Source organism: Muscardinus avellanarius, assembly GCF_963383645.1.
Source record: "Muscardinus avellanarius genome assembly, chromosome: 11".
NCBI lineage: Eukaryota > Metazoa > Chordata > Mammalia > Rodentia > Gliridae > Muscardinus > Muscardinus avellanarius.
The window spans coordinates 97,634,206-97,706,294 of record NC_137797.1 but is presented as its reverse complement, the minus strand read 5'-3'; the positions used below and the strand labels follow the sequence as shown (position 1 = coordinate 97,706,294).

The window sequence follows — 72,089 nt, the reverse complement described above, 5'->3', positions numbered from 1 at the left end:
GCTGCCCCCTCCCACCCCAGCTCCACAGCACACCCCTCACCCAGCCAGGGGCTGCAGCGAGCCCCAGCGCGGTAGAAATAGATCGCGCTCGCTCGCCAGCCTTGCAGCCAGCACTGGCCTTTCCACGTTCACAGGCGGGGCCCTCCAGACGCGAGCCAGGACCCTCGTGCCACACCCCCTCCAACCCGCAAACAGCGTCTCTCGTTTTGGCTTGACCTGAGCTGCCTGCGTTTCATCCATGAGAAATCACGCCCCGCGCCCCAACACGTCCCTCCCCACCAGTGAGCGCACCGGGCCTCCCGCACCCAGACATCTAGTGAAAAGAAAAAAAGAAGAAAATCAAACCCCATGTTGTCCCTCTCTGTGTACTCATTTGCCAGTGTCTGCAATATCTATTGAAAAAAAAAAAAATGGGCGGGGAAGTGGGGGGAGTGTTTTTGCAAAACCGTCTTAAGAGCTTCCAAATTGGATTGTGTTCCTATGGAATTTAATTCCCCCAGAGAATCGCCCTTTGCAAACCTGGGGGGGCCAGGCCGCACTCTCCTAGGATGGCAAGGTGACAATATCAAAGGGCCGCGGGGACAGTACTGGGAATGCTAGGCAGCAGCCCAGTGGAGAAAGAACCAGCTGATGGTGGCACTGAAGGTCTCGACGCCCAGGAAATGCACCCCAGGAAATGCATTTGGAATCTCTGCTTCTTAGACAGCCAAGAAAAGGGAGGAAAGGGTGAGGGAAAAGGGAAAATCAGAGTCTTGATTTAAATATATATATTTATGCCAGTCATGGTGGCACACACCTGTAATCCCAGTACTTGGGAGGCTGAGACAGAAGGATCGCATGTTCGCGGCCAGCCTCAGCTACTTAGACCCTGCTTCCAAATAAAGAATAAAAAAATAGGGCTGGGAGCATATCTCAGAGGTAGAATGCCCCTGAGTTCAATCCCAAGTACCACAAAAATATATATTTATGTATATATTATATTTTATATATATTATATTTAAATCAGGACTGTGATATCCCCTTTTCACGCTCTCTCTATATATACATATATATATCACTGTGAACTACATTATGATGTGTCTATAATGCACCAATAAAAATATAAAATGTAAAAAAATTACAGTCAAATAGTAAAAAAAAAACCAACTATAAAAATATATAAAAATGTTCAAAATCATAACCACGGATACTGAGCACCCAGTATGTACCAGCAACATCCTTGATGCTTTACCAAAACGATGACTCTGCTCCTAGACCTTGCTACAATGAAGAACTTCTGGGCAATGTTTCGGCAGGACAAGGTTCGTTGTCAGGGACCACTTGACTCCCCAAGGCTCCCAGAGGATGCAGCTAAGAAGGCCCTTCTATTCATTTCCACTAGCAGTCACATAGTCTTTCTTTGCTCCATCAGCTGGCTGAGGGTCTAGACAGGGAGGACCCATCTGATCTTTTCACTCTGCTACTTCTAGGCAGGTTGGCATTTGCTTCTCTGTGTCTTTGTTCCCCCTTTTCTGATTGGCTGGCAAAAATGAATTGGTTGACAGCTGCAAGGTGTTTGGGGGTAGCTGCTTCTGAAGAGCAGTTCATTGAGGATAACAATAGCGTGAATATAACAGTATCTGTTTGAGAATGATGCTCTCGAACCACAAGATGCATATAGGAGTTCTTTGGCACAAAGTGGTTCTCAGCAGGATTTGCTCCCAGAGGGATGAGGGAGAGGAGGATGCTGAGGCTCCTGGACCTGTAGGGAGGTCAGGTGGAGAGTGTGAGAGAAGCTCTCTCTAGAGCTCCTGCACCCTCCTGTCTGGCTCTAGCCTCCCCTGGTCTATCCTGCTGTCCTCCACCCCCACCCCACGTTTCAGTGAAGGGTGAGTAAGTAAGTAGACCCAGTTTACCCAGTCGATTACATTTCCCCATTTACAGGCTATGTAATTAAGCAATTTGGTCTTCCTGCAAAAGTTGCCCCATTAAAAAGATAAACTTTTTTTTTTTAAGGAAAGCAACAATAAATACAACATAGGAGATACTCTCTTACCCTGGTCCAATTATCTGCAATTATTTTCTGGATATTACATTGACTTCTCTGATTCTTTTTGTTTGTTTATCTCTGTTTTCAAAACTTAACAATGAATTGTTTACTTGTTGATTTATTTTCCTCTTGCCTGTTTTTATCCCAAAGGTTGTCAACTAGGTCAGTAACCCAGTAACCATCCCACAACAACAACAAAAAAAAGTGGGTGGTGGAACCAGTGCTCTGCATAGTCTGATAGGTGGCGGGAACCCCCGTCCCAGTACTCAGGTTAACTCTGGCTGGCGCTGTCTGTCACCCTACTGGCAAAGCTGATGTTCCCTGGTCACCTTAGCATCAGGCACCAGGCTGTGCCCCAGGAAAGGTTTCATTGTGCACAGAGAGATTCCCCTGGGAGGGAAAAGCCATTAGCAAACTTATGAATCAGAGTTCTGTTTTTAGTTCTTTTGTGAAATAGACTCATTTCTTATAGCTTAAGAAAATCCCCATGCCTGGATCCTTCCTCCCAAGCTTATATTAAGGATGCATAAACTCACACCTTCAGAAGTGCCGGCTCCCAGGAAGACGGGAGGCTCCATTCACTCCGCAGACGCAGACGCTGCTGGGCCGCTTCTAGTGACAGGTGACGGCTTCCCTAAAGATACACTGAGCACAGATTGTTTCCTGCTCTGTTGTATCTAGATTCAGATGTTTGTGATGATCATGGTGGGGGATGGGGGTCATTCATGTATTTAACTGGGATTTATTTGAGCAGCTACAGGGTGCCCTGCCTGGTTCCAGGCACTGAGAATTTAACAGTGGTCTACACAAAGTGGCTTATCCTATCACCTTTGTGTGTGTGTGTGTGTGTGTGTGTGTGTGTGTGTGTGTGTGTAGGGGGAGTACTGAGGATTGAACCAGAGACATCCTACCTCTGAGCTATACTCCCAGCCCTTTTTTCATCCCTAGCCTTTTAGTTTATTTCTTTGATTGTTGGTTGGTTGGTTTTGAAACAGTCTCACTAGGTTGCTGAGAGTCCCACTATGCCACTGAGGCTGTCCTCAAACCGGCCTATCTCAGCCTCCCAAGGACTGGGATTATAGGTGTATATACCATGCCCGGTACTTATATTTTTATGTGGTACGTTACATTCTAAACAGAAAATGTTCACAGTAAACAAGAAAGACAAAATTTACATAATGGTGTAAGTGCTTTGAAGAGAAGCCTGCTATGTTGGAAATGAACCAGGAGACTCAGCTTTGAACAGGGTGTTGGTGAGTGAAGTCCTCTCTGAAGAAATAGGATCTCAGTTGAGAGTTCAAACTGGGAATGGGTCAGCCATGCTAACAAGCAGAAAGAGTGTATCCTTTAAAGACAAGTGCACAAGCCCGGAGCTAGGCAGGCCATGGGTCTCAAAGGAGAAGACCTCAGAGGATCAGGTGCTTAGGTTTCATTTTAAGTGCTATGTGAAGCCAATGGCGTTCTGGAGCAGAGGAGAGAGTAGATGTGATTTGCACAGAGAGAAATGGGAATGAATCATACTCAGGCAAAAGAATGAACCCAGCAATTGCAGTTTTGGGGGAAAGAGGAAGGTGACTTGAGCTGGGTAAATGTACAATGAGTAGAAACAGAGGAGAAGGTGGAAGGGAAGGCTGGGAAGGAAGGGCTGGGGTGGTGACTTCAAGAGATGCAGCCAGTGGGAATTGGTAATCCACAGAACATGAGAAATAAGCAAGGAATGCTAAGTTTGGGTTTTGAGCAATGTTAGAGTTAGATATCAAGTGTCCCCTAAAGAGCTAATTTATTAATATTCAGAGTAAATATAATTGAGTCATGGGGATTATGATCCCAGGAGTGAATAAATTCATTGTAATGGCTTTACTGGGTGGTGCCCTGTAGGCTGGTAGTGTGTGGCTGGAGGAGGTGGTTCCTGGGGGTGCAGCCTTGGAGATTATAGATGTGGTTCCTCTTTCCCTGGCTCTCTCTCTTGCTTCGACCTCCATGACGTGAGCACAGCCCATGTGCTCTCCCTCTGCCTCCGGCTGCCATGGCCCAAGATCCATGGTTCCCTGCTTCACGTGGACTGAGCCCCAAACCATAAGAAAATAAATCTTATTTTCTTTGTGTTATGTGGTCAGGTTTTTAGGTGATAGCTGCAAGAATGCTGAGCGGAACAAGCTACCAGGTGGGTTCCTGGTGCCATCGCCTGAGAAAGAGAACATAGAGGATTAAACAACATGGAATCAATCAAGACCCCATCTTTAGACACATTAAATTAAAGAGGCAAATTAGACAATGAAACAAAAATATCAATGAAGTGGATGTTTATTCAAGTCTGGAATACAGAAGACAAATAAATATAATTATAAAATTTTATTTTATTTTATTTTATTTTGTGGTACTAGGGATGAAACTCGGGGGCATTCTACCTCTGAGCTACACCCCCAGCCCTATTTTTTATTCTTTATTTTGAAAAAGGGTGTCACTGAGTTTCAAGGACCTCACTAAGTAGCTGAGGCTGTCTGTGAACAGTGATCCTCCTGTCTCAGCCTCCTAAATGCTGTGATTACAAGCGTGCACCACCACATCCAGCTAAAATCAGATATCTTGAACTCTGAGTGTTAATTTTCCGCCAATAACATCCATTGTTTTCACAAACTCATTGAAGTATCCTGTCCATGATTGATATCATAGCTCTTAGAACTAATGTCTCCTTCCATTAAGTGAGTGGTTGGAAGCAGAGTTGCCATTTTCTTCCTCCTAGGTCTTGCCCATGGCCAAGTGGACAGGAGGAAGGATAAATAAAAAGACCTGTCCTTTAATAAGTACTATGTATAATTAACTGCTTAGTCCATGTTCTTAATGACAACGAGGAAGAAGCCAATTACAAAATGGTAACGATGATGATGATAACTATGCTCCAGAAAGCACTAAAGAAGAATCCAGCAGCTTTCACTTGAGTGGGGATGTACATCAGAGAAGGGATACATTAAAACCTTTGCGCCGTGCAAGTCAACAGACTAAGGGAAGGGGTCTGCCTGCCAAGAAACATATCTACAAGAAACTCCTTGCCTTTCAGGGACGATCCCAAGAGAGCTTGCCGGTATCAAAGTCTGCTGCCCACTCCTTTCTGCTCTTCCCTTACTGTTGCCATCACCAGAGCTCTTTTCCACATCTCTCCAGCTCTGCCCTTCAGGAACATGGGGACTTGTATTCTTTAGCTCACTTGTGGCCAAATGGTACCAGGCAGATCTGACCAGTGAGTTAACAAAAGGGGTCCATATCTCTATTGAAGCAAACTACTTCATTACCAATGGGAAGGCCCCCAGAGGAGCTTTCTTACCCCAGTCACAATGACCGGCATCACTCAAGAGGACGGCTGCTCTGTCCGAGGCACCGTGAGGTGACATGAAGCTGGGTCCCCAGGCAAAGCAGTGGTGGCATGACAGGGAAACAATCCTGTGTTGTTCTAAGCCTCTGATGTTCAGGGACTGATTTGTTACTGACACACAATTGATTCCATTCAGACCTTGGTGGCCACAAGTGAGAAGCTGCTGTGACAAAACACAATTCTTGACATTGGCTCAGCGTCCAAATGATAGGCAGCTAAGAAGCTTTACTGGGGCTACTGCGGGCAATCCATGTCACAGGTTGGCAAAATGTTTAAAAATCCCTTGCCTGTGATTATTTATTTATTTATTTATTTATTTATTTATTTATTTATTTATTTATTTTGCAGGTCTGGGGATGGAACCCAGGGGCATTTGACCTCTGAGCTTCCCCCCCTGCCCTATTTTTTATTCTTTACTTTGAAACCAGGTCTCACTGAGTTGCAGAGGGCCTCACTAAGTAGCTGAGGCTGTCCGCGAAACGTGATCCTCCAGGTCTCAGCCTCCCGAATGCTGGGATTACAAGCGTGCGCCACCACGCCCGGCTTTGCCTGTGATCATTTAGAAGGCAGATAAAAACTTGCATATCTAGGAAGAAGTTCAAAACCAGATTGTTATTGTTGCTATCATGCAGCACCTAATATTAGCTGGAAGTGAAAATGTATTAGTTAGTGAGGTGGCCACTTAGCCAGAGAAGATGAAGTAGACAAGAGGGAGTCCAAAGATGTGGGGCATTTCAGGGTTTATGGGAGTAACTGTGCCTCATCCTGTCAAATAAGAACATAAGGACTTTTGTATAGATAGGATGATCTGAACTCAAGCTTTCCTCTTGGAAAAAATCTTCTAAATGGAATAAGGTGGGTCAGGGCAAAAACTAAACAGTGGTGGCTTCCAAAAGAGTAATTGGATAAAGTGACTCAGGATAGACAAATACAGTTAGATAGATAGATAGATAGATAGATAGATAGATAGATAGATAGATACTAGGATATAACCTCTCTCAGAAAATTCGTATACTCCTATCCCCTCTCTAAGGTTCATCTTGAGAAGAATCATAAGTATGCTGCCTGGAATAGAAAAGGAAAAGCCAAAGGAGATTTTCAGGCCACCTTTACTCAGCTTTCCATTGCTTGACAAAAGACCTGACAAAATGAACTTAAAAGAGAGAAAGGTTTGCTTCAGCTCACAGTTTCAGAGTTTTCAGTCCATGGCCACTTGGAGCCATTACTCTGAACCTGTGGTGACACAGTACATTATGGTGGGAGTCCATGGTGAAGAAGGCTGTTCATTTCATGGTACCAGGAAAGCAAAAATTGAAAGAGAAAAGAGCTGGGGTGACAATATCCCCTTCAAGAGCATGCCCTGTTGACCTAACTTCCTTCCTTCTACACACCCCCTCCTAGAGGTTCCACCAGCTCCCATCAGTGTCACAAGCCTTCAGCACGTTGAGTCTTTGGAGATACTTATGATCAAAAGCATAACATAGTCTTCCTGCTAAAGGAACCAGACTTGGAATTAACCATTCATAACTATTCAGGACCCAAAGAGGGCTTTCAGTTAAGAATGGGAAAGCCCGGCAGATGGTTTGCTTCGATGGATAGCCTAAGGCAAAAGTTAAATTGCTTTGCTTCAAAACAAAAGAAAATTTATTTTCAATTTTTCTCCCAGGGAAAGGAATTTTGGGAAGACTAGAAATTGTAAAAGAAAGCTGGGAGTGGTGGCATGCATCTATAATCCCAGTGAAATGAGAAGCTGAGATAGGAGTGTCCTAGGATCGAGGCTACCCTCAGCAATTTAGTAAGATCCTGTTTTAAAAATAAAAATAAACTGGACATGGTGGTGCACACTTGTAATCCCAGCATTCGGAAGGCTGAGACAGGAGGATCATGGTTCGCCGACAGCCTCGGCTACTTAGTGAGGCCCTCTGCAAGTTAATGAGATCTGTTTCAAAATAAAGAATAAAAAATAGGGCAGGGGGTGTAGCTGGGAGGTCGAATACCCCTGGCTTCCATCCCTAGACCCACAAAAAAATAAATATAAAAAATAAAAAATAAATAAAAATAAGTAGCCAGGCGTGATGGCACATGCTTATAATCCCAGCATTTAGGAGGCTGAGACAGGAGGATCGCGGTTCATGGACAGCCTCAGCTACTTAGTGAGGCCCTCTTGCAATTCAGTGAGACCCTATTTCAACATAAAAAATTAAAAAAATAGGCCAGGGGTGTAGCTTGAAGGTACAATGCCTCTGGATTCCATCCCCAGTGCTATAAAACTAAATCAATAAAAGTAAAAAATAAAAATAAGTAAATAGGGCTGGAGGCATAATTCGGAGGTAGAATTCTGCTTTATTCAATTTCTAGTATCTTACCCCTATATCCCACACACACATACACAACAGTATTGTAAAAGAGAAGACATTAGAAAGGATAGCTCTTGGATCACAGATCCCCAACAGAGAGTGGGAAGACCAAGGTCCCAGAGATGTTACCTGTAAGGCCCAGTCTCTGTGGGGATGCAGAAATGTGACCGTAATGTCTAATGTCTGTTTTTGACTATTTCTATTCTGGTTTTAGGTTTTGGGGTGTTTTGTTTTGTTTTGTTTTGTTGATACTGGGGATGGAACCCAGGGGTGTTCTACCTCCGAGCTACACCCCCAGCCCTATTATTTTAGTCTTTTAAATTTTGAAACAGGGTCTGTTCAAGTTGCAATGGGCCTTGCTAATATCTGAGGCTGCCCGCGAACCACCACCCTCTGGTTTCAGCCTCCCGAATGCTGGGATTACAGGCATGCGCCACCACGCCCAGCTTGAGTGCTTCTATTCTGGACTTGAATCTCCCTTCCTCTCTTGGGGGGTGAGATGGAGATGTTTCAGGACAGAAGGGAGGGGGTGTTTCAGGAGCATTCCAACACAAAGAGCAGGCTCCACCAGGGACCACTCACTCACAATTTTCCCTTTGGTGCAAATAGATGGAAGCAGTGTATCAGCGCGCCTGATGGGGGGAGGGGGTTGTCACCCCTGTTAGCACGCTCCAGACAGAAAGCCACTGATGCTGTTCCCAGTGAGTCAACATTGTGTATGTCATGCCAGGGCTGGTGTCACACATCTGTAATCCCCATAGTTGGGAGGCTGAGACAGGAGGATCTCAGGTTCAAAGCAATTTAGTGAGACCCTTGACAACTTAGCCAGACTCTGTTTCAATTCTTTTTAAATTATATATGTTTGGGGCCTCCCAAACATATCATCATCCCTACCTGATGAGCAGAGGGTGTCGTTTAACCTTCGGCATCCCCCTGCGTTACCCCTGTAATGAAATAGCTGGGGCTATATAATGGCTAAGTAATGCAATGGTCCCGGCTCACTGATGGCAACTTCTCTTTTTTTAACTACAGTTTCTAATTCACTCAAAGGAACAAATTATGTTTTATGGCCTTTTATAAAATATTCATTCCCTCCTCCCCCAGAGCTCTCAGCGGTTCAGGAAGCCGGCAAATGGCCTGGCATGGGGAGTATCTCATTTCCTCTCAGACACGATTTCCAGAGTTAAGCCAGGCTCCCAGCAACAGAACAGGGTGCCCATGGCTGAACCCACTGAAAGAAAAAACCCCTCCCCGCGTGTTCTCCTCCGAGACCCCCACTTTCAGGAAAGGCAGAGACGAGGTTAGGAAAGATGTAAGGCAGACAGGGACAGGAGCTCGGTGGCATATCTTTGTGTTCTTAAACATTCTGTTTACTTCTTGCCGGTAAAAAGTCTTGCCCAACACCTCCACCCGGAGCCTCTTCCTCTTCTCGTGTGTGTGTGTGTGTGTGTGTGTGTGTGTGTGTGTGTGTGTGTGTGTTATTTCTGGCCAAACCTGAGTCCAGGGCAGTAGCAAGGTAGCCAGGATCTGGAGAAGGGGGTGGACCAGTCTGTGGAAGCGGGGTGGGAGGGAGCAGGGAGAGGGGCCCAGGCGATGGCTGTAGCTGGTGACGTCCCACTACCTGTCTGATTCCATGTCTCATCCTGGGGGCCAAGGGATGCAGGAACCCATGCATGTAGCCACGTGATTGGAGATCATCTTTTGAAGGTAGTTTGCACTTCATAAGGACACTCATGTACTGAGCCTTAAGCACCAATGTTGGAGCCCGAGGCCAGGCCAGGTTCTGCCGTTCAGGAGCCTGGGTCACTTCTCTTCCCTGGCCTCAGTTTCCTTTCCTGCACAGTGAGGGGCTTGGACAGGAGGACCGAGGTCCAATGTAAGTTAGAATCCTACTGCTATTACCCTGGGGGTCTGCACACATGCTGCTAGCTCTAGGCTTAGATGGCTGCAGAGGGTCTCAGGGCTTCTGCTTGCTGACTGGTAGAAAGAGACACATTTTTCCAAAGACAGCAGAAGCCAAGTCCCTGATGGGAGCGGTCCTTCCAGTCCAGGACTGGCCTGAACTAAAACACTGGGCAGGTCCTTCCTGCAGGGGAGAGGTGGGCTTTATGCAGGCCGATCCTCGGAGGGATCTAGGAGGGGCCTCGAGGGGGACCTGTGCTTCCTGCTGCCTCAGTCGCAGCACAGGCAGAGAGAGAGGACGCTAACATAGTTGCCACCCGGTGCCATTTCCCCTCCTTCCCCTCCATTCCAAGGCAGTCCTGCACCGCGCTATATTGGGAAGCGCCACTTCCGAGGATCAGATGAAGGATGGCAGAAGCTGAAGGCTTTTATACCAACAGCTGAAATATGGAGCAGTGGAAATGACAGGGGAGGACATTTCCAATGGATCAGTGCTCTAAAAATCTCAAAGTACGCTGTGTCTCCCACTGATTCCTAAGAACCTATTAATCAGAAAAGCCCCAATCAATTAATGCAGGCATTTTATATTATCCTAGTGTGGGAAAGAATCTGGGAGCCTTGAGCTCCCCAAACTTAGCAGTACGCATGTAAACGGAGGAAAAAAGGAGAAGATTCCTGGGGAAGGCTGTCGCCCTTGCCTGGGCTCTGTCTTGGCATCACTGACTCCTGTCTTTTGCCCGTGCATAGTGGGGCCTCAGCAGCAATTCACTCATTTATTCAAGAAACATTTATGGTGTGTCTTCTGTATACTAGGTATTGTGCTAAGCATTAGGTATAGAAAAAGCAACCAAAACCAGATATGGTGGTGCAGCTGAGACAGGAAGATCACAAGTTTGAGCCCAACCTCAGCTATTTAGTGAGGCCTTCTGCAACTCAGTGAGACCCTGTTTCAAAAAAAAAGAATAAAAAATAGGCTGGGGGTGTAGCTCAGAAGTAGAATGCCCCTGGGTTCAATCCTCGGTATCACCAAGAAAGAGGCAACAAAATAATTATGGTAACTACTTCCAAAAATGGTCTATCAGTGAATTCATTTGAATCACCCCTCCCATGCCACCCCTGAATGGCATAGGGCTGTAACTGCTTTCTGTATTTCTATCTTTTTAACAAACTCATTTTTTAAAAATTGTCTATCTAGACACACACACACACACACACACACACACACACTCACATACACATCTATATCCACATACACACATACACCCATGCATATATACATACACACACAAACACCTACATGTATAAATATTTTGATATACACCTACATACACATATACATGCATAAACATATGTGTGTATAATTGCATAGACACCTCTACATGTATGTACAAACATGTACATTTCCATCTATATACCATGTGTATACTTACATGCATTTACATATATAAACACCATACACACAACTACTGGTATGTACAAATATTGCAACATATATATTGCAATTTCATATATATACAATTGCACATATGTGTGCACGCACATACACATATGAAGGTAAGGGCAAACTGGAGGCTATGGAGATAGAGCTGAAATCTACATATATGGAGAGAGAGTCCCAACCAGCCTGGCTGATTCTGCCCTCAGCTCTCAGGTCATCCCAGCCAAGGCCTCAGAGATCACGGAGCAGGTACAGAATATTCCCTCTGTGACTCATCTGAATCCCCAAACCACAAAAACAAGAGACATTCTAATAAAAAATTGTCATTTCAAGCCACTAGGTGTTGGGTACCTTGTTATGCAGTAAGAGTTAACTGGATCCCTCAGGGATGCTAATACCATGCAAAAAAGTCACTCAATGAAGATTCAAAGCTGCCCAGTGGCTGTGATGAGCTGCCTCCTGAGTGGTCCATAAGATGCTTGAGCACAGAAGGCCCCAATGCTCAACAGACCCATCTGCTTTCCTGAACACAGAACCAACCCCCGATGGCTTCCTTTTCACATGTACACATGCGTGCACATACATGTAGACACATTTGTCCACATAGATGTACCTGGGCATCGTGTTACACGGGCTCCTTACGAGGTGGGAGTTCTCCGGTGCAGAGGAGATGCGGCAGCCTCTCCTTTCGGGAGCAAGGAGGCGCACGCTGAGTTGCTCAGGGAGCAGACCGTTGGAGTGCTAGCTGAAGACCACGTTGCAGCCAGGCTCCGCAGCTCAGACATAAGGTTCCAATTTGAATTCCATTTCCTTGGGAAAAAAAAAAAAAAAACCTCTTCCAGCCTAATTCTCTGGTCCTTTCCAAAGCCAGGAAGGGGCCCTGCACTAGGGAAGTATCCACATCCCCACTAGATGGATTTCTGCTCCCTGGTCAATGGAGAAGCTGAGGGCTGACTCCATGCCCTGGGAATTCTGCAGTGATCATTCCTGATTTTTGTCAGTTCAGGAATTGTCAGAGGAAGGAGCAAAGCCATGTTTGGGCACAGGAAAGGGCAATGGCAAGTTTGGACTCCTTGCATGGATAGATTCCATTTCTCAGAGCTCTGGGATTGTCAAATTATGTGCATATCCTGTTTCCTTGAAGTCATGGAGAGACTGGGAGTAGGCAAAGAGGACTTGAATCCCCAGATTGCAAAGAGGCACATCGAGAGATACGTTGAGTGATTCCCAAGGCTACAGACAGTACCTGCTCATCACTACAGCTCCCTTGCAGAGGCTTGCCTGGTAAATTAAAGACAATGCTTGTTCTGAATGAATGCAAAAGTGACCTCCATACAATTGGCTTGATGCCACTTTTCCAAGATCTTTCAGGGAAGTAGCCTGATTGGTCCCTATTCAGAATGATGCCCGTGATCTTCCGAGGAAGAGTGGAAACACTGAAAGGGGAGGTTCCCTTTCCCACTGGTAGAGGTCAAGCTCCTGGGAGATTATGTAGAAAGGGAATGGACCTTTCATCGCCCTAGATGCCGCTCTCCAGCTCTGTGACCCTGCGCATGTTTCGTAACCTCCCCGAGCCTCGGTGTTCCTACCTTTAATAGGAGACTAAAAATTTTCTTCTCTATTTACCCTGAAGATATTTGGAATAGTTTACATCGAGTAGATGCTTAATAACTGTAAACTATTAATAATGATCAAGACTATTAATTAAGATAATTAGTAATCCTTTTTCTTCTCCTTGGCGTTAGGGCTAAAACTTTGCCAGAGGAATTGACGACCACATCTCTCTGTTCTTCCCCATCCACCTTTCTGCTTTGCAGCCTGGTATGCCAAAAGCCCAGCTTTACAGACACTTGGGAAGCAAAGCCATCCCGGAGTGCATTTGATGAGATAATCTCTAAGACAGGTTTGATCATCTCTATGTTGATCATCCCTAAGAGGTTTTAAGAAAAGCTAGCCAGGACTTTAAAATAGGGCAGCCTGGGTTTAAATCTCGTCTCCCACTTCAGACAAACCACTGACTACCACGGCTTCCGATCTCTCCTCAAGAGGACAGGAGTCACCACTGAACCAGCAGCAGCCCCTCTGTGGAGCTACGGTGTCGCGAGGAGGCGGGTGTGTCCTGAGCAGGGCACACAACATGGGCACATACATCCTACACTGCTCCCTGGTACAGAGCTGCTGACTCCCAGAGGGACAGGGGCACAGACATTCTCTGGGCTGCAATAGGCTTGAGCTGGCACAAAGATTGAATGAGATGCAGTGAAAACATCACTGCAGCCTCCCCCTGTCACAATAGGAAGAAGCTTTCACAATGCACACCGTGCCAGGCATGATGGCACACGCTTGTAATCCCAGGACTTGGGAGGCTGAGACAAGAGGATCACAGGTTCACGGCCAGCCCCCGGCTACTTAGTGAGGCTCTCTCCACAACTTAGTGAGACCTTGTTTCAAAATAAAAAATAAATAATAGGCCTGGGGGTGTAGTTTGGAGGCAGAATGTCCCTGGATTCAATTCCTAGTACCAATAAATAAATAAATAAATAAATAAATAAATAAATAAAATACACACCACATCGGATCCCTTTTTCTCTCAAGTCTGGCTCCTCGGTTAGTCTCCTGCTGGTGGAGTGCTGGAGTTCACAGTGGTCTTTAAAAGCTGCCTTATCAGCTTTCAGAGATGGTTACCAAACTATTGGCTGGGGTGAGGGTGTTTACACCCCAGAAACTAGCAAACATTGCAAACCAGGGCCCCTCCCCTCTTAAAGAGTTGCAGACTCTTCTCCACCCACAACCAGTGATCTTTTAAAACCCTAAATCAGCCAAACATGGTGGCACACGCCTGTAATCCTAATACTTGGGAGGCTGAGACGGGAGGATCGCAGGTGCAAGAGAGGCCAGCCTGGACAACTTAGCAAGGTCTTCAGCAACCTAGTGAGACCCTATTTGAAAATAAAAAATACAATAGGGCTGGGGGTGTTGCTCAGAGACAGAATGTCCCTGGCTTCAATCCCCATTACTACCAGTAAATAAACAAATAAAACCATAAATCCGCATGTACCATTTGCCTTCTCCACAGATAGTGATGGCTTCTACTCCACAAAGCAGAGAAGCTACGCTCCCAACCACGGTCCAAAGCTTCCTGGTCCCCTGCTAGCGCCCACCAATCAGCCGGCACCTACTAATGTCCCTCCTCTCCTAGGAGGCCACACTGGTCTTCTCACAGATCTAGGGCGCCAAAGCTCTCCACGGTCTCAAGACCCTAAGACCCGTCCTCCCTCAACATACAGTCACACGTTGCTTAGAGAGAGAGCACATGCTGAGAAGGGCATCTTTCTGTGCTTTGAACATGAAGCTAACAACACAGACTGTATGCACCCAAACATAGATGGTATATAGCCTACTACACACCTAGGAGTTGGTGTGTGTCGGTGTATATGTCTGTGTGTATACATATACCTTTACACATATGTATGTGTGTGCATATATATTTATACATATGTATATGTGTGTGCATATGTATACATACATGTATACATATACACATACACACACATATATACACGCTTCTTGCTCCCAGGGCCATGACGAATAAAACAAGATCGACTTGAGCACAAAAGCAATAGATGAAATCAAGACATTCCGTCAACAACGAGCTGTCCGAGGCTACTGCCAACGTCAACAGCACACTGTTTTACAATCAATTTTTTAATCAGTAGAAAGAATATACTCTAAAATAAAGCTTAAAAGTATAATATAATAAATTCATAAACCAGCTGCCAGCAGCACAGTCGTTTATTATCCTTATCAAGTACAATGCACTGTACGGGACAGTATGGACTATAATCTCATAAGACTGGTGGGGGCAGTGGGTTTGTTTACACTGCCACCACCACGAGCACACGGAGCACGGCACTGCACGGGGACAAGACAACAGATACACTGTCACTAGATGATGGGACGTTTCCCGCCCCGTTTTGATGTTACAGGTATACCACCCTATCTGTGGCGGGTGGTTGGCCAAAACACTGCCTCATGGTGCACGGCTGTGCCTACACGGCTGTTTCTTTCTTGTCTCCACTTAAGTGGCTCCTCTTTGCAGAGGCCTTTCAGAGGCCCTCTTCGGCCACTCTGTCTAAACAGCACACCCCACCTAGGCATTGCTTCTATTTTATTCTTCTTAGCACTTAGCATGACCTGACACAATATGTATTTATTTTACCAGCTTTCCTGAGATATAATCTACATACCATGCTATCCATCCTGTGTGTGTGTGTGTGTGTGTGTGTGTGTGTGTGTGTGTGTGTGTGTGGTAATGGAGATGGAACCTAGGGGCACTCTACCTCTGAGTTACACCCCCAGCCCTATTTTTTATTCTTTATTTTGAAACAGGGTCTCACGGAGCTGCAGAGGGCCTCACTAAGTAGCTGAGGCTGTCCCGAACCGCGATCCTCCTGTTTCAGCCTCCCGAATGCTGGGATTACTAGCGTGCGCCACCACGCCCAGCCAATATGTCCATTTACTTTTTTTATTTGGGGGTGGTACTGGGGTTCCTGGAAGCCCTTCTACCTCTGGGCCACACTCCCAGACCTACTTTTTTAAAAATATATATTTTTATTTGAAAACAGGGTTTCTTAAGCCAGAGGGGCTGGCTTCGAAACTGCGCGATCCTCCTGTCTCCGCCTCCCAAGCGTGGGGATTACAAGCGTGCGCCACCGCACCCGGCTCAATATGCCCATTTGAAGTGTGCAGCTTAGTGGTCTTTATTATATGCAGTTGTGTGACCATATCCACACTCAGCTTTAGAACAGTTTCATTACCTCCAAAGGAACCCCTTTAGCTATCACCCCCAAAGCCCCATCCCTCTCCCCTTTTCCCATCTGTCCTATGCAACTACTTCTATTGCTCTATACTTGCCTATTGTGGATACTTCATGGAAATGGAATCATACAGTTTGTAGCCCCTGTGACTGGTTTCTTTCACTTTACCTATTTTTAAACCTCATCCCTACTGTTACAAGACATATCACATTTTTTAACTATTTATTTGTTTGTTGATGCAAAATTGGGCTATCTTGCCTTGTAGCTAGTATCAATGATGCTGCTAGTGTTCACATATGGAGTTTTGCAGACACATTTTTGGGGGGAGCATCCCTTGGGTATAAACTAGAAGTCGAGCTGCTGGCTCATAGGGTGACTCTATGCCGAACTTTTTTGATGATACCATCAAAAAGCGGGTTTGCCAAAAAGCTTTTGCCAAAGTAGCTGCCCGTTTCATATCCCCACCAGGAAAGTGCGAGGCCTCTCATTTCTCTACATCTTCATCAACAGTTGTTATTTTCCATTTTTAAAGCTATCGTCCCGCTAGTGAGTAGGAAGCTCGAGCCCTGAGCTCAGTCATTATTTCACTGTAATTTGGCACATCTCTCCTTTCAAATGACCCCATTCATCACTCCCTGCAGCCTGTCTCCTGGCCCTCACATGTGCGTGCGACAGCAGCTCTCTTTTAACGACCCATTCTTGGACGTTTTCAGAGAGGGACTTGCTTCCCAGCCCACCATTAGAGCCCCCGACCTTCTGATGGCAGAGTTCATTCCTCAGCCCGTGGCGGCTCTCAGCAGCTAGACATTTAATGGAGATGGATCTGTCCCCCTGGATGGCTCTAAAAGCAGCTCACAGTTAATAATATCTTCCTGCTGCATCCCCCTCCCCATCATCATCACCACACATACAAGGTAGGGATTGAGCTGCTGAAAGGGAGAAGAAATAATTTCTTCTAAAAAAATAAATAATTGTTCCAATAATATCACTGCCCAGGTAAGAGGCAGAAGGCAGGTGGAACTGCTTCCCCTCCTGTTTGTGAGCCCATGGCTTTGGGGGATGAAGAGGATGGGACTCAGAATGGACTGGAAGTCTAGGGCCCTCAGACGTCTGGGATAAACAAAGCCTCCGAGACTATAAACCTCACCATTAGTATGCTCTTACTCTGATTTGCATACTCCATCCATACACCATCGCAGGAATTTTCAAATTAGTCTGGCCCTTTGTACCGAGCCAATTGCCATGGAATCCTCCTTTAGATGGACTCTGTTGTCCTGTTTATTGCTCTAAATTATCTTGTCCAATCTTGTCCACCCCCTTCATCATTGCTAATTTAGCTCCCATTATAATCTTCAATGAGAAGAATTAGTGTGTGTGCATTAGGGCTGGGGGGGCGCAATCAACAGGAAAATAACAAGCAAAGAGACAAGAAAGGCAGGAGCTCTCCTGGCAGAGCGGGAACCTGGAGGCAGCAACCCATCTATCAGACAAAAGCTCTTTCTTAAGGGTGCTGAGGGCTAATGGACTGTATTTTCTTGTGGAGTATTTTTTTTTTATCAATGCTAATGGTCTATTTCTTACTGAGTATTTTTTCCCCTGATACACTACACTCTAGGAAAAAAAAAACATTAAGGAGGACTGCTCTCACAACCCACAATTTACATTTCCTTCCTGGAGTATTTGTTGTTTGTTCTCTGAGACACTCTTGCAAGGCAAAGCAGACACACACACGTGTACATGCAGACACACACAAGTGTACATGCAGACACACACAAGTGTACATGCACACACACACACACACACAGTCACAAATACACACACATATCGAACACTTACTGTGCACTAGACCCTACTCTAAATTACTGAATTTAATGTCAAAAACCATTTTATCTTTAGAGTCATATAGTTGGTAGACTGATCAGTTGTTCCAGAAACCACTTCCTTTCCCTCTGGGATGCACAGTGTACCACATCTGTGTACCACATCTCCCAGCTTCCTTTGCACTTAATTAGATGTAGTCACATGCCTGAGTTCTTCCCGATGGGTTGCTGGTCACATAGTGGTTTGGCCCATAAAACTACACAAACCTTCGGGTTCTGTCTCCTTTGGGCAAAAGAGAGAATGGCTTGGATGCACAAGGGCCCTCGCCTTTGGGGAAGACAAAGTGTTCCGTGATATAAAACACTGGCGTCCCCATTCCTTCCACTCTCTGTTGGATCGATTTGCATCCAAAGTTGTAAGAGCCTTAGAGTTAGCCTGGAACGCCTCAGGCCAAATATACATTTTCTTCCCGAAGTGTTTGCTGTTCTCTAAGACTCCAGGAACAGTATGGTGGCAGGAGGACAAGAGAGCCCCATGAGGGAGAGATTCTGAGTCCCTGAATCACAGTCAGATGAAAGCTGTGCAGGCTCTGGCAGGGGGACCCATGTTAGACTGATGTGTGATTAAGGCAGGAAATTTGATCATGTTGGACTAGTAAATTTTGGCTTGCAGCAGTCAACCTGCGTGAACTACTACGACCCCCTTCCTACAACCCTAAAACAGGGGCTCAGAGCATGCCTGTGACTCTGCCGTGGTCAGATGGATCTCGAGTGGACTGGCCAGACCTCCTAAAACCACTGCTTCCGTGGCCACACCACAGCTGCCTTGCAAGTGTCCCTTTCCAGGGAGCAAAGCAATCTGCTGAGACAAGCGACCATTTGCACTTCATTGACGTTGTCCTAATTAGCACCTTAATGAAGATGGCTCTAGGGAAAAGAAACCTAGAACAGGGAGGTAATCAGGCCCAGATCCTGGGCCTGACATGGGAAAAGAGGCTGCAAAGTCACCTTTAGAATCTTGACAGGCAGCCTTGGTGAAGAGGGGCCACAGCAGCCTGCAGAGCTGGGGGAGAAAACAGCGACCTTGCTCTCATCAGAAAAAGGCAGACCTGCCGGACACTCCTGTAATCACAGTACCTGGAAGGCTGAGACAGGAGGATCGCAGGTTCAAGGCCAGTCTCAGTAACTTAGCAAGACTCTTAGCAATCTGGTGAGATCATGTTTCAAAATAAAAGATAATAATAATAATAATAATAATAATAATAATAATAATAAAGGGCTGGGGGTGTGAATCAGAGGTAGTATGCTCCTGATTTCAAGCCCCAGTGCCAAAAAAAGGCCTTCCCTCTCTCCAGGCAGATGTAATCTTCACACAGCACGCCCGCTGGCCCTTGATTCAATCTCCATAATACTAACCATTACCAGTGTCATTTTCGTGTGTCTGTGGCTGCCTAATCACACTGTACAATCTATTTCTTGAAGGCAGAGGCTAAATCTTCTCCATATTTTTTTTTAATTTCCCCTAACAGTGACTAATACATGGTAATTAAAAAATGAACATTTGTTGAGGGAATGAATGTAAGAGCCTGACAAGGAAAATCAAATAAACAGTGACTGCCCATGTCGAGAAAAGATGGAGTAATGGGATTTTTTTTCCTTCCTCCTCCTCCTCCTCCTCCTCCTCCTCCTCCTCCTCCTCCTCCTCCTTCTTCTTCTGTAAATATTGATTAACAAAAGTGATTCGAATGCACGTCTTTTGGTTTGTCTCCAAGACTCTTTCTCTCTCATCTCTACTCTTGGACACCCAGGTTATAGTCTTTAACTGGTCACTTACAAGTTGTGTGCCCTTGAACTGATGTGTTCATCATTAACAGCCTTAGTTTCCTGTCTGAAAAGGGTGGATAACAGCACCTGTTTCATCAGATTATCTTGAGCATGACCAATAGTGTTTGCACAGCGCCCAAATGCCCAACACATAGCAGATGCTGGATAAATGCAAAACCTATGAGCATCTTCCTTAGGGCAGGGTACTTCCCTATGCACTCCGCTGGGAGGTGCGGACTCCATCGTTACAGAGCAGCGCCAGCCTTCCTTCTGGGTTCCCTCCCAGTGCATCCTGGGACAGCAGAGTCCTCCCTCCATCCCTCCATCTTCTACACGAAACCTACACCTGGAAGACTTTGCTGGTCATTGTTCTACAGTCTTCTGAAGCCTGTATAAGAAACTTCTGTCTTTTGACATATGACTTCCCTATATCCATATATGATGGACTCCTAAGTGAGACTAGATTCTGACATAAAATGTTTAATTTAAAAAAAAATCAAGCTGCGTATGGTGGCACATGCCTGTGATCCTAGTATGTGGAAAGCTGAGACAGGAGGATTGCAGATTCAAGGTCAGTCTTGGCAACTTAGCAAGACCTTCAGCAACCTAGTGAGACCCTGTTTCAAAATAAAATAAAATAATAAAATAGTGCTGGGGATGTAGCTCAGAAGAAAAGCCCCAGGATTCAATCCCAGGACCAAAAACAATAATCTTTTTAAATTAATGTACAAAAAGCATGGTCTTGATTTTATTAAGTATCTAAATGTACTCAGACACAAAGGAAAAAAGTTGGAAGAAAGCAAAGAAAAATTGATAATTATTATTACCTCCATGTGGTAAGTGTGTGTGTGTGTGTGTGTGTGTGTGTGCGCACGCGCATGCGCGTGCGTGCATGTGTGTGTGCATGTGTGTTTTATTGATTTTGCACTTGCGTGCTTTGGACATGTTTACCGTGTGTGCCCGTATGTGTGTGTTTCATTGATTCTGCACTTGTGTGCTTTGGACATTTTAGTGTGTTTGTGTGTGTGTGTGTGTGCATGCGTGACTTTCACAATGACAAATAAGACATGAGAGCCATCCCTTCCTTCTCTAGCTTCCCCACGCATCCCTGGGGGAAGGCGCCATGGCAAACACTGGGGATGGCTGTTCTGTTTACCTGTAGGCCTGACACGCTCTCTCTCCTGGGGTTCACCTGCGTTTCTCTGCACCTGTTCCTCTCATCCAGGCAGATACCTTTGGGGCTCTCTTTGCTCCGGCACCACATGCCACCTCCCTGGAGCAGCCTGGGGCCTCTTGAGCAGGAAGCATCCATTTCTCCTCCTCCTTCACCTCCTCAAGCCTCCTGTTGTCAGGAAGCCTCTCAGGCCTGGGATGAGAAGCTTCTCCAGCCCCTGCCCAGCCCCCTTTCAACTCCGTCCCCCATTCCCACCCATCCCGCTTCCCTCGGTGCCTCACTCAACACCATTCTGCCAAGTGCGAGGTAAGAAAAAAATGAAAATAAAAATTGGAACTGTAGATGGGAAGAGGGAAGAATAAAAAAAAAAAAAGAAACCTATAAAATTCAAGAGGCACGACTAAATTTGCATAACCTTGGTGGATGTCGGCCATGCTTCCAGCAACTAGGAAGTCTGAAACGCAACCTAGGGATCCAAATAGTTCTCTCTTGCCTTAGACCGTGTAGTAGGAGGTGGTGAAGCATGTGGCTGAGAGTAAACAGTCTCCGGAGACCAGCAGTGCGTTACGAGGTCCCCTCTAGACAGGAGGACACCCAGCCTCGAGGCTGGCAGGCAGTGACCTCTCTTTCCTGTCCTCGGAGCCACACCTGTGGGGGCATATGCATCTCGGCTTTTCATATTCTCTGACTCATGGGTTTAATGAAACCTTCTATCCCTGTGTCTTTTAATACACTTTTAAAAAATAATCCCCACTGTGGCTTTCAAAATGACCTTCACACTCAGTTGAAAGGCCCCTTTATAATCCCAAACATTAGGGATATAATGGGAGAATTAAAGGCTTCATTTATTAAAAATAACTATAAGAGAATCCCTGGTTCTCTACAGTTTTATTTAAGAGGAAAAAAAAACACCTGGGATATTTGTCTCTCTTCTTGTTGCTATTTCAGGGGAAAGAGCTGCCAAGTGGAGTTTTTCCATATTTGACTTAAAAGGGGGGAAGGGGTAGAAGAAGTCAGTTCTTGTTTTCACGGTGGTGCCAACAGTTGGCTCGGAATGAGTGTTCGCAGCCAGGTTTTTTGAATTCCAGTAACCAGGAGCCCATTATGAAAAGCCTCCTACAAATGTCTCTCTCCCTGAAGCCTCCGGCCAAGAACAGTGGGGAGCTTTGATCCTGTCTGGAGCCAAAGTGATCTCAGGATGGAGTGGCGGCAGACAAAGGTGCTGGCCAGGAGCTCCACGCTCTGCCTGTTAAAGTGGGCCTGGGGTGCAGCCCTCCGCTACTGTCTCTGCCATAGCGTCCCAGTCCAGGGTCAGGGCAAGCTGGAGCTCAGAGTGGATGCCTATTTGTTGGGCCATGTTGTGTTCAGGGAGGGGCTAGTCAACTGCTGCCCTTGCCCAAAGAGGCCCAAGCCAGCCACAGCCAATGCTCGGGGCACCTTGACTGCTTTTAAGACCCTCCCTTCCTTGACTTTTGGATAAAGTGGCTCTGGATAGCTTTTTTTTTTTTTATTCTTCAAAACTCCTCTGTGTATAAGCAGGATGTTTGGGAAAAGCTCAGGATAGCCAAGAGTCTGCTGTGTTGGCCCTTGATTCTCACTTGGAGAGCACCAATGGCTAACCTCATGAAACCACTGCACAAGGGCTCTGTGTGTTGCCCAAATAGCTCAATCCAATCTCTCTCTCTCTCTCTCTTTCTCCCTCCCTCCCTCCCTCTCAATCTCTCTCTTTCTCTTTCTCTCCCAACTGGGCTTAAGCTGCAGAGTTCATTGGCTTGGCTGTGAGAAGCTCATGTCCATGGAAGTTGCCTAGACAAGATGTGTACTGGTATTGGGAAGAGGGTTTAAAATGTATTAATGTGTCAATACTGGGAAAGATGTCCAATCTGGAAATATATCTTCTTTACTAAGAAAGCCAGGGTTAGCTAACATGTCCTTGCATTCCTAAGAACAATTTAACACATTTTGGGGGAGAAGACGAAAGGTAAAAGCCTGTGTCTGGAGACCAAGATGCCTCCCTCTCAGGTCATAAATCTGGGCCTGTGTATGGAGACAGAGATGTCTCCCCCTTTAGGCCATAAATTCGGCTGGAGAGATAACAGAAGCAGAGCCGGGGTTAGAGATAAGGGGTAACATGATCTCCAAAATCAGAGGGACCTGCTGGACTTAGACAGGATAAAAACTCAGTAAACTGGAGTTCTTTGGCATTTTCATTCGAATTGCCCCCCTGTGCCCCGCTCTGGCACAGGGCTGTAACTATCTCTATATTTCTACCTTTTTAATAAACTTCTTTAAATCTTCAGCAGCTGTCCAAGCGATGAATACTTATTCTTAGCTTAGGACAAGAATCCACGGTTTTTTTGTTTGTCTGTCTGTGTGATAGTGTGGGGGGAGGTACTTTTCCACACACACACCACGCACCTTTCCCCCCCAACCTATCCCCTGCAACAAGATGCATTCATTTCTTTAAGACGGTTTCAGCCAGACACTGAGGTGCACACCTGTAATCCCAGTATTTGGGAGGCTGAGACAAGAGGATCTCAGATTTGAAGCCAGTCTGTAGTAACATAGCAATATCTTGTTTTTAAATAAAACCAAAAATTATTAAAAAAAAAAAAAAAAAAAGCAAAAGAGCTGAGTGTGGTGGTGGCTCATGCCTGTATTTCCAGTACTTGGGAAGCTGAGATAGGAGGATTACACGTTCAAGTTCAGTGTGTGGTACCTTAGCAAGACTCTGTTCCAAAATAAAAAAAAGGCTGAGGGTAAGTCAGAGGTAGAAGGCCCATGGGTTTATTCCTCCGTATTACACACACACACACACACACACACACACACACACACACACACACGTGCGCGCTTCTGATAGAATTTTAAGGAATCCTCTCTGTTCCCAAAGGATTCAAAGGAGAAAGTTGCATTCCCAACAGTGGATATCTTGATCCCTTTACTGAGCTCTTCCCAAGATCGTAAAGGCTGGGGTAGGTCCCCAAAGAAGCATCCTCTGTGAGAAAGAGCCTGTTCATGATCAAAGGTCCACGAGAAAAAGTGTTCATGGCTTAAGATCCCCTCTCACTCCCTCCTGAGAGTTACAAAGAGTGGATTACCCCATTGATCTGGCCTGCTCCTCAGGGCTGAGTTAATCCTCCATGCAAAGGCCTGGATGTCTGGTAAGCAGAAGAGGCTGGGAAACCTGGTCACAGTGAGCCAGCCACCAGGGCCCTCCTGCAGGGCAGAGATGAAAGGAGGAGGCTGCAGACAGAGGTCCCCTCCCTGGCTCTGCCACAGCTGCTCCTGCCTGGCTGGTGCCCACACTTAGCTGTTGACATTTCACACTGAGCCACTGAATGCTCCCCCGCTGCTGCCAGGGCTCCCAGAGGGTGACCCGGGGCCACAGGATCCTGCTGCAGCGGACACCAGAGTGGCGTCACCTGCCCACCCCGGCCCTTTCCATCACCTGCCTGGCCCTGTCCTAGGACACAGGGGCGCTTCTGAAATAGGATAGAAGAAACGAAACAAAGGACAAACAAAGAAAATGTAACTTTAATATGGAAAATTTTAATGTGGCAAAATCCCCCAATACCCTTACTCCTCGGCCAGGCCTGTTAGTCTCAGGTTTCTGAGAAATGTACAAGTCTTTACTTATTACCCTGAGCACTGCTGACTGTCCTCAAAGAGGCATCTATTGATCAGGCAACAGAGAACACACAACAACAGATGCAGAAAGGTAGCCGGACACCACACTGGGAACTCATTTGCAAAATACCTTGAACTCTTAATTACCCAGTCCTGGAACAGTTCAGCAGAAGAGAAATCTGTTGGCCAGAGAAGAGTGGTCCCACCAGAGAGCAGTCTCCCTGGGCGCTGTTGGCTGTCTCTGAAGAGTACAAACCAAAGAAGATGCCCACTGAGAAGACAGTGACAGCCCCATCAAGTCCCTGCAGATGCCAGAAACCTCCTCCTGCCCACCCCACATGAAAGCCCCCTTATAAAAGCAGAACCCTGCACCCCCAAATGTGTCTCTCACTCTGAAGATAACCTGCATTCGCCCTTGAATACCTATTCATCTTTTCCTAAATAAACCTCTGTCTGTCTCTGACTGGCACGTACTAAAATTCTTTTCTAACACAGGAGCCAAGGACCCCGCTGATTAATGTTAAAGATGTGGCGGGTCCCATTGGCGCACAGATACACGCGGAAATCCATTATAGGTGGTATGGATGCCTTTATTCGTGGGGGCTAGTGGGGGAGAGCGTGTCCCTCTGTCTCTCTCTCCAGCTTCTCTCTGATCTCGCTTCTCTCTGATCGAGAGGCGTGGTCCCCTCTCGGAATCACAGGGCTCTGCCTCCTAGCTTCTGGCCCCGCCCCCTGCGGGGCAGGGGCTCGGACCTTTCACCCGCTGGTCCTGCACTGAATCTTCCTCTCTCCTGCACTGGAGACTGCTTTCAACCATGCTTTTCTGTCCTCTCTGTCCCCTCCTCATTGCCAGCGCCAGGTGGGTGAGAGGGGGGAGGGGGGTAAAGGTAAAGTGTTCCAGTTCAGGTGGGCAAATGAGACATGGGAGCTCCAGCTTCCAGGTGGCAGCGCTGGCCAGGGCCAGCAGGCCCACCTGCCTTCTGGCTCCGATTGGAAAACAGAGACCCAGATGACAGGGACAGAGTCCAAATTTAGAAAGCAGAGCATCTGTGTCTACAGTGGCCACGCCACGGAATCAGTGGCACCTAACTTGTATCTCGCACCAGCCAGTGGCACCAACCCTGAGCCCCCAGCCTGTCAGGAAGGAGCTCAGCAGGCTTCGTGAAGATGGCTGGGGGTAGGGCTCCGAAAGAAAGGGGTCCCACGGGCTGTGACTGGGGTTCCAGATGCTCCTGGACATGTGTTACCACAGTCCCTGCAACACATGTTCATACCCACACTCCCACCAGACCAGAGGATGCGGAGGATGTGCCTGGTGCTGTGCCTCATCCTAAGAGTCTGTCTATAGCCCAGGACTCCTGCCCGGGAGGGAAGATCTTAAAGATTAAAGAGTCAACAGGACTGGGTACACGCCTGTAAAACCAGAACTTGGGAGGCTAAGACAGGAGGGTCACAGGTTTGAGGCAAGCCTCAGCAACTTAGCGAGACCCTGTTTCCAAATTTTAAAATAAAATAAAAAGGATTGGGGTTGTAGTTCAGAGGTAGAACGCCCCTGGGTTCAACATCCAATACAAACATTTAAGAAGTTGCTAGGAACTCATTGTTGGAGATGACTACCATGTTGAGAATGGCCTGACCCAGCAGGGGACACCAGACATTGCAGCTGAGCTGCTGCCCACTGGCTCCTCCTCTCGCTTCCAACTTTAGCACATGCATACATGTGCACACTCACACATGTGGGAGTGTGCACGCACACACACACACACACACACACACACACACTTAAAGATTGTTCATGACTCTGGAAACTAATTTTTTTCTTAAGCACTTAAAAGCACTCAAATAATAATAATAAAAGAAACACAAAATTCCTATAACGAACACTTCAAATATTCCTTTTTAATTGCTGGATAACCCAGACCAATAAATTGAGAGAGGCAACCCAGGAGGTTGGAGCAACATTACAGTAATATTCCTAACAGATTCCTGACAGATGTCATCTTTAGGATTCCGGAATGAGCAATCAGAACTCTCAAAAATTCCCCAAATCATAAATCGCTTTTTAAGGACTTCTAAAACTCATGATGCTCTTTACCTATTATTATAGCTATCTATAAGGTTTTTTCACAAGTAATAAATGTTAACTTTTCAATATTTATGAAAACTATAATGTATAGCAAATATCCAAACCCTGGAAAGTGTCAACAAATGCTAACTGCGGATGACTTCCGGGAAGATGGTGACCGAGAAAAGCGGGGCTTAAGAGCCCCGCTAACAACCAATCTCCAGTACCACAAAATCAGCGCCTTTCATAGCCAGAAAACACCATCACCAGAGAAACAAAAAAACCACAAGCTCCAGAGAGAAAGCGGACTGAGAACAGAGCTCAGAGCCACAGAGGAGATACACCGGCCTCATGCCCGAGGACGCGGCAGCAGCGCCATACTGCCGGCGGCAGCGGCGAATTCACCAAACGGCCACAGCAAGCAGAGGTGAGCCGCTGCGGAAGAGCCAGGCGGGATCTTTCAGCACAGAGAGTATTTAAAGCTCCCAGTGGCTGAGCTCAGCACACGCTGCAGGGACTCAAAGTGGAACTCAAAACCAGAGAAGAAAAAATACGCCAGCCTCACGGCCGAGGGCGTGGCAGCGGCGCCATATTGCCACCGGCAGCAGCAGCAGTGAATTCAACGAGTCCAGTACAGCTACATCTGCGAACTCAAGAACAGTGAGTCAAATTGCAGGCCCCAGAGGAGAAATCCCAGTACTATACTCCCTGGGACTTGACCCAGTGGGGGAGTGGCAGTGGCAGAGATATCACACCCTAGGAGAACATGCAACCGCTGGCACCCCCATAGTTTAAAGCAGCCTCTATCGACTCTCTGGGTCTGAGACTCTGTGATACAACCCAGTAAAGGAGTAGTGGGGTCTGAGATACTACAGACTCGAGATCCAGAGCACCTTAAGTGAAGTCATAGTGACCCAAGGGAAGAACCCAGAGAAGGCACAAACTTCCGAAATCATGGGAAAGAGGAATAACACTGGAGCAATGAATGCCCACAACCCCACAACATCAGAACCCGATAAAACAGAAAATCAGAGATTTCTAGAAGATCAAATCAGGAAAATAACTGTAGAAATAATAGAGGTGCTTCGAAAAGAACTCAGAGAGAGCCAAAAAAGAGATAAAGGATGCAATTAATGAAGTAAAGGCCTCAATTCAAAGCACAAACAACCGATTAGAATACATGGAGAACAGAATCTCGCTCTTAGAAGATGAGCGATCCAAAAATGAACTCATAGTTTCTAATCTAGAAAAAAATATCCGACAGCAGGAATCTGATATTGAAGAAATATGGGCCCATTTTAAGAAAGCTAACCTAAGAATAATTGGAATAGAGGAGGGAAAAGAAAGTGTAACCAAAGGGATCAACAATCTCTTCAAGGAAGTAATAACAGAAAATTTTCCAAACATAGAGCAAGAGGTTGATACACAGATCCAGGAAACTTATAGAACTCCCTTTAGACAGGATCGGAGAAGAGGATCCCCACGCTACATAATTGTCAAAATGACCAATGTGGAAGCCAAGCAGAGGATCTTAAAGGCAACAAAAACAAAGGGCCAAGTGACATTCAGAGGCAAACCAATTAAAATCACTCCAGACTTCCCAAACCAAGTCATGAGAGCCAGAAGGGCTTGGAGTAACATATTCCAAACTCTGAAAGAACACAACTTCCAGCCAAAAATTTCCTACCCAGCAAAACTTTCTATCAAATTAAATGGGGAAATAAGAAGCTTCCACGACAAACAGAAACTGAAGGAATTTATGTCTTCAAAACCAGCGCTAGAGAAAATACTCAAAGAGATTAACTACAAAGAAGAAATAGGTAACACACACCAGAAACAGAGAAACAAGATTTTCCATCCAACAGACAACTAAGATTAGTTATCTGTGGAGATTCATTATTTATGTTAGTCTTTTACCTATCTCTACATTGTATTGTTTGCTTTTATTGTTGTTAATTTTTAGGATTTCTAGTTGGAATATTAATATACCTTCAGATATAGCATTTGGAAATATTTTATCCAATTCTATTAGTAACTTTTAACTCTGTTTACATTGTCTTTGGATATACAATATTTTTTTATTTTTTAGGGAGTTTGTATACTCTTCTGTTGCCTGTGCCATTGAAATCATATCCAAGAAATCACTGCCAATTTCAATGTTGTGAGGTTTTATGACCCAGATTTTCTTCTAAAAGTTTATAGTCTTAAGATTTATATTTAGGTCTTTTATCTATTTTGAGTTAATACTTGTATATGGGATTAGGTAAGGGTCCAATTTTATTATTTTCCATGTAATTATTATTTTTCAGCAATATTTAGTTAAAAGATTATTATTTCCACCACCAAATGTTCGTGGAAACCTTGTCAAAAATAACTTGATAATATAGGGAAGAATTTATCTCTAGGCTTGTATTTAACTCCAATGGTTTATATATCTGCCTTTAGAACAGTACTACACTGTTTCAATTATTGTAGCTTTATATGGTTTGAAATCAGAAAATATATATATCTTCTAGCTTTGTTCTTTTCCAAGATCGTTTTGGGTATCTAGAATCCATATTCCATATTAGGATAGTTTTTTTTCTGAAAAATAAATATATAAATATATGATAGTTTCACCTAAAAAAATAGAAAAAAAATATTCTCTGTTAAGAAAGAAAGCAAAAAGAAATATTGAAATGTTATCTTTAAGTCATCAAAAGCTTGGTATCAGACAAATGAAACTGTTATGTGAGATTATCATTTTTAATTTTGGATAAATTGCTATAATACTAGATGTCAACCACTAAGCCAAGCATGGGAAGGAGGGATGGGGAGGGAATGGGGTGGGGATCGGGTGGGGGCTGACTGGGCGATGTGTGCATGTATGTCTACAAAAGTTTGTATCCCACTATGATGTATGAATACAGTGCACCAATAAAAAAATTAAAAAAAGAAAAATTACAGGTTGAAAATGCCAACTTAAGGATATATTTTGCTTTCAAAATTTGTTATTTCTTCAAGTATCATTAATAAGAATATATATGAGCCAGGTGTGATAGGGCACACCTGTAATTCCAGTACTTGGAGGCTTAAACAGAAGGATCACAGGTTCAAGGACAGCCTCAGCAATTTAACCAGACTCTCAGCAACATAGCAAGACTGTTTTAAAGCAAAAAATAAAATAGCTCGAAGGTATAGCTTGGAAGTAGAATGCTCTGGGGTTCAAACCCCAGTGCCAAAGAAGAAAAAGAATATATTTGAAAATTTGTATGAAATACAAATAAAAATTACATGTATTTTATTTTATTTGTATTAAAACTTCCACATATTTTCTTGCACAAAAACTTGCACATATTTTATTTGCAGCAATTGCTCACTATTACAGGCAGGCAGATTACAAGCGTACGTGTACAATATGGCAATTGCTCTGCTTCGAGATGACCAACTGATTAGCCCGTGGCTGCTGTTTTCTTTGTAATCTTGCCTGGTTTCTAAAAATATCAACCTTAATCTTGAAGTGCATCTGGGTTTGGGTTCCCTGCTCTTCTGTTCAATTTGACATAAACGGATTCCTTCAACCCAGTGGCATCTCTATACCACTTACAAAGCTTTAGTTCTCATGGGGTTATGAAGCTCTTTCCTGTTCTCCTGATTCTTCAACTGATTTTTTTTGGCATTTGGGATTTGGGAAAACAGATATTTTCTGTGCATGCTGTAAAGAGATTTTCTTTTGTGTGTGTGTGTGTATGGTACTGCGTATTAAACTCAGGGACATTCTATCTCCGAGCATCAAGCCAGCCCTATTTTATTTTTTAGTTTGAAACAGGGTCTCACTAAGTTACTGAGACTGGCTTCAAAACTGCACTCCTCCTGTCTCAGTCTACCAAGTACTGGGATTGCAGGCGTGAGCCGCCACACCCAGCCTCGGAAGGGATTTTCATATGGGACGTCTAGGCAAGCTGTGCTGCAGGCCCAGGGAGAGGCTGCCTGCAGGCTCTGGAAGGAGAGGTAGGGAGCTTCCTGAGGGGGAAATAGACCAGCCCAGGACCAGACCCCCATGGAAATAGAAAAAGCATGAGACCCATTTCTCCAGTTCAGCTATAGCTAGAACATGTATCAGAGGCCAAACCACCAGTTCACTTAGTGATTAATGAAAAACTTTAAAAAATGAAAGATTGAGAAGTTCTTTTGAAAGGACAAGTGCTCGCCTAGCCAGTGTGCCTTACAAGAGAGAAAAGGAAAACATCGAGGCGTAGTGACACTACTGTTTACATCGCTTAAAGCTTTACATCTTGTCATAAAGCTGAGTTTCTGCCTGGGTTTTGGCTGTGGAGTGCAAAGGGCATGGTGTGCGTTTGTTTATTTTCTACAGAAGCCAAACAACTCTGTTTGTTTGTTTGTTTGTTTGTTTGTTTGTTTGTTTGTTTTTGCAGTACTGGTGATGGAACCCAGGGGCATTCTACCTCCAAGCTACACCCCCAGCTCTATTTTTTTTTAATTCTTTATTTTGAAACAGGGTCTTACTGAGTTGCAAAGGGCCTCACTACATAGCCGAGGCTGTCCATGAACCATCATCCTCCTGTCTCAGTCTCCTGAATGCTGGGATCACAAATGTGTGTCACCATGCCCTGCTCAGAGATTTGTTTTTTTGTTGTTGTTGTTGTTGTTGTTTTAGTTTGAAGAACGACAGATTTATAATCCTGGGATGAGCTTGATTCTTGAAATGACATTTGTTAAAATGTCTGTGGGGGGAAAAAAAACATGATTTTGATATAACCTAAAGTCATGAGTTGATTTCACCCACAAATCCAACTGATATTTAATCCACTATGGTACTGCCAACCTAAGTCTATTTTGGGTAATCTCTATAAAAGGACTTTACAAATTTTCTTCAATTTAGGAAATTAGCTAAAAAGCACATTTCCCGTTGTTTAATGCAGGTATTACAGGTAAAATAAAGGGACTCTGCAAGAAATGAGTTAAAAATGCTAGGATCTCCATGGGTTACAGCCCAGGCCTCGACCCTTCCTCCCTCAGGTCTCACAGAGATGAAAAAGTTGCACACGCTGGAGCTGGGGCAGGATGCTCAAGCCTGGTGCAGATGGTGGTTAGGACCTAGAGAAGAGGAACAACCAGGCATGTGACAGCAGCAACCCCTGTCTGCAGAACCTTTGGGAAAGTGGCAGAATCCAATGCAAGTATTGGCTACGATTAAGAGAGGGGCAGATCCAAGTTGCATCCCTGGGGCTTCTGTTTGATGTTGGGATGGGAAGGACCAAGGAGAGCTTTGTAATGTTCGTGCGGGACAGGTAGAATAAGAAAAGGAAACAAATCTGCCACTCTGGGGCCATCAAGAGAGAAGCTTGTTGTAATAGTGATGCATGGGTCCCTAAGGATATTAGGTGTGGCTTTTCCTCATAGGCCCCTGCTGGAGACATCAAGATCAGCCTTTGGTAAACCCAGAGAAAAAGGAGGATGAAGAGAAAATGGGCATTGCAAGACACCCCAGAGATCATCACTCTCTGGGCCAGAGAGAGAGAGGGGAAATGGGCAGGACCACAGTCCCAGAAGTCTGACTGCGAGCAGCAAACACAGAATGACTTCTTTGTTGGGGATTTGGTGAGTTTTGTATTCCTTTGTATTCTGAGGTCATCAGCTAGTTCAGACCAGTCAGATGTACTGTTATTTACAAGATAATGCTAACTTATGATAGAGCTCCACCATCCCCCAAAATCAGAGAGGGGAATCAGAGAATAATTAGCTGGGGAATCAGTGGTTGCCAAGGGAACCATTTCCTAGCTGGACCACAGTCAGCCATGGAGATAACCTTCATGTGTCCTGGCCAGTGAAGTCTGGAAGCAGACACTGACCACAGAAACAGACGTCCACGCAGAGCTTTGGACAAGCAATGGTTAGATTTAAGAGCAAAGGAAGCAAATTGACAGTTCCTTCATTCTAACTAACAGGCAGCCCTGTGGATGAGAGCTACTGGAGTAGCTTCTGGAGTACCTCAGTCCCAGGAAGCCAAGAGCCCAGGGGCTTTCCATCATTCTAACCATTCGTGTCAGAGAAGTGCAGCTTTCCCCTAAAAAATAAAGAACACCAATGAAACATCAAGCTGTTCTCCCTTAGGGCTACCGTTTAGCAGAGAGATATTTAATGTATAGTAATCCTTCTTTATCTAAGGGGATACATTCCAAAACTCTCAGCCCATAACTGAAACCTCGGATAACATCAAACCCTATAAAGGCACGTCTTTGCCTACACACGCACACACCGATGATAAAGTTTGATTTTTAAATCGGGCGCAGTAAGAGATTAGAAAGCATAACTCATAATAGAACAATTATAAAAATGCCCTGTGATAAACGCTATTTCAAAATTATGAATTGTTTATCTCTGGTGCTTGTCATTCCTGGCTTTATTAGGACCACTGTTGACCTCAGGTAACTGAGACTGTAAAAAGAAAAACCATGAACAAGGTGTTACTATGAATCTGGGCAGGCAATGTTGGTTTTAAGACTGTTTATTTTGAAACTCTGTCAGACTTATAGAGACGTTGCAAATATAGTACAAAGAATTCTTGTGCTCACTTTACTGCCCACCCAGAGTCCCTTCAGTACATTTATTTTATCAGACCTTGCTCTATCTGCCATTCATCAATCTATATAAAATATCAGAGATAATAGCCCTGTCTCAAATCCATGTAGTAACTATCTCATAGAATCAAGGACATTCTCTTCTACAGCCAAAGTACAATGATCAAAATCAGAAAAATAACATTACAGTACTACTACTCAGTACTATTCGCTTTATGAACAAGCTCAATTTAAATTTCACTGCCCACTGCTGTTCTTTATAACCCAAAGATAAAGCACATATCTACACATGCATATATATATATATATATATATATATATATATATATATATATATATATATATACACACACACATATACATATACATTCTCCTGTTTCTCTTCACCACTAGTGTTAGCCTCCATTGACAATTCTTTCTTAAAACCACTTTAGCTATGATAGGTGCCAAATGGTGATTTTCTCGTTCCATGGTTCCTTCCACTTCATTAGCTCATTCTACTGTAAGGAAAAGCTTCCCCTACTCCTTATTCCTTCAATCATTTGGACTCCTATTCTTAATTTATTCTATGGCTTATGATTTATAGTCATCAATACTGATTTTTCGCATCCCGATTGTCCCAGATTTGGCCACTGGAAGCCACTTCAACCCAGCTACCGAGGGATGTGACGAGGACCTGGCATTCTCTGAGCAGTTCTTTACTGTCAACATGGGAATGTCCCAGCCACAGCCCTAAAATTAGCTATTTCTCTAAGGAGCCCTAATTCCTTTTATTAGAAATTATTTAGAAGCCAGGCGTGGTGGTGGCACATGCTTGTAATCCCCACGCTTGGGAGGCTGAAACAGGAGGGTCACACAGGTTCGAAGCCAGCCTCAGCTGGTTTAAGAGACCCTGTTCCCAAATAAAATATAAAATAGATCTAGGAGTGTAGCCCGGAGGTAGAAGGCCCCTAGATTCCATCCCCAGTACCACCAAAAAAAAAATATATATATATTTAGAGACCAAGGTCTGGATGCTAAATGCTAGGAATGTTCAGTGTGTGTGTGTGTGTGTGTGTGTGTGTGTGTGTGTGTGTGTGTGTGTAAGTAAACGATTCATTTATTTTTGTTTATAATCCATTTGGAGTTTCTCTCCATCTTTGATTTTATGTATTTATACTTTGAACATACAAAACATGATTTTAAATGTCAAAACTATAGAAAAATATATATTTAGAGAAGTTTTGCCCCCTACTCTGTACCCATCCCCACTCTTCTGTACCAAACCCCAGCCTTCTGCATCCCATTCCCAAACACCACCATCCACGGTAACCAGCCTCTTTAGTTCTCAGGTTTTAACCTATTTTGCAGAAGTGAACAGACACAGGTATGTGTTCCCTTTTATTTCCTACTATACTATAGATACTATCTCCTTTCTTTCTTTCTTTTTCTTTCTTTCTCTCTCTCTCTCTTTTTTTTTTTTACTTAACAAAATATACCAGAATCACTCCATATCAGTTCAAAGAAATGTCCCTCCTTGTTGTTAAGGCCCGTGTGTCTTAATCGCTGCATCGCTCTCCGCTGCACGGGTTTGTTCGGCCTTCTCTGATGCTTAGCTCGTAATCGCCTTCCAACCCAATCATTTCTTTGTGCACGTGTATTTTCTCATTTGGGGAGATAAACCAACTAGGAGAGAAATTACTGGCACAAAGAGAAAATGTGCATACAGTATTTTTAAAAATTGCCAAATAACCAAGAGGATTATAGTAGGATGTAGCCCTGCCATTGACATAAAGAGATTGTCTGTCTCCCGCATCCCCGTTCATGAAATACATTGTCAAACTTTTTTGTTTTTGTCAATTTTTGTGGTACTGATGATTGAACATGGGGCACTGTACCACTGAGCTACATCCTCAGTCATTTATTTATTTATTTTTATTTGTTTTCTTTTGAGACAGGGTCACACTCGTTCCCCAGGCTGTTGATTTTTGCCAATTTAAGTAAAAAGTTACCTTAGTACACTTTTAACCTGCATTTCTCTGTGAACAAGGCTGAATGCCTTTTCTTACATCTGAGCCTAATGTGGCTTTTGCTTTTTTTGTTTGTTTGTTTGTTTGTTTGTTTGTTTTGCAGCACTGGGGATGGAACCCAGGGGCATTGCACCTCCAAGCTACACCCCTAGTCCTATTTTTTAGTCTTTTTTATTTTTTGAAACAGGGTCTCACTGAGTTGCAAATGGTCTCGCTAAGTAGCTGAGGCTGTCCACAAACCATGGTCTCTTGGTTTTTGCCTCCATGCTGGGATTACAAGTGTGCACCGCCACACCCGGCCTGAGCATATGCTTAAAAAAAAAAAATCGATATCATTTGCATTTTTCCTTAAAATTTCCAGGCAGAACTAGAAGTTATACACCTACTTAACATATATCTTGTTTCTTAACTTTTTCATAATAAAATCTGATTCACGATAATGTTTTAGTTCTTGATATGCATGTGTTCGCTAAAAAACTTTAATCAAGCTGCACTTAGGATGTACACATTTCTAAAGCTTATTTCAAAAAGTCTTGGTCGATTTAATTCTGTGCTAAGTTACCGGTGTCCTTCCTGTTGGTGCCTAAAGGAGGCTGATGATTCTCTGAATCATTCCCAGGTACCCTGACATGGGACTAGGGAAAAAGTAACTTTCAGAAGGAGGGGTCCCAGGAGCCTATACTTTGGGGGTGAACCCACAACACAGCACACACACAGGACCAACTTCCCTCCTCCCACATCTCCCACTCCACTGGCCCCCAAGACCTAACTAGAAATTAACATCCTTGCTTGGACGCTTCTTCCACTCCTCAAGGGGGAAAGATGTATCCAGGGGTCAGCCATAAGGGTTCTTGGTTTTACATTTTTACCTGTAATCCTTTCTTTACATCCTAGTAAGTTATGGGCCCCTGTTTTTTCTTTGTTTGTTTTGTTTTTTCATTTTTTGTTTTTGTGGTCTAGGGATTGAACTCAGGGACATTCTTCCTCTGAGCTATATCCCCAGCTCTAGTTTATTTTTTAACTTGGAAACAGGATCTCACAAAGTTGCTAAGAACCTAAGTTGCCAAGGCTGACTTCGAACCTGCGATCTTCCTGTCTCAGCCTCCCAAGTTCTGGGATTACAAGTGTGCTCCACCACACCCAGCTGGCCCCCTGTCTTAAGCCCTATTTTCCCCATATTTTGCAGGGACCATAAGAGGAAATAGATAGGATCAAATCATCAAATGCTATTCCCACCCGGGTGTGGTGGTGCATGCCTGTAATCCCAGTACTTGGTAGGCTGAGACAGGAGAATCGCAGGTTCGAAACCAGCCTCAGCAACTTAGTGAGGGCCTCAGCAACTTAGCAAGACCGAGTTTCAAAATAAAAACAAACAAAAATAGGACTTAGGGTGTACATCAGAGGTAGAAGGCATCTGTGTTTAATCTCCAGTACCAAAAAAAAAAAAGTCATTCTCAGATTCCTATGAACTGGATTTTCCCGCTGCTCTGGTCATCGGTCCTTGAAAAGCTGTGATCGAGCGGGACACTTTCTCTCCTCCCATCCTGTAGGCTTGTCTTTCCTATGGGAGGGGCTGGTAATCCAAATAAAACCACAGTGAGGACATGAAAGGAGTAACTTGTTCAAGTCCTTGTCTAACTGTTATACCTTTCGGGATGATCCAGAAAGGAGAGGGACTGTGCCACGGGAACGGCTGTCACGCTGCGGCAACAGGAGGCCGGGCCTCTCACATGGAACCGCCAGACAGTCTGGGCCTCGTCTGAGCAGACGAGGCGGGGAGGAGTGGGGGACAGGTGGTGATAGTAGCTGCGGGGAAGGAAGACTAAACAGCGTGGGCTGAAGTCAGAGATAAACTTCCACCCTCCTCCTTCTCCCCCTCAGAGCAGCCAGATGACACTGGCTATTTCGAGGAGTTTCCAAGAATGGCATTTGATAAGCATCACCGTCCTCCAAGAGAAGCTGGGGACAAGGCTTCAGACTTTCTGCTCCTGTCCCCGACGGAGATACCTTGTCTAACTGACACAGGCCTCACACCCCCATGGCCTGTGCATTGCACTCTGAGGCTATAGGGTGTGCATGCACACACACACACACGCACACACATGCGCACACACTCACACACACACTCCCCTTCCTTCCCCCCGCCCACTCCCACTACCACTTTAAGCAGCCCTGGGGACAGAAGCCATTCCAGTTGCAAGAACTGGTGTCCCCAGTCCCGGCTCTTGCAGGATCACTGGATCTGGGCGTGACTCCAGTGAATACAGACGGTGTGCTGTATTTCCCACACTTGGGTCGTGCAGGACTGCAGCACCGGCACGTAAGCACCTGAAGCATTCTTTCGGATCTCCAGGCACCGCTTGGAGTCCCTGTTGATGACAGCTCCTCCCTGGGGAGTGGGCCAGGTGTCGGCATCCGCCCTGGCCCTGCTGCCCCTGCTGAGGGCCCTTTGGACCTCTGCACGTCATCCAGGGACAAAGAGAAGCCACATGTGGAGGTAACAGACCCAGGGCTTTCTGGACCAGCCCCGTGTCAGCCAGCCAGCTCTGTGATGCTGGTTTCCTGCACCACCAACCTCCCCTTGAGACGGGAGCAGCAGGTTAGTGCTGGCTGCATGGCATGCTGGCATCCTACAGGGCTGGGGCCCTTCTCAGCTTGTCCCTTATTCTACATCTTCACCCTGAGCCCATGAGATCCCACAGGGCCAGCCTTCCTCAGTCTCCCATTCATCCTCTGTTGGACTTTGTGGTGGGTGGGCCTGGACCCATCGCAAGAATCAAGATTCAGGAATCTCATCCTATTTTCCCTACTATTTGGGTGGTCGTGTTCTGCCTCTTGTTGTCAAAGCTCTCTGCCGGACACTGGTAAGTCGCGGTGGAACCCTGGCTCCTCCACATATGAATTGTGTAGTCGTGGGCAGATCGCCCAACCTCCCCAAGTCTCCATTTCCTTACTGGCAATAATAGGTTTGGAGTTTATGTTAAAATTCTAAATGTGGGTTAATATTGATGGAGCATCTTGGTCCTGACCCATGGAAGATGTGTGATGAATAGGAGTTCATCTCCACACTACCACTTCTTCCGGAGGAGAGGGGTCCTCCTCCTCCTGGCTTCTATGTGCGCTCCCCATTGTCCCCCCTCCTATCTCCATGTCACAGAAACTGGCCATCCTGACATCTGCCCAAACTGCCATCTCTCCTAGGCCTGCTCCCCGCTCCTCTCCTCTCCCCCACATGCCTCCCCACTTCTCTGCAGCAATCTCCCCCGTAATCCATGTTACTGCCTGGACCAGGGGGTTTCTCTCTATCCACACGCCTGCCGCTATCACTGTCAGAGTGCACAGAATCCATGTGAGGGAGCCTGATCACCCTGCCCCCTTCCGGTACACTATCACCAGGACTGCAGCTCTCCGATCTCCAAATCTGCTTCCTCGCTCCCCATTGGATGCCTCCCCACCTCTCATCTCTTCCAATCAGAAATAGCCTCCACCACACCTTCACCTCAGGGCATCCATCCGGCTGCAATCTGTGGGATGACTCTCCAGGGCCAGAGCTTCTCTGAGCCTCTGGCTCAGGACCACACAGCGCTCCTGGACAGGGTCCACCATCCTGGCTCAGCGCTGTGCCTCTAATGGGTGAACTTAGGGCTTGGCTTCCTCTCCTGGGTGGCTCTTTCAGGCCTCCCGCAGCACACCTTGTCCCTTAATCCTCACCCCTGATGCTTCCCTGAATGTCAAAATCATCCTTCTACTCCATTTGTGTCTTTACCTGAAAAGCACTAGCCATCCAGAGTTTGCTGCCTCCTGGGCGATCTCAAAGGAACTGCCTGCTTTTGTCTCTCCCTCTAGTAGTCCCACAAAGACGCATGTGTTAAGGATGAGCCCCCAGCTTGGTACTGTTGAAAGGGGGTGGAACCTTTAAGAGGCGGGGCCTAGCGGGAGACTGCTAGGTCATTGGGAGTGTGCATTCAAAGAGGACTGTGAGATCCCAGGTTTTCTCTTTCCCTTCTGATCCCCAGCTCATGATGTAAGTGGGCTTTGCTCCTGCGCCTCTCCACAGACCCAAAACAATGAAACCAATTGATCATGGGCTGGAACCTCCAGACCTGTGGCCCCAAAGCAGCCTTCTCTCTTCACAAGTTGAACATCTCGGGTATTTGATATGGCGAGAGGAAACTGACTTGACACACTCCTCTTCCTTACCAAGAGAGCATTGTCTCCTCTCCAAGTTTACCTCCCCAAGCCAATGCCCCAGCTCTGCCAATCTTTCACTTGTTCTGCTACCAATTATTGAGTGCCTGCAAAATCCCAGGTGTTATATACAGGGAGGGGTGGGTAGCGGGGTGGGACTTAAAGGGAAGGACACCAAGACCTACGCACATGTTTGTTTGTATCACTTTAAACCATACTATGATGTAATATTACAGTGCATCAACAAAAGCATTAAAAAGCTAGGGATTTCTGAACTAGATGGTTTAGTTTTTTTTTTTTAATGGACATCAGAACCTAAATCAAAACTGATGTGTTCAGAGACAGGATCACAGAGAGACCTTTACCTCCCTCGCTCAGGACATCAGTCTTACAAAAGCGGCCAAAGAACACCTAAGTTTCTGAAGCAGCCCCGTTACAGGACAACTCCACATGCAGCCTGTGATCAGCCAAGTCCTTTGTGTCACTGTCCTGGGAATTCTGACAAATTCCCTTGACCCTGTTCTTGGTCATGGGATGTTGAAGTTAAAGGCAGGGCGTTGGCATTAATGCCTGTCAGATACCAGCCCAGTGCTCTGTACTCTCTGACTAATAACAACATGAATATCCGTGGGTATTATGTATGGAGCCCTCCTGTGTGCCAGGCACCATGCCCAAGGCCTCACACATCCTATCTCATTTAACCCTCCCAACAGGCCCAAAAAGCAGACATTATTATCTGTTTTATAGACAAGAAACTGAGCTTCAGGAAGGGTGAGAAATGTAGTAAAGTAGGATCTGAGTTCAAACTCTACAAGGCCCTAGTAGACTCCGGTCCTTCTCTCCCTTCCGCCCCACCTTAGTCAGAAGGCTCCACGTTTCACACCCAGTTCCCAGCTTCCAGTCTTTTGGCTACATGCTACCACAGGAATGAATTTTCCAAAAACACTATCGAGTCAGATCTCACCTGAACCTCTCTTGCTGTATTTGAATATACCTATGCTTTAGAAGGAAGGCACAGGGCTCACCTGTTTAAAATCCCAGTAGATGTACTGTCCACTTTTAGCTGCCTCAGAACATGGTTCCAGGCTGGGCTTGTCCCCGCTGGAGGGTCTGTGAGGCAGTGGTCTTCCCTGTGTGCCTCTGCCTCAGGGGTCCCACGTAGAGCTCCCCGGTGCTGTGGTAGTAGATGTTCTGAAAGAGAGCAAGGGACCACAGTGGCTGGGGAGCCTCGGCCATGTCCAGGGCATGGGGACTCCGCTCACCCTCATAATGTGCAGAGAGCATGGGTGTCCTGGGCCACAAGGAGTGGCCTCTGCCTTCTCCCCTCCTCAGCACACTTCAAGGAAAAGGAAAGCCAGGCAATAGGCTTCCTCCTTTCCTACGAGGGTCCAACAGAACCAGGCCTTGCTTGGATGAGGGAAGAAAAATGCAGAGCTGAAACTGAAATGTGAGAAGCCATCCATCCCTGTAAGCCCCAGCTCTGGGCTTCTTGTCAGGAAACCTTTCAAATTCCCAGCCAGATACTGCTGTGCTCAATGAGCTTGGACAACTAGGTGGTTTGTATGTCTCGGGCTTTTCATCTGTACTGTACAGTGAGCATGACATCTGTCAGGCCTACCTCGAAAGGTTTCTATGAAGACAACAGGCAAAGTAAGATCACAGCTTCCTTCTCTGCGGGAGAAGCACAGGCGGCTTCTCCTGCAACCTTTCTGGGAGGCACAGGAGCAGGTGGGATGGAGGGGGCGGAGGGGGAGGGAAGAAAGATACTGGAGGTGGATGCCAGTGAAAATACCCTCTGGAGAGTGGATTCAGCCAAGCATAGCCTTTCTACCTGTCCTTCCTGTCCCTGAAATGGAAATAGCTTGCTGTGACTTTTTGAATGAAACAAAATGCTTAATTAAGAGCTGGGAGTGAGCCAAGCATGATGGTGCATGCTTGTAATCCCAGTACTTGGAAGGCTGAGACAGGAGGATCATGGTTCAAGGGCAGCCTCGGCTACTTAGTGAGGCCCTTTGCAACTCAGTAAGACCCTGCTTCAAAATAAAGAATAAAATATTGGGCTGAGGGTGTAGCTCAAAGGTAGAATGCCCCTGGGTTCAACCCTCAGTACCACGAAGGAGGAGGAGGAGGAGGAGGAGGAGGAGGAGGAGGAGGAGGAGAAGAAGAAGAAGAGGAGGAGGAGGAAGAGGAGGAGGAGGAGGAGGAGAAGAAGAAGAGGAGGAGGAGGAGGAGGAGGAAGAGGAAGAAGAAGGAAAGGAAAAAGAAGAAGAGGAGGAGGAGGAGGAGAAGGAGAAGGAGAAGGAGAAGGAGGAGGAGGAGGAGGAGGAGGAGGAGGAGGAGGAGGAGGAGCTAGAGGTGTAGCTGAGTGCTAGAGCACTTGCCCGGGTTCAATTCCCTAGTACCAAAAAATAAGAGGAAAGAAGGGAGAAAGGAAACAAGGAACAAGGAGAGGGAAGAAGGGAGAGAGAAATAGAAAAGAAAGATTGATTACTGAATAAGTGCAGGTTAGAGTTTCACCCTAACCCGTTACCCAGGATGCTCAACTCTCCCCTCCCTGTTACCCAGGATGCTCAACTCTCCTCTCCCCATTATTCAGGATGTTCAACTCTCCCCTCCCCATTACCCAGAATGCTCAGCTCTTCTCTCCCCATCATCTAAGAGTCTAAATTTGATGGAGGTTATCATGGGCTGAATAAAATCAGACTCACTCTACCAGGCTTTAGGAAAGACTGTGGATGGAAGTTGCCTGTTTTTGAAACTCATAGCAGGCATACATGATGGGAGTGTTATCTCCAGGATCCAGGCAGATGCTTTTATCTAATGAGGTTTTCATCTGAAGGGAAAACACATAATCACACTGTTGGAAAGAGGCAGAGAAAGTGGACCCCAAGTCCTCCCCAGTCCCTGTATTTTCCCCAGTATAACAAAGGCCCCAGAAACAACCCATCAAAGGGAACAAAAATGGGGATCCTGGTAGTCATGTAATAGGCACTGGGAAATAGACCAAGGCTCGGGTGGGATGCTGCGGTGACACCCATTTCCTGGGAACACCACCCCTGCAGACCCTCACGGCTCAGATGGAGAAAGGTTCCTCCTGCCACCAACACTCTGTTTGGCTGAGAAACCAAGAGGGTTAGGGAAGGCTGAAGTCTGAGAAGGAACCAGAGGCAGAGAGAAGGAAAAGAAATGGGAATTGGGTATCAAGAGAAGAAAGGGACCCTTGGGAGGGCAGAGAGCAGAGGGAGGAGGAGAAGGAAGGGCACGTTGGGCAGCCATGTGACTTGGGTTTCATTATCCTTTACAATCATGCATTCAAAATCCAGAGTGCAATTTCCCCCTCACATACTCTCCCATAGCCCACGATGCTGTGGCTTGGCTTCAGGAGTGGGCAAAAATTTTTTCAGGTACCAGTCAAAAGTCTTGTATTTCAGTTTCTCTCTGAGTACCATTCTGAAAGAAATGTCTCCATAATCGATTCCAGAGTTCTGAAAAATTAGAACACCGCACCTTTCTGTTCCAAGGTTCATAAGAACCTCCTTGTCTCCACCAGACGAGGCGAACCAGGCAGGAGGAAACTGAGGATTTCCCTGGAGGTTACCTCTTATGTTACATTTCCAGAGAAAATGAAAGAGCAAGGCATTTGCAAAGGCTGCATAAGGGCCAGCCCCAGTTTATTTCTCATCCTGGAAAACTGACACAGATTGCTCCGAGAAGACATTAATAAGCACGAGATACTCCTCACAATGGCTAGAAAAAAATACAGCTTTCGAAATTAATTTTGGCACCAAGACTTGGAAATTAAAGGAGACTTTCTAGAAGTGATATTTGTGGGAAATCAAAGTAAAAGAACCCCAAAGAGGCAAAATAGAGAAAAGCAGAAACCGTATGTCTATCTGCCCTTTTCTCAGAATGTTCCTTTGTGGTTCATTTCAATTCATCCTTGTAGAAGTCCATTAACATAGGAACAAGCCCTTTTACAACTCGGCACAGTCACAATAGGACTTTTTAAAGTTAAAAAAAAAATCTAAGGATTTTCAGGTGCGGTGGCACATGCTTGTAATCCCAACACTTGGGAGATTGAGACAGGGGGATTGCAGGTTCAAGGCCAGTTTCAGCAAGTTAGCAAGAGACTCTTTCAAAAAAAGTGTAAAGGGCGTAGGTTATAGATTGGAGGTAGAATGTTCCCGGGTTCAATACCAAGTGCCAAAAACAAAACAAAAAATTAAAAAAAATACAAAAAGCTGAGGATGTCCTGGAAAGACCTGCAGGGCACTTATTTTCCTATCATATCTTGTACCTGGGGCACGAGGAGAAATTCTCAATCGTCTCTTCAAACAACAAGCTAATGGTAGGAGATTACTAGACGCCTCTGGTCGCTAAAGGAAAGCTACCCATGACTGAATTCTAAAGAAGGTCCAGGCATTTCTATGTTTTTACATCCTTTGGATCTAGGACTCCCATTATTTGACCTGGCTCCAGACCTCAGCTCATTTCCAGACTTGGCTTCTAGATCTGTGTTAGTGTCTCACTAGCCTTCTAGAAGCTGCTTTGACTCCATCCTGATGAAAGGGAAGAGCTTTCCAATGAGAAAACTGCTCTCTATGTGTGGGACTCCGCTCCACCTTCTTGAACCTAGAGCCAGAAGGAACCAGAGCTCAGAGAGAGAGAGAAGGGAGCGAATCACACCAGCCCTCGGCAGCCAGAGCGGAGATGCGTGCTCAGACAAGGAGAGCATCCTCATATTAAAGCACCTGCTCTCACCACGCCCATGAACCACCTGCCATGTTTGTGCCCATTCTGCATGTACAACGTCACCCTGCAAGGAATCACCCAGTACAGAAAGGGGAGGAAGAACATGGACTTGAGAAGCCAGACTCCATTGGTTTGAATCTTATCTCTACTACTTACCACCTGTACGTGTGTTTTCTTTAACCAGTCCTTCCAGCATTCTGTGCCTTGCCTTCATCATCATGAGATGTGATGGTTAGTGAGGTTATATATTAAAAAGTGTCTCGAACATAATATGTTAAGTATGTTAAGTGTTACTTTATCACAATACACTTGGGAGCTTCCCCTAATTGTGTGTGTGTGTGTGTGTGTGTGTGTGTGTGTGTGTGTGTGTTACTGGGAATTGAACTCAGGGGCACTCTACCACTGAGCCGCACCTCCAGCCCTATCTTACTATTTATTCATTTATTTATTTATTTATTTATTTATTTATTTATTATTGCAGTCCTGGGAATGGAACCCAGTGGCAGTCTACCTCTAAGCTACACTCCCAGCCCTATTTTTTTATTCTTGATTTTGAAACAGGGTCTCATTGAGTTGCAAAGGGCCTCACTAAGTAGCTGAGGCTGTCTGCGAACTTCGATCCTCCTGGCTCAGCCTCCCAAATGCTGGGATTAGAAGCGTGCGCCACCACGCACGGCCTTACATTTTATTTTGAAACAGGGTCTTGTTAACTTGCCGAGGGTCTCACTAAGTTGCTGAGGCTAGTTTCAAACCTGTTATTCTCCTGTCTAGGACTCCTTAATACTAGGATTATGGGCAATTGCCACTGTGCCTAGCTCTTATTCTGATTCCTCAGGGGGAGGATGGTATATTTATTCTATCTCTTCCAGTTCTCTGCCATTACTACCACTTCTTCCTCCTTCATGCTCCTCTGCTCCTGCTGGTCCATGACAAACCTGGAGAGGTATGTTCCAGGCCAGGTAGACCATAAGTTTTTACTTATCCATCCAGATTTCGGCCACTCTCAGGGCATTGCGCTTCAAGGCAATGCTTAGATCCAAGGCTTAGGGCTCGTGGTGTCTCTCGAGGTGAGCAACCCGGGAGCAGGGTAAGATCTCGATCTTCCCTCCACACTGCCACAACTGCAAGGGGAGGTAAAAGATGACCTCCACGGGCTGAGTGCCAAGGTCAGTGAATCCTTTGGCTTAGTGACTCATGATGATGCCATGTTTAGAAGCCATTTGTTATTACTATTATTATTATCATCATCATTATTGTTATTAGGTATTGAAGGTTGAAGCCGGGAGCATTCTCCCTCTGAGCTACGACTCTAGCCTTTTCCTCTTTTATTTTTAAAAAGAGTCTCGCTGGGTTGATGAGAGTCTCACTACTTGCCGAGGCTGTCCTTGTACCTTCACTTCTCCATTCTCAGCCTCCCAAGTCTTAGGATTACAGGCGTGTGCCACCATGCTGAGCTGAGAATAATTTCTTAAGGACTCTAGGCTTAGTCTTCCCACTCCCACTTTTGGATGCTTCCCCGTCTTCTTATCTAAGTCATCCTTTCTTGGGAGTCTACCAAACTGCTCCTCAGTCAAACAGTCACCCAAATCCTATGTTCTCAGAAAGTTCTCCTAAAAGGACCAAAGGAGGGGCTGCCTCTGGCCCCTTATCCATGTCCTGAGAGGCGCCGGGCCCTGAGCCATGCTCACTCGGCTTCCTGTGGCCCTTCTCTGTCTGCACACAGGCTGGGAAGTGGCCTCCGGTCTCCATCTGTTGTTCACACGTTTCCTACACCCTCCCTCAAGTGTGGCCAGCCCCCTGGGCCAGGGAAAAGGTTACAGAAAGTACTGGAGCTTCAACGTCCACATCTGCAAAAAGGGCGTGCCCACCATTTGGGCTGTAAGGAGGATTCAACCTCATAACAAGTGCTCAGCTTTGGCGGCCTCCAATGACCCGGAAGTGCATCATTTCTCCCAGTGCTGTCTGCCGTCTCTCCTCACTAGTCCCCAGAACTATGCGGAGGTTAAGTTCACTTCGCTTTTCCTTCAACCAAACATTTAAAACAATGAATACAATTTTAATTTGCCTATTTGATGGAGTTTTCTAATCCATAGACATTTAAAGGAAAAAAATTAACCTTTGGTACAAGAAACCTTAAGTGCAAATTAAAAGTCAGTATTGCTGGTTGGGCACGGTCATGGACACCTGTAATCCCAGTACTTGGGAGGCTGAGACAGGAGAATTACGGATTCGAAGAAAGTCTCAGCAAGTTAGCAAGACCCGCAGCAACTTAGTGAGACCCTGTTTCAAAATAAAAAGAGCAGCTGGGTGTGGTGGTGCACGCTTGTAATCTCAGCATTTGGGAGGCTGAGACTGGAGGATCGCAGTTTGGTGGACAGCCTCAGCTACTTAGTGAGTCCCTTTGCAACTCAGTGAGACCCTGTTGCAAAATAAAGAATAAAAAATAGGGCTGGGTATAGCTCGGAGGTAGAATGCCCCTGGGTTCCATCCCCAGTACTGCAAAAAGAAAAATAACTGGGTTGTAGTTTAGAGGTAGAATGCCCCTGGGTTCAATTCCTAGTACCAAAAAAAAAGAGGAAGAAGAAGAAAGTAAGAAAGAAAGAAAGAAAGAAAGAAAGAAAGAGAAAGAAAATGAAATTAAACAGTAAGTCAGTAATGTCATTTATGAAATAATGTTTTTTTATTATCCCTGCCCAACAGTTTTCAAATTGTACTCTCACAATTTATTCCCAGTTGCCAAACATTCCTCCTCTCTCCTCCTCTCTCTCCCCATCTCCCCAACATACAATACAGACATGACACTTCTAACAGTGCGGAGCGTCACGCCACGCACCGTCCTCCTTTTCTGAATTTGACCTTCCGCAGGCATTTTATGGTCCTCACTTGGGTAACTGGCCTCATTTTCCAGCTAGTTTATGACAGAGCTGTGTTCTGAACCCATGCGCTGGCTGGTGAGGCGCTGGGATCGCAGGTGCCGGCAAATGCAGGCTCTCCTTTCTACCGCCGCTGCCTGCCGTGGCCAGTAGAGGGCGGAGCAAAGCACCCAGGCCGCTCTGAAGTCCTCTAAGATGGGTAACCATCAGAAAGAGCCTAAGGCAGGCTCAGCAGAAAATGATCAGAAGTAAAAGGAAATATTCTAAGTCCCATTTCTAAGTCACATAGTTTCTGTCTTAGAAATGTGACCTCCAGGAGATTACTTAAGGCAGGATCCCGGAGGCTTTAGGAGAAAGGAGAGGAGGGAAGGTAAGACCATCTATGGGTCTCACGGCCTATAATCATCACTATAGGGTTTTTTTTTTTTTTCTTTCCTTGATGGCAGTAAAAGACCTTGTTTTCATAGCATACTACTCTTGCTAGTTTCTTTTTTTTTTTTTAAGATACTGTTCATTAAAGATTCTCTTATGGGGCATTTGGCTGGGAGCTGAGAGGCCTAAGAGCTTCTTGGGTCCTGGCTCTTCAATGAACATAACTGTGTGGCCTTGAGCAAGTCACTTAACCTCTCTGTGATTCAGTTTTTGTAAAATAGGATAATACCCATCTCACAGGATTATTGTGAGGATTAATGCTATATAATACAAAATAATATCTACTCAAGTTGGTGGGGAAAGAAAAGAAAATGCTCAGCGTCACCAACTGTCAGCAAAATGTGAACCTAAACCTCAGTGAAATATCACTTTTCTCTGATGAGGATGCCTATTATCAAAGACAGAAAATTACAAATGCCAGCAAAAATCCAAACGAAAGGGAACTCTCATACACTATTGGTAGGAACGTACATTAGTAAAGCCAAAATGGTAAACAGGAGGGCGTGCCTCCAAGAATTAAGACTAGAACCACCACATGGCCCAGCAGCCGTGTGACTTAGAAATGGGACTTAATTTAGAATATTGCCTTTTAGTTATGATCATTTTCTTCCAAGAACGCCTCAGGCTCGTTCTGATGGGAACAGATCTTAGAGAGCCTCACAGCGGCCTGGGTATCTCTCCAAAGGAAATGAGGTCTTGGTATCAAAGTGATACCTGCACTCCTGTGTTCATGACAGTGTTATTCACAACGGCCAAGACATGGAATCAACCATGGTGCCCATCGGAAAATGAGGAAAATGCGGTGCACAGGTACAATGCGCAGCCTAAAAGAGTGATCTTATGAAAGTCGAGAGTAGAATAGTGGCCACCGAAGTCTGGGTAGAGAAGGGGAGGGGATAGAGAGATGCAGGTCTGTGGGAACAATAATACCGTTAGATACAAGGGGTAAGCTGTGGTGCTCTACGGGATGCTAGGAGGAATATAGTTAACAGTAATGCACTCTACATCTCAACACAGCTGGAAGAGAGGCTTTCGAATGTCCTATTTACATCAAAAAGTGACAAAAGTTTAAGGTGATGGGTGTGCTAAGCTACCCTGATTTGATCATTACAAATGGGTACGCAAACCAAAATATCACATTGTGCCCACTGTATAATTATAATGTGTCGTTAACAAAGTAAAAATAATGAAGACCAAAAGCCATTTGGAAAAAGAAGAAAATAAAACAGAAAAAAATAAAGAAAAAAGGCAAATATTCACACACACACACACACACACACACATACCCCAAAGAACGCAGATCTGAGTAGAATCACTATAGCCAAAACAAATGACGAATGAGCCTTGATGATCCCTGTATTTTTCAAAAGCTCATTTTTTTTTTTTTGGTGGTACTGGGGTTCCTGGAAGCCCTTCTATCTCCGGGCTACACTCCCAGACCTATTTTTACATTTTAATTTGAAAACAGGGTCTCCTAAGCCAGCGCGCGCGGCTAGCTTCGAACCTGCGCGATCCTCCTGTCTCTGCCTCCCAAGCACGGGGATTACAAGCGTGCACCACCACGCCCGGCCAAATAAAGCTCATTTTAAAAGTCACAAAATATTAAAAGAAATAGGATTTCTTGTAGAAAATGAATTAGCAGAGTTTCACCTGTGGAATGAGAGAGAAATAGAGATAGAGAGATGAGAGAGAGAGAGAGAGAGAGAGAGAGAGAGAGAGAGAGAGAGAGAGAGAGAGGGCAGAAAAGGAAAGCAAAGCATGTCAGGTCAGAAACGATGAGGACTTTCAGTGCATGTTGAAAAACCAAGTTCCAGCCAAATCCCTTCAAAGCCTTGATAGGTAGGAAACACCCAGCCATCACAACCTAGGGTCGTCTCACTAATCGTGTATGCTGTAGTTGGTTTTCATTTGTATTTTTTGTGTGCTAGAGACCAAGTGTACCCCCAAGATCTATTCTCTATGTCTATAATTATAGAAGAAATAACCCGCCATGTGACCTGCCGGCTGATGTCTATGTTTCTCAGCCACCGTTACACACAGGCATGGCCATGTGACCAGGGGGATGCCAAAGGAATGTGACAAGAAACAATACACACAGCTCTCAGGCACTTCTCTTAGAAAGAAAGAGCTTGCTCGCTCTCTCCCTGCCCCCTTTCTCTTCCTACTGGCTAGGACACAGACGTGGTATTGGGTTTTCCAGAACTACAAGATGAAGAGTCTTGGCCCCTCCCACCCTGGAGCTGTCACAGCAATCCCGAACCGCTTATGTTCAAACAGTTATGGGGGAGATAAATTGATTTCTACCTTAAGTCCCTGCTACTTTGGCCTCTGTCAGAAGCTGCATGTTCATTCTGATGAAATCTTGACTTCATAAAGATATTCAAATTTATCTTATATTTAAGCTGCACCATCATCCTTATGACAGAAGTGCTTCCCTTTAATAAAAAAAAAGTGGGCGATTAGACTACATACACACTTCTCAAGAGAAGAAATAAAAATGGCCAATACATATATGAAAAAGTGTTCAACTTTTCATATCATTGGCAACTGGGAGAATGCAAAGCAAAACTACACTAGATTCCAGCTAACTCTAGTTAAAATGGCAACCACCAAAAATACAAACAAGGCTGGGCATAGTGGTGTGTGCCTGGAATCCCAGTATGTGGGAGGCTGAGACAGGAGGATTGCAGGTTCACGGCCAGCCTCGGCCACTTAGTGAGACAAACTCCAAAATAAAGAATAAAAAATAGGGCTTGGAGTGTAGCTTGGAGGTAGAGAGCCCTTGGGTTAAATTCCTACTACCCAAATAGTGAGACCCTGCTCCAAAATAAAGAATAAAAAATAGGGCTTGGGGTGTAGCTTGGAGGTAGAATGCCCTTGGGTTCAATTCCCAGTACCCAAATAATAACAAATTCTAGTGAGGATGTAGGGAAATGGGAACTCATATATTGTTGGTGGGATTGCAAATTAGTGCAACCACCATGGAGATCAATATGGAAGTTCCTCAACACACTAGGAATGGAACCATCATATGACACAGACCTAATACTGCTCCTTGGTATCTTTCCAGAAGAATTAAAGTCAGCATGTTATAGTGATACATGTATATAATGTTATGGCAGCACAATCACAACAGCCAAATTGTGGAACCAACCAAGTTGTCCGTCAACAGATGAATGGATAAAGAAAATGTGGTATATATATACACAATTGAATTTCACTCAGCCATAAAGAATAATAATTATGTCATTTGCAAGAAAATGGATGGAACTAGACAGTATGATACTGAGATTAGCCAGTCTTAGAAAGTCAAGAGTCAAATGTTTTCTCCCATAGAGAATAAATAGGAAACAAATGATATTTAGATAATTGAAGAAAAACACCAGTAGAATAGTAGAAGGGCATTAAGGAAGAAAGGAAGGAGGAGAAAAGGAGGAAGTTCAAATTATCTTAAAGAAACAGTTCAAATTATCCTAGGCCCATATATGAAGGTATCACTACCAATCTCACTATAACATACAGGGAGGGGTAGGTAGCCGGGTTTTCTAAAGAGAAACACACCAAGACTTGATACATGTTTGTTTGTGTGCTTTTGAACCTACTATGATGTATAATTACAATGCACCAACAAAAATATTTTAAAAGAATGCATCCCTTCATCTTGCACATGAGAAAACCAACCAAGACCACCACGCACAAAAAAGCTAGCTGTTTCTGCCAAAGTGTGATTGTGGCCTAAGGTATGACCCAGACAAGACTCAAAGTTCATTTGCTAACATAAACGTGGGGTTGTGAGTGGTACCTAATTGGGCCCAGTATGTGGCTGTAGGGTCACTGGTTTCAAACGTAAAGACACTGAAGCAAAAGAAACCAGATAAGCTCTACACTGAAAATTCTATTCCTCCCCAGACACCACAGTGGAACAGAAATTACCCAGTCCCAGACACAGGATTCCAGGTAGGAGAGTGGAAGAGGCATTTTCTAGAAGCTCAGTCCAGAGTGAGTTGGCAGAGCCAGGACTAGAACTCAGCCCTAAGAGATCTTTACAATCCCACTCTAACATTCTTCTTGTTATTTTATTACTAGCCATTTATCGAGTGCAGGCCTATGTCACTCTCCATGTTAGGTGCTCAGTGCAGCAGGGGGTCCTAGAAAGCTCATATTCTGCTCAGGGCCACACACTTGCAAGCAGCAGAGTGAGATTTTGACTCAGCTGTAATCCCCACTCCCCTATACTGCCTCAAAATAAAGAAAAAAGATGGGCTGGGGATGTAGCTCAGTGACAGAGCACTCACTTCAATGTGAGTATCCAAGATGGCAACCACCTCGGCCGTGGTGGCCTTCCAACCAGTGTTGCGTGCTTGAGCAAGACCTTTTCTCTCAGTGTGCCGTATTATTTTCAAGAGTCCAGGATACTTGTGGTTGTAAAGCTTAATCTTCTCATCCAAGGACCCCTTGAGTTCTTCTGCCAAACACACACCCACAGAAGCACTGAATGCAATGATCATGTGTAGTAATTTATACTGTTTTATAAATAAATAGTCCACCAACTGGTGCATCACCTCCAGTGTAGAAAAAGCAATTCTTCAGCCTCAACTGAGAAAATATATAGTATCTCTGTCATGATAAGCTATGGATTGCCCCCCTAAAGAGCTCCTGTGTTGTTAAGTAAGCTTTGGGTTGATATAGTTAAGAATTGCAATCTCATCGATGGATACATCCCTTGTAATTGATTTATCTAGGCTGGCAGGCTGTGGCTGGAGAAGGTGGATCCTGGCTGTGTGGTCTCGTGTCTTTGACTCCCCTGGCTTCCTCACCTCTCTCACTTCCTGAGCAGAGCCTGTTTGCTTTCCCCTCTGCCTTTGGCCACCATGTCCTGAACTCCAGCTCCACATCCCAGTTTCATACAGACTGGAGATGTCCAAAAAGCTGTGAGAAAATAAATCTTCCTTCCTTTGAACTGCATCTTTTAGATTATATCTGAAAATTCATCTCTCTGCACTTACTTTCTCCTCTCCCTATTCTGTGGTTTCACGTTACTCTTCCTTACTTCCTCTGCTGCACAACTAAACTATCTTAGAATGACAATCCTTCCTTGGCGGTGCCAGCCACTGTTAGAAGTGCGTATAGGCATGAGCAACACAGACCTGGCCTCACTAAGGTGGAGATGCTGATGGACGACTAGGCAGAGATAGCCCAGAACACTGTCTCCACGGCTAAACTCTCAGGTCCTTCTGAGAATCCATGAACAGTTGAAAATGATTTGTTTTACCTATTTCCAGTTGGCCTGCTCAAGGACTAACTGGGACAGAATATGTAGACTAATCTTTTTGCCAGATTCTAGTTGAAGAGTTTACTCCCAAAATTATGCAAACAAGATTCACTATTCCCAGACTGTTTATGAGGTTTTTTCTTCCCTCTCTTCCTTTTTTATACAGCCTATCTATGCTTTTTTTCTTTAACTTAGCATAACAGTTGACTTCTTTACAAGTATGAATATAACTTGCATGCAAGTCGCCAAGCAATGTGCAAAATACCTAACCAAGTAACTCTTAGTTATTTGCTGATACTCTTAATAATTCACTTAATTCTCCAAGAACCTGGTGAGGTCGGCACTAGAGTCCTTTCATTTTACTGAGGGAAAGAAAGGATAACCAACTTTCAAGTCACACATCCAGTAAGTCTTGGATGTGAACCCACGCCATGTCTAACTACTACCTCAAGGACTAGGTGCATGTCTAGTAGGGTTTACCAAGTCCTTTGCTGTCCCCCTCCCCTGATTCTTCCCTCTCCCCACAGCTAAAGAATGAGATTCCTTGTTGGTTCACCTTTCGAAAGAGGAGTCTCTTTGTGAGACCTGGAGCAACCATGACCGGGAATCAAGACCTACATGAATATGGCACTAAATTTTGCCACATTATAGAACTTTTCTGGCTACACTCAAGACTGAGCAACTCAATTACTGAAGGTATTTAAAGAGAGCCATGGATCAAAGGCTAATTGATCCTACTGGGAGTAATCCCAATACTTGGAAGGTTGAGTCAGGAGGATCACAAGTTTGAAGCTAGCTTCAACAACACAGCAAGACCCTGTTTCAAAATAAATCATAAAAAGGGCTAGGGGTGTAGCTTACGGGTAGAATATCCCTGAGTTTAGTCCTCGGTACTTACTGAATGAATGGATAGAGTTGAGGAGAAACTACAGGATTGTAACTACATTGATATAATTTCTACAAATCTTAGATTAGCTTTACTGATACTCGAGACAGTTGACTAATGCAATAAAGCTTCAAATCTAGGGAAAGAAAGCAAGAAAAGAATAAACTTCAAAAGTACTACAAATTATACAGACTGAGGTGGCCAAATTGTAATAACCTTGCTGACATTTACTGGGAGTGATCATGTCCTGAGGACTTCACACATTCCAGTCCCCAGAATGGTCCTAGCAGGTGAGCACTAGCCTTTCCCCTGCGTTTCAGATGAGGAAACTGAGTTGTGGAGCAGTTGAGTGACTTGCCCCCAAAGTCACATGGGTAGTAAATTTCTCTGTCCTGCATAAGTAGAGTCTTCCTATTATTTTTATTAGCAAATTTCTGGTATATGCTCAGTAAAAGGGCCAGCCTAGCTGGTGTTTCCATGGTTAATGAGAAATTCTAATGTCTATCCCAGTGACAGCAGTCAAGAAATAACTAATAGTTCCCTTTTAGTGTGCCTATCCAAACACACTACCTCTTTGGAAAACAACAATGGTTCCGGACTCAAGCAGAAGAAACAAATATACGATGGCAGTGCAGTTTAGAACAATAGGGAGCTTTGTCTGACTTCTCTTTATGTGTCTGTCCCATGCTTATAGTCTTATAATCTCAATTTTTATTGGTTCACATGAAAAACATATTTAAAAGTCCTTCAATGAAGTTTTATCTACTTTCGAGGAAACATGGAATTGTAAAAGGTGTGTGTGTCCCCACACATGAAAATATATTTTTAGTAGTCTTCCAGTTCAATCCTGGCATTTATCCATGAAGATGCCAATTGCCAGAGAGGTGAAAGGATTTGCCTAAAATCATCTCAGACAGCCCTGGAGAGGAACCAGAGCCTCTTCGGCTGCCCAGGGAAGACATCCCAGGATCCTATTTCTTGCTAGTAGAGCCAAGAACAAGAAGACAACTTCTTGTTCAGAAATGAATGAAGCTCATCATTTTCTTTTCTCTGGTTTTCAGTGGAATTTTGCTTCAGGAATTGTATCTTCTTATTTCTCCATTGGTTCCATTAGAAGAACAAGAGACAAGGGCATGGTAAAAAAAGAAGGATCCTTTTCAGTGTCTGGAAAGCCAACAAGGAGATTTAAGTGGTCACTGCATCTGTCCTCTCCTCAGAGAGGCCTTCAAGTTGAAATCGTCTGTCTGGTACTTAAAGGTCCCCAGGGAAGGAACAAAATTGGCCTCTGATGAGCTATCACTTTACAATCCACACAGTTTAGAAAAACCTTCCTTATCTCTGGTTTTATAACTTAATTCTAGCTTATTTTATTGTTGCCCCAAATTAATAAAATTGTCTAGAGGTTGCCATAAGCTATATGTAATGTATATACAATATGTATAGTTAAACAACATGCATAATTGATATATTAGTGACTGTAATGGTTAGAATTATGGCTCTGGATTTGAGTTTATGGTCAAATCTCAATTCTATCACTTACCAGTTGTGTGATGCTGAGCAACTCTTTGACTAGTCTGTGCCTTGGTTTTTACATCTAGGTAATTGGCAAAAAAAAAAAAAAGAAGCAAAAAGTGGTTCCGTCTTCATAGTGTTTTTTGTCATGATTAAAATAATACACTTGGGCACAGTGGCACATGTCTGTAACCAAGTACTTGGGAGTCTGAGACAGGAGGATTGCAGGTTTGAAGCCAGCCTCATCAACTTAGTGAGGCTCTCAGCAGCATAGCAAGACCTTGTTTCCAAATAAGAAATAAAATTGGGCTGGAGGTATAGTGTAGAGGTAGAATGCCTCTTGGCTCAATCCTCGGTACCAAAAAAAATTAAATAAATAAAATAAAATAACACAGTGTGCTTGGAACAAATCACGTTAGCTGCTATTATTATCTCATTTACTTCTCACTAGAGTTCATGAGATCATTGTTATGATCAACATTCAGCTTCTGCACATAAAGAGACCAGAGCATAGAGAGGCTGGTTAGGCCATCCAAGGACATAGTGCTTATGGGGACAGAGCTGGGCTCTTGAATTTAGAAGCAATGACTCAGCGAGATCCGCTGTCTACACCTTCCCCGTGTGTCCTGTTTGAGTGGGCCAGACCTCAGGTAGGGGCATCCTCTGAGCAAGAGTTGAGGCCACTCTGGAGTCTCAGCACCCGCAGCTCTCCTTTCTTCAGGCTAAAGTGCCAGGAGACACTGGCCTTTTCCTTGTAGGACGTGGCTCTGAATATCTTCCTGGAGTCCGAGATCCTCCTTGGATCCTTACCGACCTTCCACTTTGCCCCCCAAGACTCCTTGGCGGTGCTTGGAAAGGGGATGTGTAGCTTAGGAGTCACGTGATCCTGAGTCTGACCCCAGCTCCACACCGGCTCCCTGTGCTATTTGAGCACAAGGTATGATCAATCTCTGTCTCAGTTTTCTCATCTGTGCAATCGAGCTAACAATCTTCTCTGTCTTTTGACAATTAAATGTGGCCAGCACCCATAGTCCCCCAATGAATTTTCCTTTTCTTTTTTCTCCATGAGAAATCCAAGGTGTCCCAAGCCCTCGGCCACAACACCAGCAAGACTGGCTGTTCTCTGAGCTTACCTCAGCTGAGCACAGATGGCAAGTGGCATTTGTATGAGTATTCTTTCTGCATGTCACACCATTTGAGCTAAAATCGTCCACCAAGATGATCTCCTTCAGCAACTGAGGGGGTGTCCGGTAGATGACACTGGTGATGGCCCGTTGTATAGCAGACAGAGCTTCGTCCATAAATATGAGGATGACACTGAGGAACGGGAGCCGGGTAGAGTGTATCTTCTGGAGACACCTGTGAGAGACCACTTCCTATAACTACGCTGCTTTTTAATAACCTACGCCCTCCCACTCGGTCTTCCCCTTCACTACATATGATGTCTAGGCAATCGACCCATCAAACCCCAGATTCATTAGGGACGGAAACGCTCAGCTGTTCATCATAGTAGCGAGGAGAATGTGCATTCATTCAGCTCAGTTATCCTGCTACATGGATAAAACACATTTCTTTCTTTTTTTTTTTTTCTTAATCTCTAGTAAACACTTCCACTCGTAATCAACAAACCCTAAGAGGGTTTTCAACAAATCCCAAAAAGAATGCCCATTCCTCCCCCAGTCCAGATTGGCTTTCCTATGCCCCTGCCACCACCCTTTCCCCTATTCTCAGACTTTCAGTCAACCTTGACACAGTTTATGGAATGCCTGCCATATGCTAGGCACCAGTTTACCCTCATTTTTATAGCTTTATTGAGGTATGATTGGTATATTTAAAACTGCACATATTTAATGAATATCATTCAGTGGGTTCAGACATATGTATACATCTCTGATAAAAATACCAAATTGAGATCATGAACATGTCCATCAACACCAAAAGTTCCTTTGTATTCTTTTCTCTGTGTGTATATGTGTGGTGTGTGTGTGTGTGTGTTTGTGTGTGTGTATGTGGTGTGTGTGTATATGTGGTGTGTGTTGTGTATATGTGGTGTGTGTATATGTGGTGTGTGTGTGTGCGCGCCTGCGTGCATGTATATGTGAGAGAGAAAGAAAGAGCACATCATGAAATCTATCTCCTTAACAAATATTTAAATATATAAAACTGCATTATTAACTACAGTTACTATGGTATACCACAGATGTCTATGATTTATTCATCTTGAATAACTGTTAACTTAATACCCATTAAACAATAACTCCTCATTTTTTTGTGGTACTGGGGATTTGACCCAGGGGAATTCTACCACAGACCTACACCCACCCCCAGTCCTATTTGTTATTCTTTATTTGTAAACAGCGTCTCACTAAGTTGCAGAGGGCCTCACTAAGTAGCTGAGGCTGGCCACAAACCTGTATTTACAAACAACAAAATTCACAAGTTTAAAAGTGTATAATTCAATAGTTTCTGTAATTATCACAGAGCCAAGTAACTATTGGTGCAATCAAATTTTAGAATATTTTTCAGGCATGGTGGCTCACGTCTGCAATTCCAGTACTTGGGAGGCTGAGACGGGAGGACCAAGGTTCACAGCACTCCTCAGCAACTTTGTGAGACCCTGTTTTCAAATAAAAAATAGATCAGGAGTAGCTCAGAGGCAGAATGTCACGATCTACAGTACCCCCCCCAAAAAAAAATGGAATATTTCCATCACGTAAAAGGAAACCCCAAAGGCTCCAGCCAGCTCTCTGTTCCTTCTGCCTTGTCTCTTTTCTCACAGCAAAATGGCTCCATCTATGAACCAGAAAGCTGGCCCTCGCCGGACACTGAATCAGCCAGAGCTTTGATCCAGGACTTCCCAGATTTCTGAACTATAAGATATTAATTTCTGTTCTGCATTTAAAAAAAAAGAAACCTCATCATACGACCATCACTCTTCATTTCTTCCCAACCTGTTTCACCCTTGTACATCTAGCCATAGGTACCCATGCATCTAATTTTTGTTTTTATAGAACTACCTGTTCCAGACCTTTCATATAAATGAAGATATATACATATGGTCTCCTGCATCTGGCTTCTTTCACTGTGTATAATATTTCTGAGTTTCATTAATGTCGTAGCAAGTTATCAGTATTTCATTTCTTTTTATTGGGGAATATATTACATATATTGTATATATTATATATAATATATTATATATAATTATATATATTGTTCTCCTATTTACTAGTGGATAAATGCAGGACTTTCATGTTTGGGCAATTATCAATAATACTGCTATGAACATTTTTTAACATGTTTTTGAATTGGCTTATGTTTTCTTTTCTCCTATACAAAGTTATGTGCCATTTTGGTTCATGACAGACCAAAAAAACAATGATGGCCCCAGATGATATTGCTGGTGCTGTGGTAACTCTTATTTTATATATGCATATTCTGATGCTCAGATAATGTCAGAATTATTGGGCAACACATTCCTCAGAGCTTATTCTAATATGTGAAACACATTGTTATAGTCCTGAAAGGAAAATAGAGAAGTAGATATAGAAATGGGGAAGAGGATATAGAACAAAAGTCATTAAAGAGCTCATGGCTTTATTTGGGGGTTTGTTTCTCTCTCTCTCTCTCTCTCTCTCTCTCTCTCTCTCTCTCTCTCTCTCTCTCTCTCTCACTCTCTCTCTGTTACTGGGGATTAAACTAAGGGCAGTTCACCTCTGAGGTACACCCCCAACCCTATTTTATTTTTGTTTTAGAATAGAGTCTTGCTAGGCTGCTGTAATCCCAGTACTCGAGAGTTTCACAACATTGCTGATGCTATCCTCAAATCTGTGGTCCTCCCATCTCAGCCTCCCAAGTACTAAGAGTACAGGCATGAGACATCACATCTGGCTGCTTTACTTTACTTTTTAGCTTGGCATCCTAGGGGCTGTCCCTGGGTTAGAATAGCTTATTGTTCTGATGGTGTTGGAAAGTCAAGTTTAAGGCCCCAGGGTCACTGAAGCCTCAATTGTTTGCTGATGGATCTCTGTGCAGGTTGAGGGATGGTTTAAAGTCTTTCTCTATCTCTACTCTGGTTGCTTCTGGGTGAGTTCAACCTAGAGCTTGCATACAACCTTCTAGAATATCCACCGATGGGCCTCATCCCAAGCTGGCTCTTGTTGGCTCTGTCCATGGTTCCCTTTGTGAAATGTTTGCATCTTCTGCCATTTTGCTGGTTACTGCTCATACCATAGAGTTATAATCATCTTTTTTACTTTTTATTTTTTGGTACTGGGGATTGAACCCAGGAGAAATCTACCTCTGAGCTACAACCCCAACCCTTTTTATTTATTTATTTTACATTTGAAAAAAGGTCTTGCCAAGTTGCTGAGGCTGGCCTAGAGCCTATGACCTTCCTGACTCCGCCTCCCAAGTACTGGGATTAGAGGCATACACCACCACTTGTGGATGATCAAATTCACATTTTTAAAAGAACATTCTGCTGCCATGAGCATAACTGATGGAAGGTGCCAGTTGGGGTCTTAAACATACCGCAAAGGCCCATGTGTTAAAGGCTTGCTCCGGTGACACTACTGGGAACCTTTAAGATGGGGCCTAGTAAGAGTTCTTAAGGTCATTGGGGGCCACGCCTCAGAGGGAATGGTGGGACCACAGCCCCTTCCCCTTCCTCTTTCACTTCTCAGCCACAATGTGAGCTTTACACTACCATTTCTTCGGCCATAATGTGCCGCCACACACCCCGAAGCAACAGGGCCAACCAGTCACGGCCTGGAAGCCCCAAAACTGTGAGCCCAAATAAACCTTTTTCTTCATAAGTTGTTTACCTCAGGTATTCCTCATAGGCGTGGGAAGCTGACTAACGCAGGAAGCAATTGGGCATAGGTGGCCTCCATAATACAGGTGAGAAGGTAGGAATGCCTCTTGTAACCCCTGCCCTGGAGAAAGAAAGGAGTGCAAAAAGCAAGACAGTTTCTATCCGATTTCCTTGTCAGTAAAACTTGGTGGCCAAGCTAAGGCATGATGGCACACGGCTGTAATCCCAGAACTTGGGAGGTCAAGACTGGAGGATTACAGGTTTGAGGCCTACCTCAGCAAGTAGTAAGACTCTCCTCAACCTACAAGATTCTGTTTCAAAATAAAAATAAAATAGGGCTGGGGATGTAGCTCGGAGGTAGAATGCCCCTCAATAACACACACGCACACACACACACACACACACACACACGTGGTGGCCAGGTGGGGAGCTGGAGGGAGGGGACTAAATTATAATGTTTCTCAAACTCTAGTGCACACACAGATCACTTGGGGATCTTGATAAGATACAGACTCTAGATCAGCAGGTCTGGGGCCTCTGAGATCCCAGTTTCTACCAGGCTCTCAGGTAATGTCAATGCTGGAAGAGTGTGGTATTTCTGCTGGGCGTGGTGGTACACACCTGTAAGTCCAGTACTTGGAAGGCTGAGACAGGAGGATCACAGGTTTGAGACCAGCCTCAGCAACTTATCAAGATCCTGTTTCAAAACTTAAAAAAAAAAAAGACAAAAAGAGATGGGGGAGCCGGGCATGGTGGTACATGCTTGCAATTCCAGCATTTGGGAGGCTGAGATAGGAGGTTCACGGACAGCCTCAGCTACTTACAGAGGCTCTTTACAACTCAGTGAGACCCTGTTTCAAAATGAAAAATAAAATTTGGGCAGGGGGTGTATCTCAGAGGTAGAATGCCCCTGGGTTCTGTCCCCAGTACTACACAAAATAAATAAAGAAAAGAAAAAAAAGAAAAGAAAGAAAAAGAGCTGGGGCTGTAACTTGGAGGTAGAATGCCCTAGACTCAATCAAGACAGTACCAAAAATATAATAAAATTGTTTTAAAGTGTGGTATTCCTTCAAGTCCCAACTTCGTCTCTATCCATTTGATCTTTTGCACATCCTTTGCTTATTTTCTTATTTTCTTTTGTTGTTGTTGTTGTTTTTGTTTGGAAACAGGGTCTCTTAGGCCAGGGCGGCTGACTTCGAACCTGCGCGATCCTCCCGTCTCCGCCTCCCAAGCTGTAGAGTCTCTAAAGCTCAGCTCTTAATGCCTCGTACAGGATAGGCACAGAATAAATGCACACGCAACTGCGAGTAAGAATAGATAATTGTGCTAAACTGGAGACCAATTAAAAGTCTGCGCCGCTTCTCTTCCCTCTAATTCACATAATTGTATCATCAAACCTCCAGATTTTCTTTTCTTCAAACTGTCCCCTGTATGCGTCTTTCTGAGTGTTTTCTTGGAAATATTCTCGGTGCTTTCCCAACACTTCTCTTCCCCACCGTGAATCAAGAGAGGCGGGGAGTGTGGTTCCTGTGGTCCCAGCGAGTGGAGTCTCCCCTTCCCCAGACTTCCCCAGCAAGCCGGCTGGGACCGGGACACGGAGCGCCGCCCTCCATGGACTGCCAGCAGAAACAGCGATGTGTTGCTTCTGTGCTGCACTTATGGCAGCCACTAGCCATACACGGCTGCTGTTAAGAACGTCTCTCTCTCTCTCTCTCTCTCTCTTTTTCTTCTTGTTCTTAATTTTTGTGATTTGGGTCTTGTGTGTGTGTGTGTGTGTGTGTGTGTGTGTGTGTGTGTGTGTGTGTCTTTTTGGAACTGGGGGTTGAACCCAGGGCACTGCACTGACAAGGCAAACACTTTGCCACTGAGCCCCTGTTAAGAACTTCTAATGTGACAATATAACTGAAAACCTGATGCACACCTGTGACCCCAGTATGTGAGAGATTCACAGGTTCAATGCCAGCCTCAGCAACTTAGTGAGACCCTGTTTCAAATGAGCGAATGCATGAATTAATTAATTAATGAGAGGTCACGGGTGTAGCTCGGAGGTAGAATGCCCCTGAGTTCAATCCCCACTGCCACCACACACACACACACACACACACACACACACACACACACACTAAACTAAACTACAATTTTAATTTAACTTATGCTATGTGACTTAAGTTTAAGAAGCCCCATGACTAGAGGCCACCATATCAGAAAGTGCCACAGAGATATTTTAAAAAGATACTTGTTGCCAGGCATGGTGGTGCATACTTGTAATCCCAGTACTTAAGAGGCTGAGACAGGAGGATCCAGTTTCGCAGACAGCCTCAGCTACTTAGTGAGGCCCTTTGCAACTCAGTGGGACCTTGTTTCCAAATAAAGAATAAAAAATATGGCTGGGGATGTAGCTCAGAGGTAGAATGCCCCTAAATTGCACCCCCAGTACCACAAATACAAAAAAAAAAAAGATATCTTTTGATTGGAGGACATTTAGCAACTCCTCTCAATGAAAGAGTCAGAGTTGTAATCACACACACACACACACACACACACACACACACACACACACACACACAGAAAAAAAAAACTGTCTCCCACCAAAAAAACAAGAAGGAAAAATGGCAGAAATAAATAAGGCAAAAAAGTTCTAGGCATTAGAGCTCAAAAAGATGAACTTCATGCCTGCCACAAGTTCCCCGAAACCACTTTGTGTGGAACAAATAAACTGATTGGTGCTCATGCAAACAGGTTTTCAGCCACTTCAGAACATCCCCTCACCTGGGATTTCCTAAGGCAAATCCGGCCGGCTTTGTGGGCAACGCAGCCCGAGTGGTCACACCCGACCCGCCCTTCGCTGGCCCCTCACTTGGCGTAATGCTTTACGACCACCACCATCTTGAAGTTCCCACCTCTTTGTAAACATAGAGCTGTAGTTTTCATTTTGCTCTGGGTCCTGTCCCCAGCACTTCAGTGGACTCCCTCTAAGAGAATGATTAGCGAAGTTTTGCCTTTTCATACGCCTGGTTGTCTAATATTTGTGGGGATTAATAGCTACCCAAAATGATGGACCAATTCCACACAGCAGCCTCCCGAGCAGCCTTTTTCTAAGATAAAGAGGATGTCGACAACATAAGAGAGGGCTGGATGTTCCTGATATCCAGGAAGCTGGGGAAACCTGGCAACCACGCTCACACTGGCATCTCATCTGGCACGAAGCTGGGCTAGATGGCACAGGCTGTGTAGACTACACTCAAGATTCTATGTGACAGCTCTTGTTGACTAAACGAGTCTTTTCCTCCAAGAAAGCCAAGAGGGCGGTGTACCTGTGGTTCTCATGCTATGTAGGTTTCTAGAATGCGGTAGCACTGAAATCCTGACATGTCTGAGTCACATGCACTTTTGTTTCATGGGCAGCAGGAAAACACGAGTCCTTGCTTGGTTTATCGACTCTAATGTGGCTCAGATGTTATTCAAGGAGAGGTGGGTGCTTCATCCAGACATATTTTTCACCCACAGAAATACTTTCTGGCAAACAGCTTCATCTGTGAATCTATCTAATTCTATGGAATTAAACTTGAATGCTCCACACAATTAAATAAGGATAAGACAGCGTCAACTACCATTAGCTCCCAGAATATCATTCTCATACTTGGAGGCCTAAATTATGCAGAGGACACAGGGGAAATTTTCCTAGGTCGTACTTGCCTCCCCTATCACAAGGGCAAGTACTGGCCTAGGTGCCACCTTCTCCCCGTTCCTCTCCCATAACAGGCATTGCTAATAGATCACTGCATTTGTGCCTTTGACCGTATGGGCTCAAAAGTGTTGTCACCCTAATACTCCAGGTGGTCACTACCAATCAACTGGAGTTGTCGTGAGTGATGAAAACATTTTTGCCATCTTTACACAAGCTAATGGGACAGAAAGTACATGAATGCTTGCCTAAGGATGAGGAAGTTGGAGAGAAACAGGAAGCGGCTGCCACAGAGTATGGAGTTCTATATATACTAAAACAAATTGCACATTTTAAATGGGTGAATTGTGAATCACATCTCAACACACTTTTTTGGGGGAATAAACCCAGGGACATTCTACTTCTGAGTTATACCCTCAGGTCTTTTTATTTTTTGTTTGAAACAGGGTCTTCCTAGGTTACAATTCTTGATAATTGAAGAGATTGGCCTTGAACCTGTGACCCTCCTCTCTTAGCCTTCTGTGTACTAGATTACAAGCATCTGCCTCTAAGTCCAGACTTTGAGAATGTTTGTTTGTTTGTTTGTTTTTGGTGGTACTGGGGTTCCTGGAAACCCTTCTACCTCTGGGCTATACTCCCAGACCTATTTTTTTTATATTTTTACTTGGAAACAGGGTCTCTTAAGCCAGCACAGTTGGCTTCAAACCTGCATGATCCTCCTGTCTCTGCCTGCCAAGTGTGGAGATTACAAGTGTGCGCCACCACACCCGGCTGTTTGTTTGTTTTTAATTATGGAGGAAGGCTCTTCACATTAGATTTAATAACAAAAAGGAATTCAAGGATTGAATTTGAGGGGAACAGAGCTGCTCACTTTGGTGTGATTTGCAGGAGTCCTTGCTCGATCTCAGTGCTCTCGTTTCTAAAAATTATTAGACCCATCGCATGATAATTCTCAAGGATCTCTGTCTCTCTGACATCTCCGATCATCCCCAAGAGGCCACATATTCAGAGCAGTCTATTAACTTCTGTGAGCTGCCATTATAAAACCGGATTACCAACGAGAACTGTGCTCATCCCCCTCCCCAACCATCCCTGGCTCCTCCAATCCTCTTTCCAACTCTTGACCTTCATAGCTGTCAAAGCGCAGACCCAAACCAAGGCGAGGTCCCCACAAGTCCAGCCCTGGCCCGTCCCACCTGGAGTGGCACGTGTCGGGGATGGCACGGTCGTGGGGTAGCTGGTTGCTGAGGTACGTGTTGTAGCCAGACGTCTGGCACAAGTCATCGACCTTTCTCTGCTGGGCCTCAGTAAGATCCTCACCCACTGCTTGAAGAGCTTTGAATGCGGGAAGAGCTTCTTACGGAGCCCTTGGTTCTCCTTGGCCAGGTCCATCCCCTTGGCCTTGACTGCCTTTTGAACAGAGTGGACTTCATCTTCCAACCTCTCCAGGGTGTTGTTCATGCTTTCTTGTTGCTTCATAGCCAACTGCATACTTCCTTCTGCAAATGAAGAGGACAGGGGGTGGGAGACGGCAGTTAAAACATTTCAGCCCGTCCTAAGTCATCTAGGCATTGCTTTCCATCTGATTTTCCTAGAATCATGTTCTCTCTGCTATAGTTTGGGTCCTAAATGTGTCCCCAAAGGCCCATGTGTTAGGGGCTTGGTCTTCAGCCTGTTGGAAAGTGGCGGAGCCTTTAAAAGGTGGAGCCTAATTGGAAGACTTCAGTCATTGGGGGGCACGTTCTTGACGGGGATATTGAGACCTGGCCCCTCCTCTCTCTCTTTCCATCCAGCTCCCGGGAGTGAGGGTCTTGGTTCTCCCCACCAGGCCATGTGACCATGGATCAAAACCTGGGGAACTGTGAGCCAAAGTAAGCCTTTGCTCTTTGTAAACTTAATTATCTCAGCTCTTCATTCCAGTAATGGAAAGCTGACTTGCTTTCCAAATTTTATAAGTTCTCATGCTAGAGGGTGTGATGGATGGAAGGAGCTTGTCAGAACCACGGAAGGCTGACCAGGCAAGGCGAGTGCCATGGCTACCCTGAGTTCCATCAAAACTTATCTAATTCTTCACATTGAAGGCTACACTTGGGGCTGACATTGAGCTGAGAAATGCATTGATAGTCAGGTCATGTTCTCCAGAGAGAGACTGGAGACATTACAAGTATCTATGCAACATCAGAAAGACTTATTCAGTTTACAAGAAATAGAATTGCTAATAGTGGCTGGAAAAAAACTCATTTACAAATTGCAAACATATATTAGAAGGGAAAAATAAATCTTTTCTAAGCATCTTCTAAGGACCAACCAGTGTTGGGAATTTTATTTATTTATCTATTTTATTTACTTTTTTATGAAACTGAGGGTTGAGCCCAGGGGCATTCTAACATGGACCTACACCCTAACCCTTTATTTATTTTTTTATTTTAAAAGATCCTCACTAGCCGGGCGTGGTGGCGCACGCTTGTAATCCCTGCGCTTGGGAGGCAGAGACAGGAGGATCATGCAGGTTCGAAGCCAGCCACGCACGCTGGCTTAGGAGACCCTGTTTCCAAATAAAAATGTAAAAATAGGTCTGGGAGTGTAGCCCGGAGATAGAAGGGCTTCCAGGAACCCCAGTACCACCAAAAAAAAAAAAAAAAAAGATCCTCACTAAGTTGCTGAGGCTGACCTTGAACCTGTAATCCTCCTGTGTCGCCTCCCAAGTACTGGGATTATAGGCATGTACCACCATGCCCGGCTAGTGTTGGATATTTTATACATGTGACTTCATTTTGTCTTCATAACCAATCTGTGATGCAATTATGATTGCCCTATTTAACAAGTAAAGAAACTGAGGACCAGAAGGTTAAATAATGTTCACTCTAGAGTAGGTTGTGTACCTTTCTTTCTAATGTTTTAATCATCCTTCTTTATGTAATAGCTTCTTATGTAACTGTTTCTTTGGGGGGAGAAGGTGTGATTAATACAGAAAGCCTACAGGTAGCTTTCCTTTTGCATATATATTTCCTAGTGTTCTGGCACACTTGTATTGGTTATCTATAATATGTATCATGATGCTGAACTCAAATTATGACCCAGGTGCAAGTATTTAGATCTTGTCTTCTCAGCCAGGAAAGGGGGAACATGAGGTCATATGACCCAGAAGACATCATAAGGTAATAAGACTGCTGCATAAGAAAACTTTGAGGCATAACTCAGCTGAAAGACAGTCTTCCCCACAGTGATCAAAAGGTTTAGACAAGTGTCTCTCAGCACAGCAAGGGAGGAGAAAGAACGCAGCCGAATTGGAGAGCCTCCTAACTCCAAATGCATGTGAACACAGAGGACAAATAACACAGAGGAGCCAATGGTGCAGTCAATATAGATGATAAATACTTAACCTTAAGAAGTGGCAGAGTGACAAAAGTTTTTTGCAATTAATTCATCAGCTCTGGGTACCAATAAGAGAAAGGAATCCACCCAATGATTGGCCTTGGAAAATAGACCATGGAGAAGGTGAAACCAGGTAACAAAAGGAGAATGGCACTTGAATCAAGACATTTTTCGATGTTTCTTCATTTGCTTTGTTGCTTTGTAGTTATTTTTTTTTAACCACATCTTGTGAGTTTAATCGATGACAAGGAAGGAAGACTTGGCTGCTACCATCAGAACTACTCTCTATAGCGGACACAATTGTATACAGTCACTTAATTCACCTCATAAGCATTTAACCTCAACACTCTATGTGCTGCCTGATGAGGGGCTTGAAGCACTGCCTTACCTGCCAGCTGCCATCTGTCCACACAGTTTGGTTCCTACTTTGTGTAGGCATCCTAGTGGGACTTTAAATCACTGAAGGTGAAACTATCAGTTTGTGCAAAAATTGGGTGATGCACTTAGGAAAAGATACATGTGGACTTCTGACAAGTAAAGGTCATTGTGTTGGTCTGAAGAGAAAACTGTCCCTCTCAACGTTCTACCTCTAAGCCCTATTTTATTTTTTATTTTGAAACAGGGCCTCACTAAATTGCCCAGATTAATTGAACCTGAGATCTTCCCGTCTCAGCCTCCCAAGTACTGGGATGACAGGCACGAACTACCACGCCTGCTACCCGTTGTTTTAAGCTATCTAGAATCAACAACTTCTTCCAACTATAGCGGGGCTTCTGAGACTAGATTTGTCCTCCTGCTAAAAACATCTGTAAAACTGAACAGAATATGAGACAATGGTCTTCAGGAAATGGGAGGCAAAAGACCCCTGAGAGGCAGGGGAGGGGGGGAGGGGAGCTCTTCACTTGCCCATCTCTCAGCCTGAAGACAGCTTCATAACCATGACACAGAAGGGCAAACTCCAAGCAGAGTCTGAGCGTTCCAGTGACAGAGTCAGGGAGCTGCTGAATCACCAGGAGCTTGTAGTGGAGGGTCCCAGAGAGAAAGAGGGATCCCTGAAGTCTACTTTGGGGTTCCCTCTGGATTTCTGGACAAGTCATAAGCTGAATGAGTCCAGGGAGAAACTACATGTGTTCTAGCCTCAAACAACCACTACAGGTTTGAGAGCAGAATAGAAACACTGGCACTCACATAATCTTGAGAGACAAGGAGTCCTGAATAAGTTTTAGTGGAAAGATCTTACTGAACGCACTGTGCCTTCTGCTAAGACAACAGAAAAGACCACTGCTTAGAAGTAAGGACCATTCCCTGGGGTAAGAGCCATTCTAAACCCACTCCAGCAAAGTCCACGGGTGAGCCTCAGTAGCATCAAAATGTGTAGCCAGTGTATTAACGACCTACGGAAAGACACCATAAACCAGATGCTTTAAAATAATCCATTTATGGTGCACGTGTGAAGAAGCGGTGGCTCCTGCGAGGTAGAAGGAGATGCTCCCACCCGGTCCGGAGACCTAGGGCCACACTCGCCTTTCACGGCCTCAGCCACCCCTTCAGCTCCCTCCTCTAGGCGAAGAGGCCGCCGTATGGGGTTGAGTGGCCCAAACCGAGGGCAGCGAGGAGGACGGTGTTGATAGCAGGGGTAAGGACGGCCTCAGCAGGCAGGGAAGATGAAAGGTACCCGGATCGAGCTGGGAGATGTAACACCACACAATATTAAACAGTTGAAGAGACTGAACCAGGGCATCTTTCCAGTCAGCTACAATGACAAGTTCTACAAGGATGTGCTGGAGGTTGGCGAGCTAGCTAAACTTGCCTGTTTCAATGAGATTGCTGCAGGGTGGATCATTCACAGAATCAAAAGAGACTTTACACCTCACCGAAGACTAAGATGTTAAATCATGTGTTAAACATCTGTGAAAAAGATGGCACTTTTGACAACACCTATTTGCATGTCCAGATCAGCAATGAGGCAGCAATTGACTTCTACAGGAAGACTGCCTTTGAGATTATTGAGACAAAGCTGAAGTATTGTAAGAGGACAGAGCCTGCAGGTGCTCACGGGCTTCAGAAAAACCTCAAGATCCCTTCTGGTCAGTTTGCAGATGTGCAGAAGACAGACAGCTGAACAAATTACAGATGAACTTTCTTGTGCTTGCTGGTTGACAAATAAAAGAGAGGCCCATTGATTTTCCCTTCTTTCTTAAGCTTTCCTTCCTCCTTGTTCTTGTTTTTCCTCCTTCCTTTTCTTTCCTCTAGATATTTAATAAATACTTTCAAGGACTTTGGAAAATAATCATGTTTGGATTGTTTTAGTTCTTATTTTTGTGAGGTGGTTGGATTGAAGAAAGGACATGGTAGATCGGTTTAGTTTCCCAGTTAAGATATAGTCCCCAAAATTGGGTGGCAAATGATTTTAAATTTTTAGCTGTTTTTTTTTTCTAATGTTCTGCTTTCACATTGAAGGGCAAAGCCTAGAAATATTGCTTGTTTCAAAAAACAGAAAGAAGCAACAGCAATATCTTATTCTAATTCATAGACAAGTTTGACATGCTGTGGTACTTTGGGTTTTTAAAGACTATCTGTGGGATATCCATCCCTGGACATTGCCTTCACTCCACCTTTACCCTTCTGAGCACTCTCTTAAGGGTTTGGACCATTTGTTCATCCTTATAAGAAATACTGAACTTAAGCTGGGTGTGGTGGTGCACGCTTGTAATCCCCGCGCTTGGGAGGCTGAGACAGGAGGATTGCACAGGTTCGAAGCCAGCCTCAGCTACTTAGTGAGGCTCTCAGCAACTTAGTGAGACCCTCTTTCCAAATAAAGTATAAAATAGGTCTGGGAGTATAGCCTGGAGGTAGAAACCCCCTGGGTTCCACCCTCAGTACCACACACACACACATACACACACACACACACACACACACACACACACACACACACACAAAGAAATACTGAACTTATTAGGTTCTCAAAGCAATTGTTTTTTCTCTTCTTGTTGATGGATGGAGCAGTTTGGTCAGGTAGTGTTTTAGTTTGATCTAAAAGCATATGAATTAAACTACTTTTTTGCTATTGAGTGGGCTGGTTTTTGTTAGCAGGTTTGCTTTTCCTGCCATTGATTGTTGCTAAAGGCATTAACTCTTGGAGTCTGGGCTGGTGAGATTAATTTGTTTTTTAATATCCCAGCTAGAGGTATAGCCTTCAATTCACCTAAGAAGTTTGTTTTGATTTAATTTTTTCCTTCCTGTCCTTTTCCTTAAGTAAGCCCAACAATAGTTAACCTTTAAAATGGCATTGATGTCTTTATAGGTTGTTACCGTTATATAAACTTAAAGCAGCTGTGGTCTCTTGGACATATTAAAATATCTTAAAGCATAGATGGACTTTTGGTACATAAATGCACTTAATATCAACTAATGAAGGCTGTTAATTAAAAAGTGTGGTCACTGAGCATTTGATTATATACGAAAGAATATTAAGACAGTATTTTTGAGAATAACATAGCTATGCTATTGCTTATTTGTTGGAGAACATCCCAGATTTGCTAACAGTCTGTGCCTACAATATGAGTTTGGGATAAGAGGAATTGTTAAACTATTGTTTGGGATAAGAGATATTGTTAAACTATTGCTTCTGTTCTTCGAAAGATAGAAACATAGAGTATTAATAATGCACATATCACCGTGACCTCCTCTACTGGCAGGCCTGGTTTGTCAGATTATTTTCTGCATGTAGGCAGTGGCTTTAACAGATTGGTAACTTTTTATCAGATGGGAGATATCTGTGAAATGCCCACATTACATTCTTCCCATTGTCTCATCTTCAATGTTTAGAATTCTTTAGATTGCCAGTGCCGCTTGGCTCAAGGAATGTTCTCCACAGACTTTAAAACATGCACAGGGTTTGAATTTTCTGTCATTTAACTTTTAAGAAGAAGTTTGATTCATAATAATTTTATGTAAAATTCTGGTATAAAGACTCATCTCCAACTAGGTCTAATGATGAAATTGTTTTATAAAATGTTTGTGTACGTTTTATAAACTTAAACTTTTATTTGAAAGTGTGGAAGTGCAATAGACTTTTATAGTCTTAATCGAGTGCCAAGAAAAATAGAGAGGAAGATGGTTGATAAATGACTGTAGGATTCTAATCTTTTCTTTTTTATGATGTTTGGGGATTGAACTCAGGAGTTTTTAACTCTGAGCTACACCCCCAGCCCTTTTTTAGTTTTCTTTTCCTTTATTTTTTTCTTTTTCTTTTTCTTTTTTTTTTTCTTTTCTTTTCTTTTCTTTTTTTTTTTTTTTTTTGGTGGTACTGGGGTTCCTGGAAGCCCTTCTACCTCCGGGCTACACTCCCAGACCTATTTTTACATTTTTATTTGGAAACAGGGTCTCCTAAGCTAGCACTTGCAGCTGGCTTCGAACCTGCGCGATCCTCCTGTCTCTGCCTCCCAAGCGTGGGGATTACAAGCGTACGCCACCATGCCCGGCATCTTTTTTATTTTTTGAAACAGGGTCTCACTGATTTGTTGAGGCTGGTCTTGACCCGTGATCCTCCTGTCTCAGCCTCCCTTGTACTGGGATTACAAGCGTGCACCACCACGCCTGGCTGGGTTCTAATCGTAAGGTAGTAAAAAGGTAGAAAGATCATGCTGGTTTCTTGGTTATCAGTTATTTTTAAATAATCCGAATAAAAGCTTAAGAAAAAGTTTGGAATTCAGAGCCTTTACTTTCATGAATAGGCTTCAGCTTGCTCTTGCCAAAACATGAGTGCTTGACTTAAGAAAGCATTAGCATAAAGAATTCAGCCTTTTTGTAAACTTCCAGATATCAAAATAGATTCTGATATATAAATGAGTTTTCTGAGATGACACTGCCTCTATTTATATAGCCTTTTCACCTGGACTATATAAGCAGTCCTATGAATATATCCCTAAATGTGGGTATTGAAAACCAAATCGCTGCCTCATGACAATTAAGTACATGTTATTTAAAGAGAAAAACATTAAAGTTTGAATTGACTGTGTAGGCTCCCTATCATTATAGAGTTTCTTTTCCCACACAAGTCAATGAGTTAACTTAAATTCGAAGTGTTTGTAAAGGATTAATTGTCCTAGTCAAACTTGTATGAAATAATTCCAACCACTTACAAAAGAGGAAGATGTGGAGGGGGTAGAAGCTGGGCGCTAGTCCATAGTCCTGTGAGTCAGTAAAGACGGAAGTACTGCCTAGTGTTGAGTTATTTTGATATACGATACGAATAATCTTTGAGGTAAAATAGTAGTCCT

General features: G+C 44.5%; 1 protein-coding gene and 1 pseudogene across 2 annotated transcripts; one reads left to right on the top strand and one right to left on the bottom strand.

Moving 5' to 3' along the window:
- Nucleotides 1-34,545: 34,545 nt before the first annotated feature.
- On the bottom strand, nt 34,546-64,920 carry GALNT8 (polypeptide N-acetylgalactosaminyltransferase 8; the record flags this gene model as incomplete). Its single annotated transcript, XM_080704964.1, is given in 16 exon segments — nt 34,546-34,672; nt 36,664-36,822; nt 37,254-37,405; nt 40,230-40,309; nt 40,312-40,350; nt 40,353-40,395; nt 41,951-42,037; nt 42,551-42,604; nt 42,606-42,689; nt 44,892-44,930; nt 44,934-44,999; nt 45,003-45,077; nt 51,557-51,726; nt 56,124-56,290; nt 64,626-64,749; nt 64,752-64,920. Coding segments are annotated over 16 exon segments (1,635 nt in total).
- A 3,548-nt stretch (nt 64,921-68,468) lies between these two features.
- LOC308270060 (N-alpha-acetyltransferase 50-like) lies at nt 68,469-68,926 on the top strand (annotated as a pseudogene). The gene has a single exon. The product of its transcript is annotated as an N-alpha-acetyltransferase 50-like (transcript).
- Nucleotides 68,927-72,089: the final 3,163 nt, after the last annotated feature.